This window comes from Nerophis lumbriciformis, linkage group LG13 (assembly GCF_033978685.3).
Source record: "Nerophis lumbriciformis linkage group LG13, RoL_Nlum_v2.1, whole genome shotgun sequence".
NCBI classification, from domain to species: domain Eukaryota; kingdom Metazoa; phylum Chordata; class Actinopteri; order Syngnathiformes; family Syngnathidae; genus Nerophis; species Nerophis lumbriciformis.
Window position 1 is genome coordinate 29,036,664 of NC_084560.2, and position 72,089 is coordinate 29,108,752.

The following is a 72,089-nucleotide window of genomic DNA, read 5'->3' on the forward strand; positions in this document are numbered from 1 at the left end:
AATTCACTTAACCTGAGATGTTAAATTGTGTTAGCCGCCCATTTGTAGCTCGGCTAAGCGACCGCCGCCTCTCCGCTAGCCGCATTTTTCACTCTCCTTGCATCTGGCGTGGCCCCTTGGCTTGTGAGGTCTTTGTAAATAGCTTCCACGGGCAGTGGAGTAAAGTTCACTCCAAAGGTCAAAAGTGATACGTTCTCTGCTGGCCTCGGACTAGGAACAGGAGAGAGTGTCTCACCGTGTTAGGACCCACACCAGGGGTGGGCAACCCAAAATGTGTGGTGTTCGGGTCTTTTTGGACCCGTTTTAATTTTTTATTAAAAGAAAAATTATACAATTAATTAATTTTTCAAACTGAGACTCACTGACTTTGGCTCATTTTCTGTGAAGAACATATATCAGAATACATATTTAGTGACCACACACCATACACCCCACCTACACATTTCTATTACATATAAGACAGTGACGTGCGGTCACTGGAGGCAGGTGAGGCCCCGCCTCACTTGCCATCATGGCAAGAAAAATTGTAAAAAAGAAAAAAAATTAATTAAATTGTTATATGTATTCAGTGATTATACTATAAAGTTATTTTCCATTTAACTTCACCAGTTTTAGACTATTTTTATTCAAAATCGCTGAATTTTCACATTTGCCGTTCAAATACTGAGAAGAGACGGTGCGGTGATCAGCAGCCAGTTGAGGCACGTCACTCAGTTGTGCCTCAACATGGATTGCGCAATGACTCGGCTAACTGCTGGCCTGCTGTGCAGTGAGACCGTATTGCTATATGAACTATATTATATTATATATGCTGTTTTTAAGAATCTACTGCAAAAATGCTAGTCAAAGATCCTTAATCAGTGTGCGGCTTTTTTGCATAGATCTTCTGCAAAAACGCAGGTCAACAATCCTGCTCCTGCTGTTTTGAGGAACTTTTTAACAGGTGCTGTTTTTAAGACTCAACAGCAAAAATGCTAGTTAATGATCCTAAATCAGTTTGCTGTTTTTAAGAATCTACTGCAAAAACATTAGCCAAAGATCCTAAATCAGTGAACTGCTGTTTTTGAGGATTGTCTGTAAAAATGCTAGTCAAGAAGACTTCATAGATTATTTATCGTTAATTTTTCCATACTTGAAAGACAAAGATTCTCAATCACTGCGCTGCTGTTTTTAAGGATCTTCTGTAGAAATGCTAGTCAAAGATCCTCAATCAGTGTGCTGTTGTTTTTAAGGATCTTCTGCAAAAATCTTAGTTAAAGATTCTCTATGTGACAGGGGCTCTCAACTGTTTTTAAGGATCTACAACTAAAACGCTAGTTTTTGATCCTTTACATAACAAGAGCGCCTTGCTGTTTTTAAGAATCTACTGAAAAACGCTTGTCAAAGATCCCGAATCAGTGCGCTGCTGTTTTTTAAGAATTGTCTGCAAAAATTGTCATCAAAATCCTTAATCAGTGTGCTGCTGTTTTTAAGAAATGATACTGAAAGATCTTCAGTCAGTTTGCTGATGTTTTTAAGAATATTCTGCGAAGATGCTGGTAAAATATCCTCAATCAGTGTACTGCTGTTTTTAAAGATCTTCTTCAAAAATGCTTGTCAAAGATCCTCTATACGACAGGAGCTCTCAACTGTTTTAAGGATCACAACTAAAATGCTAGTTTTTGATCCTTTACATAACAAGAGCGCCTTGCTGTTTTTAAGAATCTACTGCAAAATGGCTAGTCAAAGATCCTAAATCAGTGCGCTGCTGTTTATTAGACTTAGACTTAGACTTAGACAAACGTTAATGATCCATAAGGGAAATTGTTCCACATAATAGCTCAGTTATAAAGGATGGAAAGAGTAAGGATGGAAAGGATAATGCAGGCATTAAGAATTGTCTGCAAAAATTGACATCAAAGATCCTCAATCAGTGTGCTGCTGTTTGTAATAAATGATACTGAAAGATCTTCAGTCAGTTTGCTGATGTGTTTAAGGATATTCTGCAAAGATACTAGTAAAATATCCTCTATCAGTGTGCTGCTGTTTTTATAGATCTTCTTCAAAAATGCATGTCAAAGATCCTCTATTTGGCAGAAACCCTCCGCTTTTTTTAGAAACTACTACAAAAATGCTAGTCAAAAATCCTCAATCAGCATGCTGCTTTTTTTAAGGATCTTCTGCAAAAACAGGAGTCAAAGATCCTTCTTAATGGACAGGAGCCCTCTGCTGTTTCAAACACTGCACTGCAAAAACACGAGTCAGAGCGTATTTTTGTTTACGTGGCCATCGTGCAACGGGAGAAGGAGTATTTTGTATTTATGAGGTGACAGCGGGGTCACGGCTGCAGCTGCGGTCATATACAGTAATCAAGCAGCCGACTGAGGGCCTGCGAGTTACAAATCAAAGAGGAACACGCGCACGCATGCAAGCCCAGGACAAATAAGCGATACGTCAGCAAGATATCAAACACAAGCAGAAACACAACCTGCTCCCGCTAATTCCCGCCATTATGACTGAAATTTGAACATTTCTTCTGCACAGGGCCTGCGTAAAGCACCTTTCCATCAAGCTCTCATGTTTGGGCCTCAAGTGGTGACCAGGGGTAGTCTCTCTGTTGGTGTGTACGTGTGTGCGTGTGTGTGTGTGTGTGTGTGTGTGTGTGTGTGTGTGTGTGTGTGTGTGTGTGTGTGTGTGTGTGTGTGTGTGTGTGTGTGTTCTTGAATTTCTACCCTTCTTGAGTCATCAACAAGGAAAAGTACCTTTCAATATGAGGACCGGTGAACAAGTTAGGACCGAAATCATGGTCCCAATACGGAAAACCATTGCATCTAACAGAGCAGTGTTTTTCAACCTTTTTTGAGCCAAGGCACGATTTTTGCGTTGAAAAAATCCAGAGGCACACCACAAAACTCAGTTGACAGTAAAAAGTCGTTGTCGCAATTGTTGGAAATTACTTTAAACCGTAACCAACCATGCATCAATATAGCTCTTGTCTCGAAGTAGGTGTACTGTCACGACCTGTCACATCACGCCGTGACTTATTTTTAGTTTTTTGCTGTTTTCCTGTGTGTAGTGTTTTAGTTCTTGTCTTGTGCTCCTATTTTGGTGGCTTTTTCTCTTTTTTTGGTCTTTTCCTGTCGCAGTTTCATGTCTTCCTACTACTACTTTGTTTTAGCGATCAAGAATATTTTAGTCGTTTATATCCTTCTTTGTGGGGACATTGTTTATTGTCATGTCATGTTCGGATGTACACTGTGGACGCAATCTTTGCTCCACAGTAAGTCTTTGCTGTCGTCCAGCAAAGACATGCACCTGGGGATAAGTTGATTGGCAACACTAAATTGGCCCTAGTGTGTGAATGTGAGTGTGAATGTTGTCTGTCTATCTGTGTTGGCCCTGCGATGAGGTGGCGACTTGTCCAGGGTGTACCCCGCCTTCCGCCCGATTGTAGCTGAGATAGGCTCCAGCGCCCCCCGCGACCCCAAAAAGGGAATAAGCGGTAGAAAATGGATGGATGGATGGATAGGTGAAATTAGATAATCTCCCACGGCACACCAGACTGTGTGCACAGTGGTTGAAAAACACTGTAATAGAGAGCCAAATACTAGAGCCCGTGAACATTGCTCCAAAGTCAAGATTTCTTGTTGATTCAATGTGCATACAAAAGTAAACATTGACAGGTGCAAAGGCAGCAATATATGATAAAACAAGACGGCAGTTAAAGTAGGACTTCCCTATTCATCCCCGAAAAAACCCGCCAGGTGAACAGATGATTTTACGGCTTCCGGCGCTGACGTAAGACAACCCGCATCCCATAAGTGGGTATAGGATGAACAAATACACTACGGTACTAAGACTATATTGACCATTAACAGTTAGCTTCTACAGCTGGGTTGCCCAAAGTGCGGTCCGTGACTCGTTTGACATCGGCCTTAAGCACATTACAAAAAAACTAAAAATAAAGAATGTCTCATTTGTACCCCTGGTGGTGAAATCTATCAAAATTAGGGTGGTCCTAAAAAGGAGGGATTTTTCAAATTGACTGTGTGTCGGTTTTAAAAGTGCTCCCCCTCTGGCCAACATATGAAATAACAAGTGTGTGTAAAAAATTTGAAATGCTCCCCCTCTGGCCAACATATGTAATAACAAGTGTGTGTAAGAATTTGAAATGTGCCCCCTTTGGCCAAAATGTATTTAAAATAAATAAATAAATATGTATATAGAGACATACTGTGATAACTTCAAGTAAATAATGAAGATTAAAAACCAATTACAAACAAAAAAATAAAATTAAAATTAAAAATGAACTGAAAGCAGTCTTTTTCTCACAATGTGTCGACGTTTTTCTTATAAAATTGGGAACAATTTCTCATATTCTTTCTGTTTCTGAAATATTGCAATATTTTCTCGTAAAATTATTACTCTTTCATGTAAAATTACTACTTTTCAATGCAAAATGGTGACATTTGTCAATAAAATTCTGACATTTATCACAATATTGCCAATTTTTTTGTTGTTCTTGTAAAGTAGTGCCATTTTTTGTGTAAAATTGATAGAGAATGTCTCATTTGCACCTCTGGTGGTGAATTCCATCAAAATTAGGTTGGTCCCAAAAAGGAGGGATTTTTCAAATTGACTGTGTGTCGGTTTTAAAAGTGCTCCCCCTCTGGTCAACATATGAAATAACAAGTGTGTGTAAACATTTGAAGTGCTCCCCCTCAGGCCAATATCTGTAATAACAAGTGTGTGTAAGATATTGAAATGTGCCCCCTTTGGCCAAAATCTTTTTTTTTTTAATAGAATAAATATGTATATAGAGACATACTGTGATAAATTTAAGTAAACAATGAAGATTAAAAACAAATTACAAACCAAAAAATTAAAAAAATTAAAAATGAGCTGAAAGCAGTCTTTTTCTCACAATGTGTCAACTTTTTTCTCTTAAAATTGGGAACAATTTCTCATATTCTTTCTGTTTCTGTAATATTGCAATATTTTCTCGTAAAATTATTACTTTTTCATGTAAAATTACTACTTTTCAACGCAAAATGGTGACTTTGTCATATACATTTCTGACTTTTATCACAATATTGCCAATTTTTTGTTGTTCTTGTAAAATAGTGACATTTTTTTGTGTAAAATTATGACTTTTGTCATAATTTTGGCAAACTTTAAAGTTTTCTTGTAAAGTTGTGACTTTTGTCGGGTAAAATTACGACTCTTTTCATAAAATTGCCAACATTTTTTAGCTTATCTTGTAAAGTTGCGACTGTTATTGAGTAAAATTCCAACTTTTATCATAATATTGCACAAGTGTTCAGTTTTTCTTGTAAAATTTTGACTTGCGTTGAGTAAAATGACGACTTTTATTATAATACTGCCAACATTCGAAGTTTTTCTTGTGAAACTGTGACCTTTTTCTGGTGAAATTCCAACTCATTTTTCACAACAAGCTTTTTTATATTTGCATAGTATGTATATATTATTAATGTTGTAAATACAAATCTTTATATATCTATAAAGGTTGGTCTCAAGAAGGTAACAAATACAATAATGTGTGTGTGTGTGTGTGTGTGTGTGTGTGTGTGTGTGTGTGTGTGTGTGTGTGTGTGTGTGTGTGTGTGTGTGTGTGTGTGTGTGTGTGTGTGTGTGTGTGTGTGTGTGTGTGTGTGTGTGTGTGATGAAGAGACGAGGAGCGTGGAGATAAAGTGTGGAGGATGAGTATGGGAGGCAGTGATTTATTCCCATTCGCAGGTTGGAAGTGTAGCGTATAAATCAGCAGCATCCCTGAGCAATGGCTATTACGCTGACTTACTACAGGGTCACGCGACTCAAACTGCACAGCGAGAAGATGTTCTGCCCCAAATTATAGCCAGGGCTCCCTCCGCAGCGCTGATGTAATGTTGCTATATTACATCATATCAATGAAAAAAAAAAAAAATTTCAATTCACTGTTTTCTTGTAATTTTACAACTTTCTCTTCAATGTAACTCATAAATTGTACAACTTTATTTGTTCATATGATTGTATGCTTACTTTGTCTTCCTGTAATTATATTAACATTACTTTTTGCTTAAAAATCACAGCTCGAAGAGCAATCCATCCATCCATTTTCTACCGCTTGTCCCGTTAATCAATCAATTAAAACTTTATTTATATAGCACTTTTCATACGCAGGCAAGGTGCAACACAAAGTGCTTTACACAAGTGTTTTTAACCATAAGACCGGGGCCCAAGCGCCCCCTTGAAGGCCGGCAAAAGATAGGTTTCTCCACTGTGGTCTGTATGGGCTGTGGCAGTAGTCAGTTGTAATACACTTTTCCACCACCAGTGGCAGTAATGACAATATCCAACAACAGAAGAAGTCTGAGTTTTTTAAGTGTACAAATTATGGCTTAAAGTAGGGAAGCTGTACTTTAACTTGTACATTCATTTTATTGACAGTTTAGTTCAGAAACATATTCATTATTATGCATCATTAATTTATTCTCCTTATTCTTGCACTGAATAATTATGTGTACTTTTTTTATTCGTTAGTTATGAGTTTCTTCCTGTGCAGAATAAAGTATTTGGCAAGTACATATTTTTCTAATCAGCCTGACCTAAACCTAAGGTTTGTGTGTTAAATAAATAATAAACTTTGTGATGAGCACATGCTTTTATATCATTTGACAAGACTGTAAACAGTGAGTGGGTTAGATAAAATTATTGAATATAATTAAAATCAAGAGTGAGATTACTAATTCAGTGTTATTATTTGAGTGGGATCCGGCAACCTGTGCAGTGGAAAAGTTGGGGCCTGAGGTCAAAAAGGTTAAGAATCCCTTCTGGTACTGGCATGTACAAGTTTTTCTAAGTCTTGAGGTGACATGAGCCCTCTAAGTCTTGTTACATTTTTGAGGTGATAGTAGGCCGATTTTGTTACTGATTTGATGTGTTTACATGTATCACTTTCTCTGACGCTGCCACAGAAAGACGTGTTTCACGCCACTCCTTCTTTGTCTCATTTTGTCCACCAAACGTTTTATGCTGTGCGTGGATGTCCAAAGGTGAGCTTTGTTGATGGTATTGACTTGTTGAAGTGCTAAACAGGCATATTTGATCGGTGTGTGATTACAAGCTAATCGATGCTAATATGCTATTTTTGCTAGCTGTATGTACATATTGCATCATTACGCGTCATTTGGAAGTATATTTGAGTTCCTTTAATTTCCTTTACTCATGTCCTCTGTGTATTTAATTTATATTTTTATGTCTCATGACATTATCTGTATGTAATATTGGCTGCATTTCTGATCGTTGTTTGTGTGCCATGTTGTTCCAGACCACAGCAAACGTTACCCAACTTGCAAATATCGTAATAAATCCACCAAAAGAAGACAGCCTGCCGTTTCCTCTAACTAGGACACACACATCTACACCTTTGGCCATTCTAAGCCAGTCATTTCCAGGAATGTGTAGAGTAAATTTTATATTTCAACATTTCTGTCAACAAAGATTTGCATCAGCCTACGACATACAGTCATTTGGATAGTAGGCTAATATAGACACCATACTTGCCAACCTTGAGACCTCCGAGTTCGGGAGAGGTGGGGTGGGGGGCGTGGTCGGGGTGAGGCGGGGCGTGGTTGGGGGCGTGGTTAAGAGGGGAGGAGTATATTGACAGCTAGAATTCACCAAGTCAAGTATTTAATACATACATATATATATATATATATATATATATATATATATATATATATATATATATATATATATATATATATATATATATCCTAAAAATATGCAAACAAAACTGTGTTTAGATAATTGATACTTCAAACTTGCATAAATAAATATTAAGGAAGATAACATAATTTGGTTTCTGAGAGCTTCAAAATGTAATGAATAAAATGCTAAAGTTGTTGATAAACAAGCAATTATTTTAATAATTAAATATGGTCATTTTAAATGAATTATTATGATAATTTAAAATTAATTATTTCAAATATGTTTATTTTAATGTATAATTCTATGGCTGGATGTAATAAGAGTCAGAAAAAATACAAATAAAAATACAATTAATTTGGATGTTTTTAGCAAAATATAGTAAAAATGTATTTCGTTTTTTTTTTTAAATTAATAAATATATTTATTTTTAGGTAAGATAAACATAATAATACCATTTGTCTCTAGTCTGGATGATTTAGTTCTTGTCACCCTGTTGTCCTCCCTTCGTGAAAAAAGGCTGTCCTCACTCAGGTCCTCATGGAGCTGGAGGGGGCGTGGCCTCCAGCTCCGGCTGAAAATCAGGAGATTTTCGGGAGAATATTTGTCCCGGGAGGTTTTCGGGAGAGGCGCTGAATTTCGGGAGTCTCCCGGAAAATTCGGGAGGGTTGGCAAGTATGAAACACTTACATCGCTTATATAAGGCTTTTATTTTTTTGCGGCTCCAGACAGATTTTGGTTTTGTTTCTTTGGTCCAAAATGGCTCTTTCAACATTTTGGGTTGCCGACCCCTGCACTAGACTCTCTGATTATTTGACTGAATGGTTAGGCGGGGAGAGTTGCATGCCATGTTGGAATTTGACAACATATATATTTTTAATAAATGCTGCCTGTCAATTCACATGATACACTTTTGCAGAATCTCCGCGTGAAAGAAGCATGAGTGTACACTTCCAGCAAAGTCAATTAAGGCGATAGTTTGACCCTGGAACAGAGTATTTCCATTAATTCTGATGGTAACTCTTGTTTATAAATCAACCGGCATCTCCTGATCGTGATCCACTGTATTGCTGTTGAGGTGCTGATGTTATCTTTATTCTGCACTTGCAAAACTTCTCACAGTGAAGGCTTCTCTTCTGGGAAGGGGGCACTATCCTAAAACGCAAAGTCAGCGCCCTGCACTGTTTGAAATTACAAAAGTGCAAACACAAGGACATAATGTAATTACCAGACTTCAGTCTACTGTCCTTGAACGTGCAGCGATATTTTTTTTAAGACTTTTTTTTTGTCAAGATGGGATAACTGTCCGCATTCCAGAAGGGTCAGAATGCTAACTTGATGCTCTGCAACGAATAGAAAGTATACTCAAATTATCAAAAACTTTTAGTGGCTCAGTAAAGTATCAGCCAGCAGAGAATGTTTAGGGTGTGTTCACACTTCTCATGTTTGGTTGGGTTATAAAGGACTTCTGGTGTGCACTAAAAAAGTAGGACCGCTTGAGGGATGGACCTCAGTCCACTTGCAAGTGAACGCTAATTGGGTTTGGTTCCTTCGGTAGGACACCCTTTCGCCTTGCCCTGAAAACAGGCAGGAAGTCGAGGGCAATAGAGAGGCGTCAAAGGTCTGTGTCCAGGCGGGAGGTCGAGATCCAAGAAGCAGCCAGAGAACCAGAGGGAATAGGGGGAGACGGGATACACATCTCGTGACGCGGGAACGGAGGAATGCTGCTGGAAGGCGACAAGGAAAACACGAGACAAATGAACACGGAGGGGAAGAAAACAGGGTTTGTCGGCTTACTGTACGGGAACAGATCGCTACGTTCTGGTGCGGAACGCAGGTTTGCACTGGCTTAAGAAGGCAGGAAGCTCATCAGCGACAGGTGTGTTAAGAGCTGATGGAGCCGATTGAATGCAGGCGCGCTCTTGGAGGTGCGCCCAGCGCAGTGCACAGGTGAATGCACACTGGGGTGCGCCCGGGCCGTGACAAATTATTTTTTGTTTTCCTAGTATGCGGAAGCCTACCTCATATGTGGAGACTAAACACACATAGACCCACAGCCAAAGGAAATGGCAAAGGCTTGTCTCGCAGTGGCTTGCACCTTACTTCAGAGTGGAGGCTTGTGGGAAAATAGTGAACCTTTTAAAATTGGTCACATTGTTTTGTTTCTTCAAGAGAATGAATGAGAAATAATGTGTGGAGCAATAACTCTTAAAACTATTAATTGTATTAGACATAAAACAGTTATTTTAAACCTTGAATTGAATTGTAATATGCCTACTTTTTGGCCCGTACAAAATGATCAATCAATCAATCAATCAAAGTGTATTCATATAGCCCTAAATCACGAGTGTCTCAAAGGGCTGCACAAGCCACAACGACATCCTCGGTTCAGATCCCACATCGGGGCAAGAAAAAACTAAACCCAATGGGCTACAATGAGAAACCTTGGAGGGCACTGCAGATGTGGGGACCCCCCCTCCTAGGCGACCGGTGCAATGGACGTCGAGTGGATCTAGATCATACTGTGAGAGTCCAGTCCATAGTGGGGCCCGCAGGAGTACATCTTGAGTGGAGACATGTCAGCAGCGCAGAGAGGTCCCCAACTGATGCACAGATGAGCGCGTCATCTGTGGTCACCTAATCTGTGCCCCCCCTATTCACGAAGGACAGGGGGGGGGGCAGAGCAGAAAAGAGACGGCAGATCAACTGGTCTAAAAGTTTATTTTAAAGCTAGAGTATGCAAATGAGTTTTAAGATGGGACTTAAATGCTTCTACTGAGGTAGAATCTCTAACTGGCATTCCAGAGTACTGGAGCCCAAATAGAAAACACTCTATAGCCCACAGATTATTTTAAAGGGGAACATTATCACAATTTCAGAAGGGTTAAAACCATTAAAAATCAGTTCCCAGTGGCTTATTTTATTTTTCGAAGTTTTTTTCAAAATTTTACCCATCCCGCAATATCCCTAAAAAAAGCTTCAAAGTGCCTGATTTTAACCATCGCTATATACACCCGTCCATTTTCCTGTGACGTCACAGTGAAGCCAACTCAAACAAACATGGCACATAGAACAGCAAGCTATAGCGACATTAGCTCGGATTCAGACTCGGATTTCAGCGGTTTAAGCGATTCAACAGATTACGCATGTATTGAAACGGATGGTTGTAGTGTGGAGGCAGGTAGCGAAAACGAAATTGAAGAAAGAACTGAAGCTATTGAGCCATATCGGTTTGAACCGTATGCAAGCGAAACCGACGAAAACGACACGACAGCCAGCGACACGGGAGAAAGCGAGGACGAATTCGGCGATCGCCTTCTAACCAACGATTGGTATGTGTTTGTTTGGCATTAAAGGAAACTAACAACTATGAACTAGGTTTACAGCATATGAAATACATTTGGCAACAACATGCACTTTGAGAGTGCAGACAGCCCAATTTTCATCAATTAATATATTCTGTAGACATACCCTCATGTCAGCAGGCCAGGGAAGCTAGGGTCGATATTCTTCTCTTGATCATCTTCGGTGGCATAAGGGACGGTGTGAGCCAAGACATCCAGGGGGTTTAGCTCGCTCGTCTGCGGGAACAAACTGCCGCCATTGCTTGCCGTGCTACCGAGGTCCTTTGTCCCTGAATTGCTCACACACTCCGGCAGATTCAATGGGGGTCTGGCGGCAGATTTCTTTGACTTTATCGTTGGAAATGCATCTGCTTTGAGTGTCGCAGGATATCCACACATTCTTGCCATCTCTGTCGTAGCATAGCTTTCGTCGGTAAAGTGTGCGGAACAAACGTCCAATTTCTTGCCACTTTCGCATCTTTGGGCCACTGGTGCAACTTGAATCCGTCCCTGTTCGTGTTGTTACACCCTCCGACAACACACCGACGAGGCATGATGTCTCAAAGGTACGGAAAACAGTCGAAAAAACGGAAAATAACAGAGCTGATTTGACTCGGTGTTTGAGAAAATGGCGGATTGCTTCCCGATGTGACGCCACGTTGTGACGTCATCGCTCCGAGAGCAAATACTAGAAAGGCGTTTAATTCGCCAAAATTCACCCATTTAGAGTTCGGAAATCGGTTAAAAAGATATATGGTCTTTTTTCTGCAACATCAAGGTATATTTTGACGCTTACATAGGTCTGGTGATAATGTTCCCCTTTAATGGTTTGTATTATAGGAGAAGTGGAGGCCAACTTTCTATGTGCTCCTTGCTGATCTCCACCGAAAGTGGTAGGGTTTAAAAAGGTCAAGTGTAATATTGCATTAAATTCTTTGCATATAATGATTTAGATTTTTTTTGGACAGGTGTCACGTTGTACATGCCAGAATAGGTCAGCTCATTTAGAAGGCATGCAAGTGGTGGGAGACTAAATAATACAAAAAAAATGAAGTCAACAAATGTTCTGAACACTACAAGAAACAGCGTAATCATATTCAACCCCAGGAAGCACAGACACGGCCCAGCCCCCTCTCTATATCCACAACAAGCAGGTGGACAGAGTACACATCTTCAGTTTTCCTAGCATTTTTCATCTCCACTGACATCATCTGGTTGTAGAATCTCACTCATATCATCAAGAAGGCTCAGCAGCTTCTGCATTTCCTGAGAGTGCTCAGGAAGCACAACCTTAATTCCAACCTGCTGCTGACATTCTACTGTTGATCCACTGAGAGCCTGCTGAACGCCCTGCATCACAGTCTGGTACGGCAGCTGCACATTGGCAGACAGGGAGAGTGCGCCTCTCCCCTTCCTGATGGACATCTACACCTATCGCTGCCTAGGGAAAGCCAAAGCTACAGCAATGACAGCTCCCACCTTGGCTCTGACCTGTTTGACCTGCTGCCCTCAGGGGGGCGCTACAGGTGCAGTAAGTCAAACAAACTCCATCCATCCATCCATAGGCGCCGATCCCACAATGCCGAGCACCCACGTGGAATTGATGGCAACGTTCAATCTTTTGAAATAATTTTTGATAAATCAATCTTGTTGTTGTTAATTTTGTGACGAGTTTGTTCCGATTTACATAATTAAAAAGTCACAAAACATCCATCCGTCCATTTTCAACCGCTTGTCCCTTTTGGGGTTGCGGGGGGTGCTGGAGCCTATCTCGAATATAGTCTATTATTAACAAAGCCTAACTAAGATTGCATTGTGCCTGATGATGAATTATTGACACAATCATCTTGACTTTGAACAAATTGCACACGAGCGAATGACACACTAAGGGTGGCAGTATGAACAACGCCAACACTGTCATAAACATGTGCCATATAGTGAAACCACACTAAACAACGACAAACCCATTTTGAAAGAATATTTGCACCGCAACACAACATAAATACTACAAAACAATTCTGTAACCCGCCCCCTAGAGGAGGTGGGGGGGTTACCCACATATGCGGTCCTCTCCAAGGTTTCTCATAGTCATTCACATCGACGTCCCACTGGGGTGAGTTTTTCCTTGCCCTTATGTGGGCTCTGTACCGAGGATGTCGTTGTGGCTTGCGCAGCCCTTTGAGACACTTGTGGTTTAGGGCTATATTAATAAACATTGATTGATTAAATAATTTTTGATAAATCAATCTTGTTGTTGTTAATTTTGTGACGAGTTTGTTCCGATTTACATAATTAAAAAGTCACAAAACATCCATCCGTCCATTTTCAACCGCTTGTCCCTTTTTTGCGGTCCTCTCCAAGGTTTCTCATAGTCATTCACATCGACGTCCCACTGGGGTGAGTTTTTCCTTGCCCTTATGTGGGCTCTGTACCGAGGATGTCGTTGTGGCTTGTGCAGCCCTTTGAGACACTTGTGATTTAGGGCTATATAAATAAACATTGATTGATTGATTGATTGATTCCCAGAATTCCTTGCAGCGCCAACTCTTCCGGGACGCTACAATATAAACAAACGCTATTGGTGGATCTACACCTAACATCCACTGTGATGATACCACGTACAGTAGCGTATCCAGTCCATACTACTATGATTACATCGATATTTTATTAACATCACAAAATCTTCTTTTTTTAATTTTTAATTTATATTATGTTTATAAACTTTTATGGACAGAATTTCTAGGCGCAGTCAAGGCGTTGAGGGGATCCGGTTTGGTGGCTGCAGGATTAGGTCTCTACTTTTTGCAGATGATGTGGTCCTGATGGCTCCATCTGGCCAGGATCTTCAGCTCTCGCTGGATCGGTTCGCAGCCGAGTGTGAAGCGACTCGGATGAGAATCAGCACCTCCAAGTCCGAGTCCATGATTCTCGCCCGGAAAAGGGTGGAATGCCATCTTCGGGTTGGGGAGGAGACCCTGCCCCAAGTGGAGGAGTTCAAGTACCTCGGAGTCTTGTTCACGAGTGAGGGAAGAGTGGATCGTGAGATCGACAGGCGGATCGGTGCGGCATCTTCAGTAATGCGGACGCTGTATCGATCCGTTGTGGTGAAGAAGGAGCTGAGCCGGAAGACAAAGCTCTCAATTTACCGGTCGATCTACGTTCCCATCCTCACCTATGGTCATGAGCTTTGGGTTATGACCGAAAGGACAAGATCACGAGTACAAGCGGCCGAAATGAGTTTCCTCCGCCGGGTGGCGGGGCTCTCCCTTAGAGATAGGGTGAGAAGCTCTGTCATCCGGGAGGAGCTCAAAGTAAATCCGCTGCTCCTCCACATCGAGAGGAGCCAGATGAGGTGGTTCGGGCATCTGGTCAGGATGCCACCCGATCGCCTCCCTCGGCAGGTGTTTAGGGCACGTCCGACCGGTAGGAGGCCACGGGGAAGACCCAGGACACGTTGGGAAGACTATGTCTCCCGGCTGGCCTGGGAACGCCTCGAGATCCCCCGGGAGGAGCTGGACGAAGTGGCTGGGGAGAGGGAAGTCTGGGCTTCTCTGCTTAGGCTGCTGCCCCCGCGACCCGACCTCGGATAAGCGGAAGAAGATGGATGGATGGATGGTTTATAAACTCAGGAAATATGTCCCTGGACACATGAGGACTTTGAATATGACCAATGTATGATCCTGTAACTACTTGGTATCGCATTGATACCCAAATGTGTGGTATCTTCCAAAACTAATGTAAAGTATCAAACAACAGAAGAATAAGTGATTATTACATTTTAACAGAAGTGTAGCAAGAACATGTTGAAACAGAAAATAACCATATATCAACAGTAAATGAACAAGTAGATTAATAATTCAATTCATACCACTTGTTCTTAATAATGTTGACAAAATAATAGAATGATAAATGACACAATATGTTACTGCATACGTCAGCAGCTAAATTAGGAGCCTTTGTTTGTTTACTTACTAATAACAGTCTTGTATGTTCACTATTTTAATTAAGGACAAACTTGCAATAAGAAACATATGTTTAATGTGCCATAAGATTTTTTTGTTAAAATAAAGCCAATAATGCAATTTTTTGTTGTCGGGACAACCATATGTGATCAATTCCCTGACATCTGGAACCGATTATTTTGTATTATTGTTACACTTGTATGGATTTGTGCCCATATCCTTGAGAGTCCCATGCTATAGAATACATACAGTATAGGCGCAGACCTCCAGAATAATAGCGGTCCTTCAGCTACGTCCGCAGGCCTATTTGCAAGGGAAATGATTGTGGGTTTTAATAAACGTCTGCTTCTTCGCCATATGAGGCCAGCTAATTACTTTGCCCGAGATGAACGGTAATTTCCAGCCGAGTCACTCCTGTTGGTGCGCGGTGCACAGGGCAGCCCTTTTACTGCAGGTAGGGGCTGCCTCTTTTACTACAGCCGACTGAGCCATCACTGGATGCGCAATCTCATTAAACCTTGACTGACGCTCAAACAGAACCACGGGAGCTCGGAGTATAGTGATTTAATTATGAATCAGCGTGATTGTACTGCGGTGACGGGCCACATTTGTCTGTATTTTCTTTTTATTTGGCTTTTTAAGTCAAACGAAGCTGCGACTCGAAGCGTCGTCTCCAAGGCGATGTAACACATTTACATTGTAGCCATGGACACGGAATCTATTACATTTGTGCACCGCATTTAGTTACTTGCAAATCAGATAATGTCTGCTGAGCGTGTATTTCACAAACGCAGCAAAAAAAACTCTTGCATACCAGCAGATAAGCTTTGAAAAATGCTGACTAAGTGAATAATCAACAAGTATCAATAGCTGCCATCTTAAGCGTACGGAAAGAACCTCGCTGTGGCGCCGGCCTCTAATTTCGTCAATGGGCGCCTCTGGAGCGCCGCTTCTAGCGAGGGCGCTGAGTAGATGGCGTGAGGTGAATGATAAGCGTGTCCCTCGGCCTGATGATATGATATTCCCAGCCAGGTCATCAAATCACTGCTCGTCCTACAGAAGCTTTTATTGAGCCGCGGCCCTCCAGCGCTTTAGAGCCATACGTTTGGAGTAATTGAGTACGAAAGCGACAGTGTGGGCCCTCTAAAAGTATACGTATACTGTCATTGCGTGTGTTGAAACCATACTTGCCAACACTCCCGAATTTTCCGGGAGACTCCCGAAATTCAGCGCCTCTCCCGAAAACCTCCCGGGACAAATATTCTCCCGAAAATCTCCCGATTTTCAGCCAGAGCTGGAGGCCACGCCCCCTCCAGCTCCATGCGGACCTGAGTGAGGACAGCCTTTTTTCATGACGGGAGGACAACAGGGTGACAAGAACTAAATCCTCCAGACTAGAGATAAATTGTTTTATTATGTTTATCTTACCTAAAAATAAATATATTTATTAATAAAAAAAAAAAGAAAAACTAAATACATTTTTACTATATTTTGCTAAAAACATCAAAATTAATTGTATTTTTATTTGTATTTTTTCTGACTCCTTATTTATTATACATTAAAATAAACATATTTGAAATAATTAATTTTAAATTATCATAATAATTCATTTAAAATTACCATATTTAATTATTAAAATAATTGCTTGTTTATCAACAACTTTAGCATTTTATTCATTACATTTTGAAGCTCTCAGAAGTCAAGTTATGTTATATTCCTTAAGATTTATTTATGCAAGTTTGAAGTATCAATTATCTAAACACAGTTTTGTTTGCATATTTTCAGGATATATATATATATATATATATATATATATATATATATATATATATATATATATATATATACGTATATATATATATATATATATATATATATATATATATATATATGAAATACTTGACTTGGTGAATTCTAGCTGTCAATATACTCCTCCCCTCTTAATCACGCCCCAACCACGCCCTGCCCCACCCCCGACCACGCCCCCACACCCCACCTCCCGAAATCGGAGGTCTCAAGGTTGGGGCAGGGCGTGGTTGGGGGCGTGATTAAGAGGGGAGGAGTATATTGACAGCTAGAATTGAATTGGTTGAAACTAGGTTGTTTTCGGTCGTTCACTCACTTTTTCTAAAGTCGTCCAACTCGGGGCGTAACGGAACATGTGCTTGTAACTCAATTTGTCGGTATTGAACAGGGACTATAAACCCTTTTGACCTCTGGGCCCAACTTTCCACTAAAATATTAACAGTGATTTAGTAGTCATACTTTTGATTTGATTCATACTCAACAACCATACACTATATTGCCAAAAGTATTTGGCCACCCATCCAAATGATGAGAATCAAGTGTCCTAATCACTTGTCCCGGCCACAGGTGTATAAAGCCAAGCACTTAGGCATGGAGACTGTTTCTACAAACATTTGTGAAAGAATGGGCCGCTCTCAGGAGCTCAGTGATTTCCAGCCTGGAACTGTCATAGGATGCCACCGGTGCAACAAATCCAGTCGTGAAATTTCCTCGCTCCTAAATATTCCAAAGAAAATGGAAGAGTTTGGGAACAACAGCAACTCAGCCACGAAGTGGTAGGCCACGTAAACTGACAGAGAGGGGTCAGCGGATGCTGAAGCGCATAGTGCAAAGAGGTCGCCGACTTTCTGCACAGTCAGTTCCTACAGAGCTCCAAACGTCATGTGACCTTCCAATTAGCCCACGTACAGAACGCAGAGAGCTTCATGGAATGGGTCTCCATGGCCGAGCAGCTGTATCTAAGCCATACATCACCAAGTCCAATGCCAAGCGACGGATGCAGTGGTGTAAAGACGTCGCCACTGGACTATAGAGCAGTGGAGACGCCTTCTCCGAAGTGATGAATCACGCTTTTCCATCTGGCAATCTGATGGACAAGTCTGGGTTTGGAGGTTGCCAGGAGAACGCTACATTTCGGACTGCATTGTGCCGAGTGTGAATTTTGGTAGAGGCGCTATTATGGTGTGGGGTTGTTTTTCAGGAGTTGGGCTTTGCCTCTTAGTTCCGGTGAAATTAACTTTGAATGCTCCAGGATACCAAAACATTTTGGACAATTCCATGCTCCCAACCTTGTGGGAACAGTTTGGAGCGGGCCCCTTCCTCTTCCAACATGACTGTGCACAAAGCAAGGTCCATACAGACATGGATGACAGAGTCTGGTGTGGATGAACTTGACTGGCCTGCACAGAGTCCTGACCCGAACCCGATAGAACACCTTTGGGATGAATTAGAATGGAGGGCCTTCTCAACCAACATCAGTGTGTGACCTCACCAATGCACTTTTGAAAGAATGGTGTAAAATTCCTATAAACACACTCCGCAACCTTGTGGACAGCCTTCCCAGAAGATTTGAAGCTCTAATAGCTGCAAAAGGTAGGCGGACATCGGAATGGGATTGCACCTCAAGTTCATATGGGAGTCAAGGCATGTGGCCAAATACTTTTGGCAATATAGTGTAGTTAACCTACCTGTAGTATACAACCTTGCCCAATGATATGAAACCATGTGTTAATCACAAAGGTTATTATCAAGGCTTAAGTCAGGCTCATTTAAAAAAAATAAGTACTCATCAAAAATACTGCATAAGAAGGGACTCATAAAAAACTGACAAAAAATAAGTTTGCATTCAATTACGTTCAAAACTGGATAAACTAATTAATGATGAATATGTCTTACTGTAACTAAACTGTCAATTAAATTAAAATGCACATGCAAAAACATCTTTACCAATGTGGTCATATTTTTTTGTGCTTAAGAAACTTCTTCTGTCTGTTTGATATTGTCATTACTGCCACAAGTGGTGGAAAAGTGTATTACAACTGAGTACTGTTACTGCCCATACAAACCACAGCTAAGAAACAGATGTTTTTGGCGGCCTTATTGTTATGAAACACTGGTATAGAACATTTGGATCCCCTGTGGAACACAGGAAGTGTAGTCAGATGTCTACTCCGTAAATAAATACAGTGCACACTTATCTTTGGGGATAGTGCCAAGGAGAAGCTATAGCTCGAAAACTCTCGTTCGTCATTAGGCTCCTCTTTGGGTAATTGGACAAAGACATGTGGATAAGACGCAAGCAGTGTAGATTCAGTTCAGTTTATTTTGAAAATGCGTACAATACAATTACACTGTAATGCATCACATATTCCCAGTTGTTTCGTTACAGCATGTCTGAAAAGGAGTAGTAAGAAGCGGAGCTTATTCAATCCTACCTCTTTTCATATCATAGCATTTTTATCCCATTTAGTCTGCTTGTAACAGAACAGTGAATAAATAAATAATAAATAAACAAGTATACCATAAGTAAGTAAGCAAATATTAAATACATAAATAATCATTATTTCTCTTTTTATTTTTATTTTAAAGGTTCAAGATGCCCGCAACCCCATGAATGGATGGTTCAAGATGTTTATCACAGATGAGAAACTACTGGAATTAGTAATACTTCTGTTTCGCGAATAAGACATTTTCATTTGAAGAAGCAAAAGCTAAGCAGTTCCATATTTTGTACTGTGTTCCCTATTGTGCCTGAACAGTGATCATGGCTACACCCAGGGGCACCGTATAGGGGGAAAGTTAGGACAATTAAAGCTTGAAACTGATAGAAAATTATTGTTAAAATAAGTAAAACAGCAACAAAAATTTTAATGGACTCTTGATCACTAAATAAATAGAAAAATCGGATCCAACAATGAAACAGATCAGTGATGTGGTATCATTACTTTTGTATCGTCAAATGCTCTCACAGGACATTTATGGCCCATCTGGGTGTTGTTGATAAATGGCTTTGGCTTTGCATAGTAGAGTTTTAACTTGCACTTACAGATGTAGCGGCCAACTGTAGTTACTGACAGTGGTTTTCTGAAGTGTTCCTGAGCCCATCTGGTGATATCCTTTACACACTGATGTCGCTTTTTGATGCAGTACCGCCTGAGGCATCGAAAGTCACGGGCATTCAATGTTACGTGCAGTGATTTCTCCAGATTCTCTGAACCTTTTGATGATATTACGGACCGTAGATGGTGAAATCCCTAAATTCCTTGCAATAATAGTAGATTATTGATTATTGTCCATGGGACCTATAGTAGGCAGTCGCTCAAAACGTTAGATGGCTAGTTTGCTGGAGATTAAAAAGTGTTTCCAAATGATATATGTTTTTACGTTATCATTCTAATATAAGTTGAAAAAAATGTAATCTAATTGCAGAAGCTCAGGGGGTTGCTAGTGTGCTAGTTTCTATTGTAACAGTTTCTAATGGAAACAAGGCATTAAATAATTATTGTTTTTCAGACTTTTTTTTTTTATTGGAGAGTACTCAAAATTCAATAACAATAATTGCTGCCATGCATTTATACTAAGTATTTCTGACCTACAGTAAGTAGAGAAGGGGGGGGGGGGTTTAATCATTTTGCAATGCAGTCTGCTGAAAATTATGGCAAGCACCACTCTACATAACAACAGACGCTGTGGTCAAAGTTGGAATTGCCACAAAACACATTTTAAGATATTCAACACTCTACTGCCTCTGTGGCCATGTTTCATGTGTCAGGTAAATCGCGACGAATGGAGCCATATGAATTCCCTTTCTACTGTAAAACTCGAAACTGGGCTCGTGCTAACTCTTGCACTGTTCCTAATCATGTGTAGACCATTTCTCTGCTATGCCGCACATTACCAGTAACAGCATTTGCACTTCAGCTATCATTAAACCCCCCTTTGTTTTAACCCAGAATTCCCTAAGAAATACCATCTGTGTTCATTTCAATCAGAGCATTTTTTTTAAGATGACTCTAATAACTCTGCAATCAAATCAGTGAAACCTCAAGGACGTGAGTGAACAGCCGAAAGCTGTGCTTCCCTTGCACATAATATGCGTGACTCTCCCCGGCAAGGTCACATGCAGCGTGTGCAAGATGCGCCAGCGTAGTGTCAATTCAGAACATATATTCTAACATGCATTCATTTTGCTTGACGGTCATAGATTGATAGTGTGACATGTAATTATATTAGCAGCAGGCTAACATATTTAGCTAGAACACCTCACCATTAATCCAGTGGCAGGTAAACAGGAAATAAGCTGCACTTCCTCTGGAGGTTGTCACATATATAAACATAGACGCCATATTTGTTTTGTGGCAAAAGCGAGACGCCTCATTCTTCTGCTGCATGGACTTGATGGAGTCCAAACCGGAAATGTCTTTTAATATCCTCAAGAAAAAAAGAAAAAAAAAAAATTCTACTAATTGGAATTGTAAAAAAAATATATATTTAAGTTTCTGGGTATCTGGGGTTCCTGTGGGTTCCATTTTGGGAGCTGTTTTATTTATACAGTCACGATCAAAAGTTTACATACACTTGTAAAGAACATAATGTCATGGCTATCTTGAGTTTCCAATACTTTCTACAACTCTTATTTTTTTGTGATAGAGTGATTGGAGCACATACTTGTTGGTCACAAAAAACATTCATGAAGTTTGGTTCTTTTATGAATTTATTATGGTTCTACTGAAAATGTGAGCAAATCTGCTGGGTCAAAAGTATACATACAGCAATGTTAATATTTGGTTACATGTCCCTTGGCAAGTTTCACTGCAATAAGGCGCTTTTGGTAGCCATCCACAAGCTTCTGGTTGAATTTTTGACCACTCCTCTTGACAAAATTAGTGCAGTTCAGCTAAATTTGTTGGTTTTCTAAAACTTTAATTCTAGCCTGATTTAGCCATTACTTTACCACTTTTTGACGTGTGTTTGGGGTCATTTCCTGTTGGAAAACCCAACTGCGCCCAAGACCCAACCTCCGGGCTGAGGATTTTAGGTTGTCCTGAAGAATTTGGAGGTAATCCTCAATTTTCATTGTCCCAAACAATAAATAAAATAAGTATTTTATTGAAACCCATTTTTTCCAGGCTTCATAAAATGATGTGGCGGGCCAGAACTGGCCCCCGGGCATTGAGTTTGACACCTGTGCCTTAAGGTCTTCTTGAAGGAGAACTGCACTTTTTGGGGGATTTTGCCCATCATTCACAATCCTTATGTAAGACAAAACCACACTTTTTTTTCTTTTTTGATGCATTTTAAGTTGTAAAATAGTACAAGTACATGGTGGCTATTTGTATATGTCTATTTTCTATTTCCTGCTGGATCTACTCTCTATTTTATGCTGCTGCTGTCACATATACTGTATATACTGTAATATTGTACATGTGTTGTATATATTGTATATTGTATAAATTGTATATATGTTATAGACATAATATAATATATCTGTATATATATTATTCTGTACACATATGTATATATTCGTACATGTTAGATTTTTTATTGCTATATTAGTCTATTTATACCTGCATTGTCCTTTCCATCCTTACACTTTCAATCATTGTAACTGAGCTACTGTGTTGAACAATTTCCCTTGTGGATCATTAAAGTTTGTCTAAGTCTAAGTCTAAAATGCAACTAATGGCAGTACTCTAGTGTGCTTAAAAAGCCCTCTAAAAAACATTCAAAAACCGCCAACAATACTCCATTTACATCTCGTAACTTGAATATTACCCAAGTATTAGTGATATTGTTATTATAAGCGCTAATGAGAGCAAACTAATTACTGCAGCTACAGTATTGACATATTCAGCTGGTGAGGTGGTAAAGGTTAATTCTAGATTATAAATCATGCCTCTCACCACGATAGTTGAGGGTCGTAACCATTAAATCTTGCCTCTCACCAGGATAGGTCGTAACCATAAACTGGTAATTTGGTCAACTTTGGCATCCAACTTATACCCGGAGATGATGAGAAAGACACAAAAAGACGCTTGTTTGCTGCACTTTTTTTTTTTTTTAAACCTGCGTGAGGATTGTGATTAATTCTTCATCTAAACGGAAAAATATAAACATCCCTGTGGAGGGGGGCGTGGCCTGCGGGCCTGCTATGGAGTGGGGTGTGCATGGACCTGCCTTGGAGACAGCAGCAGGTGAGTGGATTGCCCAGCTGGGCGTTGTTATCGAATCACCTGTCGCCCTTATTAGCAGCAGCCGGAACGAGACATGGAGTGGGAGTTGGAGTGGGAGACAAAGAGACTGAGGAAAAGACATTTTGCTGGAAAGCAAAAGCCCATCATCCATACATCCATTTTCTACCGCTTGTCCCTTTTGGGGTAGCGAGGGGTCGCTGGAGCCTATCTCAGCAATATTTATGCAAATAAAACAGTGTTGTACCCTGAAATCCGGGCTCTCGTGGCAGTGTGTGGTGGTCCGAAAAACCCACTAGAGGGCAACCTCTACAATCCCATTAATCGGCATCCCAGTAAGAGCAGACATTGTACAGTGAGGGATTGTTTTATTATGTTCATAGTATGTATTCCAAACAGCAATTAGCATGCTGTATGATGCTTAGTGTTCAACTGAAGCTAGAACTGTTTAGCACGCACCTTCAAAGACTTGTAGATAGGTCATCCTTCGTATATTCAGGCTCAAAAATATAATGTTCTGGATCATCATTTGTCCCAAAGTAGTCGTCATTGTCTCTCATCAAGTCTGTCACGAGTAGTAGTGTTGTTGTTGTTGTTGAACGTAAAAGAGGATGTTGTGATGCTTCTGCGAAATTAATATGCCGTTGTATGCTTAAAATGACCAAAATACATTAATATTACATGTTATTATGCCTGTGCCTGTTATATTACATTACAAATATACTTACAACATGTATATAACATTTTGATGGAGGTGTCAATATTTTTTAGAGCGCTTCATAGGCGAAATAGAGTGACTCCCTTTGGCGCCATTGTTAGCTGACTTTTGCTATCATTTATTTATGAGTTAGAATGCATTAAAGAATATATTAAAAAACATGTGCGCTTGTCTCACATAAGGATTGTGGATAGACAAAATTCCAAAAAAGTTCCCCTTTAACCACATGCGAGTTGCTTTATACTGTGTATTGACTGTGTATTGGTGTGAAAGCATGGCATTCTCTAACGAAATACTTAAAAAGTTGCAAGAATATTTTTGAATTTAAAAAGAGTTACAAAAAGAGGAAACTGGCATTATTGTGAAAATGAAAACGTATATAGGAATTTGGGTGTTGGAGGGAACAGTGATAAAGTCATCTAAAATAATTTGTGTTTAAAGAGGGGGCGGATAGATATAAGAATAATATTCTTCCATCTGCTCCTTTCTGATCATGGAAATGTATTTGAAACAAAAAAACAGTGAAAGTGTGAACTGTACGTGGCTTGTATATATGCATGTTCATGAAAGGAATAAAAAGAAATGATAATGCTGATGATGATTATCTTTTTGTGTGTGTGCAAATGGATAAATAAACATTTGGTTCTACTATTGGCACGGTGTGTAATAAACATTTGTAATAATCACCTGAAACGTTACATACAGTATGTTGTTTATGCCTACATTTTATGCAGACATTTAGAAAATACATATGTGATGGTAAACCACTCATGGTAACATATTTGTTGGTTTAAAATTGTTAGGACTTTTAGTAAACAGCCCCTTTCAGAAATAGCTTTGTTTAATGCACGCTTGTCTGCTCAGAATTATACACTAAGAGGACAGCGACCTCATGTGGCTAAAATGTAAATTGTATATTTTATCGACCTTTGGTATTGATTAAACGTCAACCTACTTTCTTTATACCTTATAGTCATATATTAAAAAAAACGTTGCTGTTGTGGTTCACGATTCCACACGATTCCACACGATTAAAGCAAAGACATAATCGCTGAATAGGAAAACACTTTAACGCGGAACCGTATTTCCGGGTTTGAGTTCAACCCGGAAGCCAACAACAGGAACCCGGCTGTTAGCCAGCTGAGCTAGCCCTACCGGTTTCCCTTTGGGCTGTCGAATAACAAACTGTCAAGTTTACATCAGGTCGATTAAAGACCGCGGAGCTTGCATGAAAGTTTTGTTCCCGAAGCACAGTTTTGTCATCTCTTCACGCAGCCGATGCAAGTAAAAATGACAGGAAGGTGAGTAAAGTGCGCCGCCGCCTGGTTAACCTCCGGCGAGTTAACGCTATGTTAGCTTTAGCAGTTAGCATGCTAATGTTGGACTAAGGCAGCGCTTTTTACGACAATTACTTGTACAATAACTAAAAAAAAAATCCGGTTGCTTCGTTTCCTTAAGTTACAATATATGTGCCGTACTTATAACCCATTCTTACGTTTAAAATTTTGCGAACAAATTGAGTGACACGTCGACGTGTAGTGACTATTAGCATTAGCATATATTTTCTCTCTAGCATGGTTATTAGTTGTTGTTTGTGACTTACACTCCCTTTTTGTTGTCCCACTAATATGTTTTGTTGTCAACAAGATCGACCATTGTTGCTGCATGGTTCGTGCGAGCATTATGCTTTATGTTTTTGTCCACACCCTGTGTGCTTATCCAGTTCACATGACTAGTAATAATTAGTTCGTAAACTTAATGACGCCCATAGTGGCAATCAAGATTAACAAAAAGGTGATATCTCATTTAAAGTGTCTATCTTCACATAAATTAAAGTGAGTGTTAAACGCTGCATTTGTATGAGTGTAATGTAATAGCTATGCACACAACATACATCAATCTGGAGCCATGTCCACACGAGTTTCAAAAACACATATTTGGGGTTCAAATAATCTCCATCCACACAACTATACTTTCAAAACTGTCTATGTCTACACACAAACGCATACATTTGCTGTCATGCACATTGTGTCCAATCAGAAGCCTGAAAAAAGCAGCAACTTAGTGGCATTACACCTCTATTACCGTATGTTTATTTTGATGGACTTTGGACGTACAATGACATGTACATGATCTTTAAAACCAGTCAGAGTACACAGAACATTATTAAAAAAGTTAAAGTACCAATGATTGTCACACACACACTCGGTGTGGTGAAATTACCCTCTGCATTTGACCCATCCCCTTGTAAACCCCCTGTGAGCAACAGCGGTGGCTGCGCCCGGGAATCATTTTGGTGATTTAACACCCAATTCCAACCCTTGATGCTGAGTGCCAAGTAGGGAGGTAATGGGTCCCATTTTTACAGTCTTTTGGCGGACCCTCTAACCACAAGGCCACTGAGCAGTGTGTACTGGTGTTAAAGACAACATACACTTCATTACACATGTACCATATCACTATATCCATGATTAAATGCTTTATAATTCCCTTGAACATGCAAAATGGTTTCCTTGGCTCATTAGTGTGGCTGATTTTAGAAATAATGTTGCTGAACAAGTTATAGTTCTATGATTGTTGGGTTCCAGCAGCACAGCACAACAATTACCTCCCTGCTTGGCACTCAGCATCAAGGGTTGGAATTGGGGGTTAAATCACCAAAATGATTCCCGAGCGCGGCCACCGCTGCTGCTCACTGAACAAGGGGATTGGTCAAATGCAGAGGTTAATTTCACCACATGACGTGACTATCATTGGTACTTTAACTTTTTAACTCCAAAGAGGACGCATTGTTTTTTTAATTGCTTGGTCGATTTTTACGCGCGAGCACTGTACAAAAACGGAAGCAAGACACGTAAGTTAACTTCATGATTTGTCGTTAAACAAGGACTAAAACATAAGATAATGTTGCACCTTTCTAGTCTTGCTTGGCAAAGTTGTTCCATCAGGTTGAGGTTCGACAGCGATGGTATCCAAAACAGCTGACTGTCGTTTGTGCCGGGTGGAGTGTCGCAATGCCCCTTTTGATGTGTCATTTTTATTAATATTGAGTGAAAACAGCAGCATGTTTACGTTCAATCATACAGTAAATCTTCTTATAGTGCAAGGTAGTGTTGCTGAACTTTGAAATGACAGCGCTCAACCGTGACGTCGTCACAAGTCTCCGTTTGTGCCGCGTACACGCATACCCTAAGCGGAGAGTTTTGGATATCTACACTTTGTCCAGCGTATTTGTTAAAGTCTGCATTTTTAAAGACAAAAGTATACGTCTGCGTGTGGACAAGAGACCTATACGCAGAGATAAGTATGTGTTTATTAAGTATCTGTGTTCGTGTGGACGTGGCCTTACACTCCTGTTTGTTGTCCCACTAATATGTTTTTTTGTCAACAAGATCAACTATTGTTGCTGCATGGTTCGTACGAACATATTGCTTTATGTTTTTGTCCACACCCTGTGCGCTTATCCAGTTCACATGACTAGTAATAATTAGTTCGTAACCCCAGTGACGCCCATAGTGGTAATCAAGGTTAACAAAAAGGTAATATCTCATTTAAAGTGTCTATCTTCACATTAATTTAAGTGAGTGTTAAACGCTGCATTTGTATGAGTGTAATGTAATAGCTATGCACACATACATGAATCTGGTTTGTAATGTATGACGTACTACATGTTGGAATGCGTATTATGTTACACACTCTAAAAAATGGAAGTGTCTCCCAGACTTGGGTTACTTTTAACCATATTATTTCATTTGAAACAAATGTGTTAATCTAGCATTGGCTCTGGAATTTAGACTTTATAAAGGAATAGTAAGCAGGGATGTGCAAATCAGTCACCAATCAGTATCAACAATTTTTGTTCAAAAGTATGTGATCACCATCGTCGATTAATTTGAATTTATTAATGGAAAGCCCCTTGAGATGCAGCATCTCGTCTTCAACGGGGACCAAAGACATTTCAAATTAACACAATAAAGTACAACACAGGACAATTTACACAACAAACAATTACAGACAATCATTAAAGACAATTTTGCTCAGATACCTCTCAGCTCACACAACTCTCTCAGAATTTACAATAGAATAACATATAATGCAGTAAATTAAATATAATATTATTAAATTAAATTAAATTCCAACCAAGGGCATACTACATACAGTGGCATTCAGTTTTAAGATAAACAAAAAGACATTTTGAAGGGACCAATGGCTGATAAAGACCTCAGAGGGACAGGCAGATGATTCCAGTCAAAGGGGGCTCTAAAAGAAAAGGACCACCGGGCCAGCTCTTGGAAGTGGAAAATGGAAGTGTCTCCCAGACTTGGGTTACTTTTTTGGGTTACTTTTAACCAAATTCTTTCATTTAAAACAAATGCGTTAGTCTAAATCCAACATTGGTCCTGGAATTTAGACTTTTTAAAGGACTAGTAAGCAGGGATGTGCAAATCAATCAGTCACCGATCAGTATCGACAATTTTTGTTCAAAAATATGCGATCGCAATTGAGATTAATGCCTTTTAAAAGCTGATTACAAACGCCAATCCCCTCGAGCTTACACTATTACCTTACAAAAGCACATGTTTCTAGTAAAAGTCAAGATACATATTTCAGGCATAATTAGACATTTTGCATGTTTGGTTTAGGAGTTATGTTTGAATACATTTGTTATTGCTTTTTTTGCATTATCTCAGGATTCTAAGAACATTACTGTCATATAGAGTAAAACACTATTTTTTTTCTTTGAAAACCTTACAAAAGCACATGATTCTAGTAGGGATGTCCCGATCCAGGTTTGTGCACTTCCGATCCGATACCGATGTTGTTTTTGCACTTCCAATCCGATACCGATACTGACCGATACTGGCCTATCCCAGCATGTATTAAAGTTTAAAGTTATTTAGCCTACTTAGCTGTCAGAATCATGTTGAAAAGGGTTTTAGTGCTCTTGATAACAACTAGCCAGCTGAATTAGGGGAGTTTGAATAATACACAATGGTTGGTTACAAGAAACTGACCTGTTTATTCAAGGATAAACACGAAATAGACAAAATTATACATGACCAACAGAAATGGCATCATTGAACTAGGGCTGGGCGATATGGCCTTTTTTTAATATCGCAATATTTTAAGGCCATATTGCGATACACGATATATATCTGGATATTTTGCCTTGTCCAACATAATACCGGTAGGTGCAATATATCACATAACAGCATAACAGAGTGGGACAGGATGATGTAAATGTTAGCACCACTAGCATAGCTATGTGAGCTACTTTTCTCATAACAACTGAAATATGCTAGATTAGCATATAAACTGTAGCTAGCTATTTTAAGATGTGTAGCAAAGCCTATTTTTAAAAACATTTTCAAAGATGTTCCTAGTCTTGTTTTGCTCACGCCTTCTGCCTGGTGTTCTATGTGCTTCCAGATTGTGGGTTTTATGACTAAGCTCTGTGTTAGCATGGAGAAGCCGTGGAGGCTGTGGGGCACAGTGGAGCGCTGTGCCCTGGCCTTTGTCTCCTGGTCCTGGGGCGCCTGTCGGGTCTCCCTGCTGGCCCTCATCCTCACTTTCCACCTCTACGGAGGTTTCATCCTCCTGGCTCTCATTCTGGCTTCCGTGGCGGGCATCCTCTACAAATTCCAAGACGTGCTCCTCTACTTCCCCGACCAGCCGTCGTCGTCGCGCCTCTACGTTCCCATGCCGACGGGAATTCCTCATGAGAACGTGTACATTCGCACCAAGGACGGTGTGAAGCTCAACTTGATTCTACTTCGCTACACGGGAGGGGACGGGCCTCCTGGGGTCACCCCGGGAAATCAAAGCAGCAGCCCCGCCTCCTCGGCGCCTCCCACTATTCTTTACTTCCATGGCAACGCGGGCAATATCGGTCACAGGGTGCCCAATGCCTTGCTGATGCTTGTCAACCTGAAAGTCAACGTGGTGCTGGTGGACTACCGCGGCTACGGTAAGAGTGACGGGGAGCCCAGTGAGGAAGGCCTCTACTTGGACGCCGAGGCTACTCTAGACTACGTGATGACTCGCCCAGATTTGGACAAGACCAAAGTGATACTGTTCGGCCGCTCGCTCGGGGGCGCCGTGGCTATCCGCTTGGCGTCGGCCAACCCTCACCGCGTGGCCGCCATTATCGTAGAGAACACCTTCCTCAGCATCCCGCACATGGCGGCGACGCTCTTCTCCTTCTTGCCCATGCGCTTGCTGCCCGTGTGGTGCTACAGGAACCAGTTCCTGTCCTACCGGCAGGTGGCCCTGTGCCGGATGCCCTCCCTGTTCGTCTCGGGCCTGTCGGACCAGCTCATCCCGCCCGTCATGATGAAGCAACTGTACGAGCTGTCGCCCTCGCGGACTAAACGCCTGGCCATCTTCCCAGAGGGCACACACAACGACACGTGGCAGTCTCATGACTACTTCGCTTCCTTGGAGCAGTTCATCAAAGACCTGCTCAAGAGCCACGCCCATGAGGAGAGCGTGCAGACCTCTGCCAGTGTCACCATCATCTGATTTGATTTGACCCTCCATCAATGAGAGCATAACATGTTCAGGGAGTGGCCATTGCTCTCTTTTCTTACTTTCAGCCTGAGATGAATGCATGCATTTGAAACGATGAGGTCAGATTATCATGAAAGATTACAAAAATGTATTACAGCTACTGAGGGGAAGTGTGTTTACCATAAAAGGACTGACACGGATTAGTGCTGCTGTTACATGGTAGCTCTTTGGAGTAGAGGAGCACTTTGACAATCCCCACAAGGCTTCTCAGTCTGACTTGTAACACATTCATGTAAAAAATACACACGTTTTATTTGATCACGAGCCTCTGTCTCATGGTCTCGTTAATTATTCTCTGTCCAGTGCCAGATCAAATATTGAAATGACCGAGGGAGTACAAGGGCCCCAAAAATGTACGACTTTATTCTGGTATGACTTTCTAGAAAATTGCAAAAATTTTCATGTAGCATTATGACATCTGACATTGACTTTTTTCCTGAAAAAAATTGACTCTTTTACCTCACGATATTACAAAAAAAAATCCTGTCCTTGAAATATTGCAAGTTTTTTTTCTACACTTTTCTAGAAATTATTTTGCTCTTTTTTCCATGTGACATTGATCCTTTGTGACTTTCCTCTAGACCAGTGGTTCTTAACCTTGTTGGAGGTACCGAACCCCACCAGTTTCATATGCGCATTCACCGAACCCTTCTTTAGTGATAAATAAAATGTTTTGTTTTTTTTTCAAATTCACGACAAAGTTACATGTTTTTTTTTAAAGGTGCACAAAATGAACTGCATGAACATCACCTTGTTCAAAGAACAAAACCAACACAGTGCATGAGCTCACAACAAATTACACACCTGCAAATCAGATGGAACATTGTTTGGGGGGTATCCATAGTACGCCGATAGGGAGAAGTTTTTATTTACAAGATGGGTCGGATGTGTCTTGACCTCCACGGCGGAGGCTCCACCAAACCCCTGAGGCCGACTCACCGAACCCCTAGGATTCGATCGAACCCAGGTTAAGAACCACTGCTCTAGAAAAAAAACAAAACTTGAAATACAATTCTCTAAAAATGTACTTGCTGTAACGTGACTTTTTCCAGACAAAAATATCAACTTTTTTCCCTGACAATATATAACTATCTCTCCCCAAGGCTTAATTTGTATTTGATATATTTATGCCCTTTTCTTGAAGAAGAAAAAAAAGACTTGTCATAACAGTACTAATTTAACAGTATTTTTTTTGATCAGGTAGTTTTTAGCCTTGTTAAATTTTAATAAATTAAAAAAAAAGACTGCCATAAAATTGCGACTATCGAGGTCGGGAAAGAAAAGATGGTTTTTGCAATATTTATTCCCCGCCCACTTGAGAAAGTAAAACTTATATTTTTTTTAATACAACTTTTTTCTTCGAAAAACTATTAACATCTGATGTAACTATTCAACATGTTTTCTTGTAACTTTCTTGACAAAAATACAACTTCACCTTCTTAACTCAACTTTTTCCCCTTTTGATATGTACAATAATAATTAAAAAAAAAAAAATTTGAATATGATTTTAATCCTGTAACATATTTGAAAATCATTTTTTACTTAAGCGTAGCTCTTATATTCTTTCATAAGGGCTTTCCTTTTAGGAAGTAAAAAAAAAAAAAAAGTACAGTGTAATCTTAATCGAATAGTAACGTGAGGCGTTCAAGAATCTAATCCCTGCTGTTGTTATTCCTCACATTATGTGGCATTGTGACTAATTGTTGTTTAGGCCTACTGTACGTCTCAACCTCCCACCATGTGCCAAAATGGCTGCACTCCTTCGGAGGCCCGTGAATGAGCTAATAAACCTTCCCCTAATGTCTTCCAAGGAGTCCGGCAGACGTTTGAGCATTTGACAAAAATAGAACGTTCACTTTAAATGACGCACAACACTATAAAAATGCAGAGATGTCAAAGCCATTCACATCTACTGTAGTGCTCTTTAGCCATATCTGGTGTGCTATAACTACCGGTACTATGATTGTAAAACATACTTACATTGAATAACATGTCTGCTCTTTTATTTATCCATCAACAGTCCGATATATATTCACTATCATCATTTAGCTCATCCCCCCGACATATGTTGGTATTGCACTTCCGGACTCCTAGTTGCCATGGTTACTGTCTGTCACATAAATGAAGCACTGGTGCTTGAATCTTGAGTCGAACGTGTGCTGCAAAACCACTTTGAATGTGTTTGTTTTTATGAATAACTCATGTATGTGCTTTAAGGATGAGTTATACTGTAAGCAACTTGCAGTGTTGGACTTTTTTTGTACAAACTTCACAACATTTGAATGATTCATCTTCATCTTAAGCATGAAGATGTCACCCAATGACTTTTCTCTCCATTTGCACTCTTTTCTGCATTACTTTTTTTGTGCTATTGCATTTTCACTTTGTGTGACTTTATGCTTTAATACGCAATAAAATTGATAATGAAAGTAACATTGCGACACTCTTAAATTGATACAATCAAACAACGGTGTGAGGTTTTGACAGTTGCTGCCACTTCACTTTTTATTTTTGAGAAGTTTGTCAAGGTTGTCACACTTCCTTCTTTGATGCCTGTCAGAACTTCGAGACATAACAAATGAAGATATGTCATAATTGCAGTAATGCTATGAAAGGGTATTGTGTGAAGCCACAATAAAATAGTCGTATATTTCATTTCATTTATTTTTTTCATTTATTTCAGGCAATGACATAAAAAAGTACAAAGTTGACAACACATAATAATATGAATTAATATAGTGCAAAAGGTAATGTATAGTATGTAATGCATAATTGTCCAGTTTTGCCTGAAAGGGAGTGGGAAGAAGATAATTTATTTAATCCCACCCCCAGTTCTCCATTCAGTGATTATTCACATGAGTTTCACTCTTACTTTGTTCAAGGATAGTCGTAGACTTGAATATTCTTTGAAAATTAATCTTTATTCTAAAATTGTCTTGTTTCTCATATAACTTCACACATATATTCTGAGTTTATTCTCGTAATATTGCAACTTTTTGTCAAGAAAAACTTCTCTCGGGAAAAAAAATATGACAATCACGGGAAACAATGGTTTTGAAAAATGATGGCATTGGATTTTACTTGAATCTATACCCTGGTAGTACTGAGAGCATTCGGTCAGGCCCAAAAAATATCGAATTTGGTATCCACCTCCTCTCTGAGCTTCCACCTTATCGTGGTAGAGGAGTGTACGTGTCCCAATGAACCTAGGACCTATGTTGTCCGAGGGCTTCTATGCCCCCTGGTAGGGTCTCCCAAGACAAACAGGTCCTAGGTGAGGGATCAGACAAAGAGCAGCTCGAATACCTCGATGGAAAAGAATATCAAAGGACCAGGAAAAGGGTGGAGTGCCATCTCCGGGTTGGGGAGTAGATCTTTCCCCAAGTGGAGGAGTTCAAGTACCTCGGAGTCTTGTTCACGAGTGAGGGAAGAGTGGATCGGGAGATCGACAGGCAGATCGGTGCGGCGTCTTCAGTAATGCGGACGCTGTATCGATCCGTTGTGGTGAAGAAGGAGCTGAGCCGGAAGGCAAAGCTCTCAATTTACCGGTCGATCTACGTTCCCATCCTCAGCTATGGTCCTGAGCTTTGGGTTATGACTGAAAGGACAAGCGGATGAAATGAGTTTCCTCCGCCGGGTGGCGGGGCTGAGGGCTCTCCCTTGGAGATAGGGTGAGAAGCTCTGTCATCTGGAAGGAGCTCAAAGTAAAGCCGCTGCTCCTCCACATCGAGAGGAGCCAGATGAGGTGGTTCGGGCATCTGGTCAGGAGTGAGCTGTTTAGGGCACATCCGACTGGTAGGAGGCCACGGGGAAGACCCAGGACACGTTGGGACGACTATGTCTCCCGGCTGGCCTGGGAACGCCTCGGGATCCCCCGGGAGGAGCTGTACAAAGTGGCTGGGGAGAGGGAAGTCTGAGCTTCTCTGCTTAGGCTGCTGCCCCTGTGACCCGACATCGGATAAGCGTAAGAAGATGGATGGATGGATGGTATCCACCTTTACCTCCACAATAAGTAATTGTTGCCTACCATTGGTTTGTCAAAACATTGACACAACGTTGATTACATGTCCTTTAAAACTGACTTTGAAACAAGGTAGCAAAACACTGTATTGTAAAATACTTGTAAATTGAGACAACGTTGACGTCCAATGTTGGATCCACATTGTTGGATGGGAAATGACCAACTTTCATAGGTCAAATCACGGTCGTCAAAAAGCGTGTTGTTTCAACGTTGTATTGATGTTGTAGAATAGTGGTTGGGAAATGACCAAAATTCAATGGTCAAATCAACGTCAGAACCCAACATTGATAAAACGTTGTCAAAAAGCATGTTGTTTCAACGTTATGTTTGAGTTGCTCAACGTCAGGACCTACTTCCACAAGTTGTCAACATTGTTTTAATGTCTTGCGCCTGCTGGGTAATTAGCAAAAATACTCAAAAAGTTATGGGCATATTTTGAGACAAAGATTAGTGAATAGTGTTCATTCCGCCTTATATGTTTCAAAAAGTTATGGGCAGATTCTCATGAAACATTACAGGTTTTATACCCCGCCAAGACATGAAATCGTTTAGCAATGCCAGGACTTAGTTTTTATACCATTGTGACTTTTTCATGAAAATCCGACTTCAGTTTTGTAATTGACTTTATTTTTGAAACATTACAACTTTATTCTCATAACAACACTTTTATTTATTTTTTACAAAATGATTACTTTCATTTTGTAACATTACAACTTAAAAAAAAACATTTAGTCTCTTGTCTTTACAAAACAAATTGTTGTAACATTAATTTTTTTTTTTTAATATTCTTAAAACCACCTAAATAATTTGGTGTGATTTTCTTTTTTTTTCTTCTTTTTTTTTTTTTACAAAAAAATGCAGACAAATTCAAAATATACACTATATTGCCAAAAGTATTTGGCCACCCATCCAAATGATCAGAATCAGGTGTCCTAATCACCTGGCCCGGCCACAGGTGTATAAAATCAAGCACTTAGGCATGGAGACTGTTTCTACACACATTTATGAAAGAATGGGCCGCTCTCAGTGTTTTCCAGCGTGCAACTGTCCAAGGATGCCACCTGGGCAACAAATCCAGTCGTGAAATGTCCTTGCTCCTAAATATTCCAAAGTCAACAGTTGGCTTTATTATAAGAAAAGTGAAGAGTTTGGGAACAACAGCAACTCAGCCACCAAGTGGTAGGCCACGTAAACTGACAGAGAGGGGTCAGCGGATGCTGAAGCGCATAGTGCAAAGATTTTCTGCACAGTCAGTTGCTACAGAGCTCCAAACTTCATGCGACCTCCCAATTAGCCCACATGCAGTACGCAGAGAGCTTCATGGAATGGGCTTCCATGGCCAAGCAGCTGCATCTAAGCCATACATCACCAAGTCCAATGCAAAGCGTTGGATGCAGTGGTGTAAAGCACGTCGCCACTGGACTCTAGAGCAGTGGAGACGCCTTCTCTGGAGTGATGAATCACGCTTTTCCATCTGGCAATCTGATGGACGAGTCTGGGTTTGGAGGTTGCCAGGAGAACGCTACATTTCGGACTGCATTGTGCCGAGTGTGAAATTTTGTGGGGGAGTAATTATGGTGTGGGGTTGTTTTTAAGGAATTGGGCTTGGTCCCTTAGTTCCAGTGAAAGGAACTTTGAATGCTACAAGATACCAACACAATTTGGACAATTCCATGCTCCCAACCTTGTAGGAACAGTTTGGAGCGGACCCCTTCCTCTTCATCATGACTGTGCATCAGTGCACAAAGCAAGGTCCATGAATACATGGATGACAGAGTCTGGTGTGGATGAACTTGACTGGCCTGCACAGAGTCCTGACCTGAACCCGATAGAACACCTTTGGGATGAATTAGAACGGAGACTGAGAGCCAGGCCTTCTCGACCAACATCAGTGTGTGACCTCACCAATGCGTATTTAGAAGAATGGTGGAAAATTCCTATAAACACACGCCGCAACCTTGTGGACAGCCTTCCCAGAATGATTGAAGCTGTAATAGCTGCAAAAGGTGGACCGACATCATATTGAACCCTATGGGTTAGGAATGGGATGGCACTTCAAGTTAATTTGTGAGTCAAGGCAGGTGGCCAAATACTTTTGGCAATATAGTGTATATATGCAGAAATATGAGTTCAAATTAATAATATTATAACCTGTCATTATTCATTATGATCATAAATCGTTTGGTTTCCCTGTATGACCCTTTGTTATCCAATCCAATCCGTTCCATCAATAACGCCCACTTGACTGAAAATCCAATCCAGGTTTTCAGTGTCACCGTCCAGCCGCACCTGTGCTGCCTACAGTTAGCATTCTGCACACAGCCGGAGCCAGACAGCGAGTAGCAGCATTAAGAGAGCTAGACTACAAGATGGACATACGGAAGTTTTTCAACAAAGTAAGTATTAACAACTGCTGGAAGTACCAAATTAGCTCCAGCTAATAGCTTACTGCTAACAGTCCCATGTAATTAATGAAAGAAGTGCTCCCCATTTGATCAAAACAAAACAAAGTTTAGCTAGCAAACCACACATGTGTTAGTTTTTTTGATTGATTGAAACTTGTATTAGTAGATTGCACAGTACAGTACATATTCCGTACAATTGACCACTAAATGGTAACACCCGAATACGTTTTTCAACTTGTTTAAGTCGGGGTCCACGTTAATCAATTCATGATAATGGTGATGGATTTATCTCACTTGTTTTAGCTCTGAAAAAAAGAGAGCCGAGCTCATTGATTTCCTTTTGTTTGGGCCATCTCCAGGGGCGTCACTAGCTTTTAAGGACAGGGGGGGCCTTGCCCCCAGGAGATGCACAGGATGCAAGCGAATGTTACGCACAAGCACAAAACTTCACAAACGGCTAACAAAGACTTAGAAATTATTCATTGTTATTATTATTATTTTTTTTAAATGCACAGGACGAAATTAAATGCTCCCCGGGACGATGGCTTTTAACCATATATTTTCTTTTTCTTTTTATGTATTTATTCATTTTACATTTTATATTAAATGTCTTGGTTTTTCCTCCCTCTGAAAATCCTATTAAATGTTTAACAAGCCATCCTATAATAATAAAACAGCTATTAATGTAACAATACAATAAAACAAATATATTTAATGATATTTTTTTCATTATTTTAACAATAGGCTTATGTATATTACTTTATATAGATTCTACAAGATACTCAAAACTTAAAAAATAAATGATTTACAATTGCACACACAAGGTTTTGTGCAGCTTCACTCATTGTAAAGGAAGATAATGTGCTTCGTACAACTGCAGGACCGCAAGCAAGGTCACAGAGAAAATGCGGGCTGGAATTTGAGTGATGTGGGCATTTTCTATATGAACAAGTGGAATGGATTGGATACCGACGCACGAAAGGGGCTCTCTACCTTACGCTACGAAGTGAGGGGAAACTGAGTGAATAATAACAGGTTATATGATTATTTATTTAAACTCATATTTGGGCCACTTTATAATGAATATGTCGGCATTTATTTGTAAAAAACAAAACAAAAAAACACCAAATTATTTAGGGGGGCTCAAGCCCCCCTAACAACGCCAATGGCCATCTCTTAATAATATTTATTTCACTAACTGCTTCTTTGCTATCACTTTTACCATCATATTTGTGCATATCCTATTTGCTGATGTTGTTGTTGTTGTCTCTCTGTCTTTTCCCCCTCTTGTCCTCGCAATTTCCCCCTCTGTCTTCCTTTGTTACTCTTTCTATCCCCTCCTGCTCCGGCCCGGCTGCACCAAATAATAATATAAATCCATCCATCCATCCATTTTCTACCGCTTATTCCCTTCGGGAGCCTATCTCAGCTGCATTCGGGCGGAAGGCGGTGTACACCCTGGACAAGTCGCCCCCTCATCACAGGGCCAACACAGATACACAGACAACATTCACACTCACATTCACACACTAGGGCCAATTTAGTGTTGCCAATCAACCTATCCCCAGGTGCATGTCTTTGGAGGTGGGAGGAAGCCGGAGTACCTGGAGGGAACCCACGCAGTCACGGGGAGATCATGCAAACTCCACACAGAAAGATCCCGAGCGCAGGATCGAACCCAGGGCCTCCGTATTGTGAGGTAGACGCACTAACCCCTCCTCCACCGTGCTGCCCTAATATATAAATCCATTTAATAAATAAATACATTTAACCTCTTAAGGCTCAAGCGGTTTGTTTACATGCTTTTTTTTTATTTGTCTTTACTATTTGGGCTTATCGGACCCTAATTAGAATAACAACTAAGAATCATCTTTTGATGTGATGTACTTAGTCCATAAGTAACAAACGTGTACTTCATGTTTAGTGACATGTGAATTCCTATTTTTACACTTTTTTTTTCCCCAAATTTCATTGTATGTTATACTCTTCTGACACCACCAGATGACGGTACAAGTGTCCACATAAGCACATAAGACTCCAATTCAGTACCACAATTTTGGAAAGAGGAGCTAAAAGGTGCTGTCCACGCATGTGGCCAACTAAGGCTTTAGAGCAGGGGTCCCCAAACTACGGCCTGGATCCGGCCCCCCAGCATCCAAAATCCGGCCCACGGGAAGTCCCAAGTTTATGTTTTTATTTATTTATTTATTTTTAATTATTATTTTTTTTTTTAATCTTTCCTTTCTAATCCATTTCCTACCGCTTGTTACTCTCGGTGTCTCCTAGCCGCTCAGGCAAATCATATTGTCTAAAAATGTATTTTCCCATCGATAACGTGACAATGTTAAATGTCAAAACGGATTAAAAAGACAATGTATATATGTGTGTATATGTATATATATATATATATATATATATATATATATATATATATATATATATAAATAAAGCCCGGCCCCCGGCCAAATTTTTTTAACCCAATGCGGCCCACGAGTCAAAAAGTTTGGGGACCCCTGCTTTAGAGGTTTTAATAAAGTCAAATACAAATAAGGCAACAAGAGAAGTATCTCACACTTTTATTTTGTAAAGTAAATGTATATAGCCGATATGGGCATCTACATCAACTATATGATTTGCCTGAGTAGCTGGAGAGGACAAAAAAAAACAAACACACAAAAAAATCTTGTGACGCCCCTGAACATTCCAATGTACTTTGACCAAAATCAAAAAGCTTGCGTTATTCTGGTAATGTGACTTTATTTTCGTAACGTTACGACTTTTTTTTGTCCAAAAAGTTTAATTGTATTACCTACTTACCATTCTCTCTGAACATTACAATGTTTGTTCACAAAATAATCATGTTATTTTCCTTGATTCTCCAAACATTAAAGCTTTTTTCTTGTAAACTGTATTTGTTTTTTATTACTAATAACAATACGAGGTTTAAAAAAAACAACAAGTGTACAACTTAATTCACATATACAGTTAGTTATGTACCTATTCTTTAACATTTTGATTTAGTTTTCATTACTTTCCTCTCATACGACTTTAATCTCAGAATATTTCGACTTTAACGTAGGACTTATTTTAACTCTCATAAAATTCTGACTTTATTCTTATAACATTCTGCCAAAGCAAAAAAAAAAAATCATTTTATTACAACACTTATCCCATAACGTGATTTTTTTTCCCCCTCATAGCATTTCACATTTATTTTCCAAACATTACGATTTTATGATTTATGATTTTATTTTGAGATTGTATTATGACTTTTTTCTTGCAACAATGTTTACAAAAGATACTAGTTTAATTGTATTGTATTTTACTAACTTTACAGCTTTATTCTCATTAATGTATTATGTTTTTCCTTGTAACATAAGTTTTTTTCACAAGATGTCCGACTTCATTTTCATCGCTACACTTCTCCAAACAGGTAATATAATTCTCATTACTATCTTCTCCTAACATATGATTTAATTCTCATGATATCTAAACTTTATTTAAAAGATATTACGATTTTTTTTTTTTTTTGATTAAAACGTTTACTTTTACGACTTTAGTCTCATTTTTCTAAATTTTTGTCACATTACACATTTATTCTCGTAACGTTACAACTTAATAAATAATGCTTTTTGAAATCGTACTATCATGACTTGGTTCTTGTAACATTACAGTGTTTGTTTCCAAAATATACCTAATGATATTTTATTTTACTTTATTCTCCTGACATTACAACTTTAGACTAGGGCTGGGCGATATATCGATATACTCGATATATCGCGGGTTTGTCTCTGTGCGATATAGAAAATGACTATATCGTGATATTCGAGTATACGTTCTCACGCAGTTGCTTTTAGCTGCTGGCATTACACTACAGGCTCTTCACACTCTTTCTTGTCTCTCCTTCTCACAGAGACTTAAACAAGTGCACCTTCTTACATATGTCACATACGTATACTCCCTTGTTGAGCAGAGTGGTAGCAGCATGGCTAAAGTTAGCTGTGGTGCGAGTGGTAATACGAGAGAGAGAAGGTGCGAATCTGGTAACAAATGAAAAAATAATTAATTCCCAAGAAAAAAAGCACGGTGTCCAATCGTCTGGCAGTGGTTTGGCTTCAAGTGGGAATATGTCGAACAGACAACCGTAATTTGTCAAGTATGGGGCAAAAGCGTAGCTGCGTAATGCTACAAAAAGTAGCATTACTGCTAATATGTAGCATAATTTGAAAAGTCGCCTGTTAGAGAATGAAGAGTACTTACTCCGCATGTCAACATCTCCGTTCGGTGCCACGCCAACAAAATGCTGAGGCAACCATTTCCACATCAACACCGTATGAAAAAAATAGTACACGTCATAAGGAGATAACGTCCGCCGGAACCTACCACATAGCGAAGGACGTACACAATTTGATTTCCTATTATGCAGCTCATTTTTATTTGACAGTTATTGACATATCTTGTGTGACATCATGCACAAAATTGCACTTTATTTGTTTTAATCTATTGTAGTGGCGTTCTGTAAAAAAAGTGCACTTTAATTTAGTGTAGTTTTGATAAGTCATCTTAGTGACTTCATGCACAAAAGTGCACTATTAGCTTGTTTTAAAATGTCTCTGACAATCTTGCACTTTCTGTTTTGAAATGACATGAATGTTTGTGCCACTGCTTAATAACTGTTTAATAAATACAGTTTTGCTAAATTGACTTAGTTGTGATTTCCCTCTCTGCATGAAAGTTTAAAATGAGCATATATAAATGCAGTATGAACATGAATGTTTTAATGTAGACACATAGAATCATCATACTGCTGTGATTATATGCATCAAGTGTTCATTCAAGGCTAAGGCAAAATATCGAGATATATATCGTGTATCGCGATATGGCTTAAAAATAGCGAGATATTAAAAAAAGGCCACATCGCCCAGCCCTACTTTAGACTCACATTTTTATTAACATTAATAATAAACAATTTTATTAACATTACAAGGGTTTTTTTTCACAATAAGTACAACTTTATTTTTGTAGTTATGCCTTTATTCTCCTAACATCCATCCATCCATTTTCTACCGCTTGTATTTGGACTTAATTCTCATTACATATGACTTACTGTAACTCTCATAATACCCCGACTTTACTCTCCTAACATTACAATTTTTTTCATAGGAAATATGATTACATTTTTGTAATTACACCTTTATTCTTTTAGACATTTTCACTTCATTTTCAATATATTCTTCTCATTATATATGTTTTAATTCTCATAATTGTATGACTTTCTTCTCATAACCTACAAATTACAGTAACTCAACAGCACAACTTTTTTTGGGACAAAAAAAAAACTTGAATATTTGCAACTTTACGACTTTAAATTTTTTAGACCTTTAATTTTAACTATTTACAACTCTTAATCCCATAAAATTGCGATATTTTTTCTCTCACAACATTACAAATGTATTTTCGTAACATTACGCCTTTGAAATTGTACTATTTTTCTCTTCAGTGTGGTCCCGATAGGTCATCGTAATTATTATAATTCATGTCCACCCAGTTAAAAAGAGCTGAAAGGAGGCCGAGGTCAGGGTCGCCGTTGAGGCAGGAAGTAGACTGTGGTTAGCTGGGCGGAACAAGGAGGGGAAGCATCTCTCTTATTCTCTCCATTAGGCTGACGGGAAACGAATGTGAAACCTAAGAACGTCTGTGGTTCCCCTACTCAGGATTTGGCTTGGATCCCTAAACTCCGAGGAAACATGGTGCCACCGTGAGATGCTGTTAAGACAATGGCGAATGGTTCGCACGTGGATCCCGAGACGGCCCAGAAGTCTACTGAGACCCGGGGGCCATCTTGGCCGGTCTTGCTGCTCACGCTGGCTGCCGTCACCTCCTCCTCCTTGTCAGCTCTGTCCTTGTACCAACTGGTGGTCCTCAGAGCTGAGGTGGTTGGACTGAAATCCGAGATGTGTCGCAGGAGGGAAGAAAGTCAGGAGGCCAAGCGTAGAGACCAGGTCGGTTGTCTAGAACAGTGTTTTTCAACCACTGTGCCGTGGCACACTAGTGTGCCGTGAGATATTGTCTGGTGTGCCGTGGAAGATTGTCATTTCACCTAATTGGGTTAAAAATATTTTTTGCAAACCAGTAATTATAAACCGGAAATAATGTGCCGTTGTGTGTCTGTGCTGTCTAGAGCGCGGCAGAGTAACAGTGTAATACTCTTCCATATCAGTAGGTGGCAGCAGGTAGCTAAATGCTTTGTAGAAGTCAGGAATATGGTTTGTTGTGATCACAATATACAGACGACAGCGGGAGGCAGCGTGCAGGTAAAAAGGTATCTAATACTTAAACCAAAAATAAACAAAAGGCGAGTGCCGCTAAGAAAAGGCATTGAAGCTTAGGGATGGCTATGCAAAACGAAACTAAAACTGCACTGGCTGCAAAGTAAACAAAAACAGAATGCTGGACGACAGCAAAGACTTACAGCGTGTGGAGCAGCAGACGGCGTCCACAAAGTACATCCGAACATGACATGACAATCAACAATGTCCCCACAAAGAAGGAAAGCGTCCACACAACTTAAATAGTCTTGATTGCGGAAACAAAGCAGGTGTGGAAAATAGCGCTCAAGGAAGACATAAAACTGCTACAAGAAAATACCAACAAAACAGGAAAAAACACCAAAATAGGAGTGCAAGACAAGGACTAAAACACTACACACAAGAAAACAGCAAAAAACTCTAAATAAGTCGCGGCGTGATGTGACAGGTCGTGACAGTACACCTACTTTGAGACAAGAGCTATAGTAAAGCATGCTTGGTTATGGTTTGAATTCATATCCAACAATTGCAAGAACGACTTTTTATTGTCAACATCGGCTACTGAGTTACATTTTTTAATGATTTCTGCTTGTGGTGTGCCTCACGATTTTTTCAATGAAAAAAATGTTCCTTGGCTCAAAAAAGGTTGAAAAACACTGCACTAATGTGCCGTGACATAAAGTCTGGTGTGCCGTGGGAGATTATGTCATTTCACCTATTTGGGTCAGAAATGTTTTTTTGCAAACCAGTAATTATAGTCTGCAAATAATGTGTCAGTGCTGTCTAGAGCTCGGCAGAGTAACCGTGCAATACTCTTCCATATCAGTAGGTCGTGTGAGACGACCATTATTTGTCGTGATCCCAATATGCAGACCACAGCGGGAGGCAGCATGCAAGTAAAAAGGTACCTTATGTTTAAACCAAAAAATAAACATAAGGTGAGTGCCCCTAAAACAGGGGTGTCCAAAGTGCGGCCTGGGGGCCATTTGGCCGTTTTTTTCAAATGTTAGCATTCACCTACATTGTTTTGGTTTGAGTATTTTCCATATAAAAAATCTATAAAAGTGGCCCTCGCATCCTTACATTTTTCTCTATGCTTTCTCCTCGCTGGAAAATGTTCGGACATCTCTTGCCCTAAGAAGAGGCATTGAAGCTTAGGGATGGCTATGCAGAACGAAACTAAAACTGAACTGGCTACAAACAGAATGCTGGACGACAGCAAAGACTTACTGTTGAGCAAAGACGGCGTCCACAATGTACATCCGAACATGACATGACAATCAACAATGTCCAAAATGTCTAAAAGCCAACAAAATAGGAGCGCAAGACAAGAACTAAAACACTACACACAGGAAAACAGTAAAAAACTCCAAATAAGTCACGGCATGATGTGACAGGTCGTGACAGTACAACTACAGTACTTTGAGACAAGAGCTATAGTGATGCATGCTTGGTTATGGTTTAAAGTCATATCCTACAATTGCGACAACGACTTTTTACTGTCAACGGAGTTTAATTTTTTAATGATTTCTGCTAGTGGTGTGCCTCCAGATTTTTTCAACGCAAAAAATGTGCCATGACTCAAAAAAGGTTGAAAAAACTGGCCTAGAACCCATATCTACAATGACACATTCACTTCTTCAACATGTTGCTTTCATTTTCTCTTCTTAGACTGAGGATATCAGTCATGGGAGAGGCAGCCAGGCGGACCCGCAACACGCTTTCACCCTCTTGAGGAGGAGGAGGATGGTCTCTGGAACGGACAAACCAGGTAGTTCGAAACATCGTTTACAAACAAAACACAATGAGGAAGACGAGGAAAATAAGAACAGGCATGTCAATAAAGAAGCCTTGACCCTTTGCTTTATCCTGCTAACTTGCAGCGTTTATTTGCCTTCTACGCAGAACATATAGCGTAGCCACATAAATCCCTGTATCAATCAGTAATTAGTTTTTTCATCTGAAACCAACACTGAAAATATTTTTTTAATATACAGTACAGGCCAAAAGTTTGGACTAGGGTTGTACGGTATACCGGTATTAGTATAGTATCCGCGATACTAATGAATCATATGCGGTACTATACCACCTCTGATAATTTTCACTTGTCCTTAATAATTTTGACAAAATAACAGAATGGAAAATGACACAATATGTTACTGCATATGTCAGCAGCTAAATTAGGAGCCTTTGTTTTCTTACTTACTAAAAAAAGACAAGTTGTCTTGTATATTCACTATTTTATTTAAGGACAAACTTGCAATGAGAAACATGTTTAATGTACCGCAAGATTGTTTGTTAAAATAAAGCCAATAATGCCAGTTTTTGTAGTCCCCTTTATTTAGAAAAGTATCGAAATAATTTTGGTATCGGTACTGGTACCAGAATATTGGTATCGGTACAATACTAGTTTGGACACACTTTTCAATTTCAATGCGTTTTCTTTATTTTCATGACTATTTACATTGTAGATTGTCACTGAAGGCATCAAAACTATGACACCTGTGAAGTGAAAACCATTTCAGGTGACTACCTCTTGAAGCTCATTGAGAGAATGCCAAGAGTGTGCAAAGCAGTAATCAGAGCAAAGGATGGCTATTTTGAAGAAACTAGAATATAAAACATGTTTTCAGTTATTTCACCTTTTTTGTTAAGTACATAACTCCACCTTCATAGTTTTGATGCATTCAGTGACAATCTACAATGTAAATAGTCATGAAAATAAAGAAAACCCATTGAATAAGAAGGTGTGTCCAAACATATATCAGACAAATTAATGCCTCATTCTATGATCTGTGACAGAGCTCTTAACTCAAAACATTCAAATCGACGTCTCCCATTAAAATACATTTAAATCTATTTCAACACAATTTTAACATGTAACATTTTAGATAGGAAATGTATAAAAACAATACAATATAATGTACTGCAGCCACTACGACTACACCTACAGTAGTTTTATGAAGTAATGTAATTATAATGTACAACATTTACCATGGAGTGTGGACTTCTATGGTATCTCCTTGCAGCTGCTTCTCCGTCAAACACACCATCAGCAGCTTTTCCATATTTTCATGGATAAATGCCAACCGTTTAGATGAGGAGTGTCAAACTCTTTTTATCTCGGGAGCCACATGGAGGAAACTCTATTCCCACGTGGGTCAGACGGGTAAAATCATGGCGAAATAACTTAAAAATACAAGTACGACAACTTCAGATGGTTTTCTTTGTTTTACTTCGGCCCAAAACAGAACAAGGACATTGTGAAAATGTGCAAAACACAAATAATCCTCTTGACAAAACACTTCAAGTTAATTTAAAATTCTGAGTAAAAAAACAGTTGCAAAAACACAATGAACTTTTACACTTAATCTCAGTGTATCTACAAAGCGATTACACTTTAAGTCACAGCCCACCAAGGATTGAACAAAAAACTAAATAAAGCATAAATAAAAACTCTTGTGCATCAACTACCTTATTTGCACCGCAGCAACTGCAGTGAGCAAACTCGTAAAAAAGATGACGCCATGGCACAAACAATAAAACCCCTTCTAAGTGTATTTGCTTTGTTTTTTTCTTGTTTTTTTAAAACTATTTTTATTATGGTCATCAACGAAGAAAAATACATAAATTACCTGCACCGTCTTATAAGCCGCAGGGCTCAAAGTGTAGGAAAAAAGTAGCGGCTTATAGTCTGGAATGTACGGTAAATTGAAGTTATCTAGGATCTCTTCTTTGTTTTCCGCTTTAACCAAGCCAGACTTTGAAGATGTGTAATATGCGTTACTACTTTTGCAGCCACATTTCTTGGTGGTCGCTGCAGGGATAAGAGTGGGTCTTTGTTTCTTGAATGCAGCGCTTTTGGCTTCCTGAGTGAGTTTGACGTGGGTTGAAAATGTTTTTACAAAATAGGATGACAAATGGAAGTAAATAAATAAACCAGATGAAATATAATAACCAAATCAAGCGGCAAATTATTGGTGTGAAAATCAAACATTTCCTCTCCTCCTGTCCTCCGTCCTCTATCCTATATATACAGTTATAAACTAAAAAAGTTATTTTCAACTTTTGGCTTGGTTATGTCAGAAAACCAAGAAGAGATCCGAGATCATTTGAATTCAAACCGTAAAACTAGTGTGTATACTGCCGCTGTGTACTGTATATTTGAAAAGTAAGTGTATGAAACCTTACCAGACATGTTTTTAGATTAGATTAGATTAGTTTATTTCAAAGGGGACAATGCAATTTCATAAAACACATGACTACACATGGTTAAATAAGCCGGAATTAGCCAGAAGGCGAGTTTTCATTTGTAGTCCCTTAGCCATGATGTAAAAAAAAGGCAGTAAAATTACAGTTTAAAAGAAAAAGAAAAGAAAGAGAGAGAACAAGAAAAAAAGCACACAATACATATACAATATGATAAAAAATAAAATACACCACCTCATCGAATAACATTTATATTAGCATCAAAACAGGCTCATCTTTAAGTGCTCTAAGTAGGCGTTGATAAGCCACATTTTCCATTTTTTTGTGAAGGCCTTGTAAGTTGTGACCTCCTCAGGTACTGAGTTCCACACATTTGCACTCCTTTTTGTTGACAGTTTCTCAGTCGTGTCTACAGTTGTTGGCGAATAATAGCAGGAGAACCTTCAGGAAAGGTACTGTGAGATTTCAAGTCACTACACATTGCATTTTTTTTGCATTGTAAGCTGTCGTCCCCTAAGGCGAAAATTGCATGTAAATAGTCCCAACGTATTCAACAATTATCCCTATAAGCAGTTCCAATGTAAAATTAAATTGCATCAGACTTTGCCCTGGAGCCATACACAGGCATCCCCTGGCAGACGGGCCTGAGGAGGGGCTCTGCACTGGAGGCAGTAGGAGACTGCATGGAGGTCCGAGAGGAGGGCTTCTTCTTTGTCTATAGTCAGGTTGGTCTTCTTTTTTTTTTTCACCATATTTCACCACAGGGAGGCGCTGCCGACCTGCTGATTTTTATTTTATGTGTTTGCTGAAGACTGCAGCAGCACTTCTGCATTCACCTGTCTATTAAAATAATGCTTGTAAAATGAATATTTATTGCTGGTTCATTGTTTATGTATGTTAAACCCAAACTAATTGACAACTGTATTTTTGTTAAGTACAAATGCACATTCCAATGACATCCTTGAGTAAAAGTGTGTATTAAAATGTCTATGTTCAGAGGTATCATCCATAAAAATACATTGGATTTGTAATGTTTCCATGCAGGGATCTTAGTAGGAAGAACACATGATGGATGTTGACAACTCACATTTTTTTTTACGTTACTTTTTAAACATTATTTTGTATTAATTGTATGTAATTACAATTTATATATGTATTCTACTTAAACATTTCACCAGCTTTTTTTATTATGTGTCCTATTTTTATTTTATTTAGCTATATAACAATATTTAATAACACTGTTGTGTATTTTCTATTATAGCATTTGTATTAAATGAAGTCAAGGGTTCTTAACCTTTTTGGGGCCCAACTTTACTGCCACAGAGGGGCCCGGGACCCACTCAAATATTAACACTGAATTAGTAATCTTACTTTCGATTTAATAATATTCAATAACTATATCTTACCTACTTGCAGTTTAACAGGATAAACCTTGTCAAATGATATTAAACCATACGTTAATCACAATATTATTGTTAAAATAGTTAAGATTATTAATTGTTGCGCTTAAGAAACTTCTGGATGACTTTAACTCCAAACGTCTTCTGTTTGATATTGTCATTAATCATCAGTGGTGGAAATAGATATCCTTTTGGGGGCCCTCTCGGCCAAACAATGGCCCTATGGTTAAGAAACACTGAAATAAAGTGTATGTTTTTAATTTTCTATTTTTAAACTACTTTCAAAACCCGTTAAAAAAATTCTAATAATGTGATATTATTTTTAATTAAATCAATGTATTATTTTTATAATTACAAAAAAAAAAAACAGTAGTTAAAAATAGTAATTTATTAATTGTATTTGATTAAAAATGTTAAAGATGTAATAGTACTTGCTCCGGTCGTATAATAGTCCACACTGAAGCTAATCTTTAGTGCAGACGGCGTGTGTTTTATACCCGTCTAGGGCCCCAACACCTACCATTGGGGAAAGAAACTAAGCCAAATCAAACATGCCAGCGATTCGCTGTGGCGACCCCTAACAGGAAATGCTGTAAAACAAAAACAAAAAAAAGTACTTTTGCTCACAATGCAAAGGGGAACTGCTTTTTTGGGGGGTAATTTTGCCTATCATTCAAAACCCTAATGAGAGACAAGGCATATGGTTTGGGTTTTTTTTGCATTCTAACTTGTAAAAATCAGCTCGTTCTATGTAGCTTGCAATGCAGCGAATGGGATCAATCTATTCTGCCTCTAAATCACTCTAAAATGCATCTAAAACCCGCTAACAATACTTCATTTACGTTCCGTAACCTGTATAATAACCAAGCCGTGCGACATTGTTATTGTAAGAACAAACACTGAGGTAGGCTATTGTTTGCTAGCCTAGTAACACATCACCTTAGGACGACATTCTACGATGTTAGCTGCAAGCTAGCTTCTGCTTCAGCAGCTGAACGGTTTTTGAGTTTGCACAATGCGATAGGACACCAATATGAACTGACTGATAAATATGAACAATCATATTACAGTATCTGTAAAGTATTAGCCCACATTTCATGTTTTGTTTGTACACACAGCTTGCTCGACAGTGTATGTAGTTGTAACAACACGCATGGTGTGCTGCAGTTATCATGATCAATCAATCAATGTTTACTTATATAGCCCTAAATCACGAGTGTCTCAAAGGGCTGCACTAGCCATGCACAACGACATCCTCGGCTCAGATCCCACATCAGGGCAAGAAAAAACTCAACCCAATGGGATAACAATGAGAAACCTTGGAGGGGACCGCAGATGTGGGGATCCCCCCCAGGGCGACCGGTGCAATGGACGTCGAGTGGATCTAGCATAATATTGTGAGAGTCCGGTCCATAGTGGATCTAACATAATAGTGAGAGTTCAGTCCATAGTGGGGCCAGCAGGAGATCATCTTGAGCGGAGACAGGTCAGCAGCGCAGAGACGTCCCCAACTGATGCACAGATGAGTGGTCCACCCTGGGTCCCCGACTTTGGACAGCTAGCGCGTCATCTGTGGTCATCAAATTTGTGCCCCCCCCTCCCCGAAGGAGAGGGGAGCAGAACAGAAAAGAAACGGCAGATCAACTGGTCTAAAAGGGGGGTCTATTTAAAGGCTAGAGTATACAAATGAGTTTTAAGATGGGGCTTAAATGCTTCTACTGAGGTAACATCTCTAACTGTTACCGGGAGGGCATTCCAGAGTACTGGAGCCCGAATAGAAAACACTCTATAGCCCGCAGACTTTTTTTGGGCTCTGGAAATGACTAATAAGTTCTTTGAACGCAGATTTCTTGCCGGGACATATGGTACAATACAATCAGCAAGATAGGATGGAGCTAGACCGTGTAGTATTTTATACGTAAGTAGTAAAACCTTAAAGTCACATCTTAAGTGCACAGGAAGCCAGTGCAGGTGAGCCAGTATAGGTGTAATATGATCAAACTTTCTTGTTCTTGTCAAAAGTCTAGCAGCCGCATTTTGTACCAACTGTAATCTTTTAATGCTAGACATAGGGAGACCAGAAAATAATACGTTACAGTAATCGAGACGAGACATAACGAACGCATGAATAATAATCTCAACGTCGCTAGTGGACAAAATGGAACGAATTTTAGCGATATTACGGAGATGAAAGAATGCCGTTTTAGTAACACTCTTGATGTGTCACTCAAACGAGAGAGTTGGGTCAAAGATAATACCCAGATTCTTTACCGAGTCGCCTTGTGTAATTGTTTGGTTGTCAAATGTTAAAGTGGTATTATTAAATAGGTGTCGGTGTCTAGCAGGACCAATAATCAGCATTTCCGTTTTCTTAGCGTTGAGTTGCAAAAAGTTAGCGGACATCAATTGTTTAATTTCAATAAGACACGCCTCCAGCTGATCAATATTATAGTGACTCACTCGATGGACATTTGTCTGTTTGGTCAAGCTGGGCTGGGCTGATGTTTTTCCAGCTTGATTTTGGTTAAACTCTCCATTTCTGTTGTCATATGAATCATTGACTTGAACAAGTCAGGAAAGTCACTTGGAGCCATTTCAAAGCAGCTTAAGGTACCAAAAGCAACTGTGCAGACAATTGTTTGTACATATAAGGTGCATGGCACAGTTTTGTCACTGCCACGATCAGGAAGAAAACACAAGCTATCACCTGCTGCTGAGAGGAAATTGGTCAGGATGATCAAGAGTCAACTGAGAACCACCAAAAAGCAGGTCTGCAATGAATTGGAAGCTGCTGGAACACAGGTGTCAGTGTCAACAGTCAAGCGTGTTTTGCATCGCCATGGACTGAGAGGCTACCAAGCAAGAAGGAAGCCCTTGCTCCAGAAGCGACACCTTAAGACTCGTCTAAAGTTTGCTACTGATCACATGAACAAAGATAAGACCTTCTGGAGGAAAATTCTGTGGTCAGATTAAACAAAAATTAAGCTATTCACGCTGGAATTAAGGTTTTAGAATGGCCTTCCCAAAGTCCTGACTTAAACCCCATTGAGAACGTGGACAATGCTGAAGAAACAAGTCCATGTCAGAAAACCAACTAATTTAGCTGAACTGCACCAATTTTGTCAAGAGGAGTGATCAAAAATTCAACCAGAAGCTTGTGGATGGCTACCAAAAGCACCTTATTGCAGTGAAACTTGCCAAGGGACATGTAACCAAATATTAACATTGCTGTATGTATACTTTTGACCCAGCAGACTTGGTCACATTTTCAGTAGACCCATAATAAATTCATAAAAGAACCAAACTTCATGTATGTTTTTTGTGACAAACGAGTATGTGCTCCAATCACTGTAGCACAAAAAAATAAGAGTTGTAGAAATTATTGGAAACTCGAGACAGCCATGACATTATGTTCTTTACAAGTGTATGTAAACTTTTGATCGTGACTGTATGTACATATATATATATATATATATACAATATGTATATATATTTTGTTATATACAGTATGTGTGTATATATATATATATATATACACAAATATGTATGTATATATATATGTAAGCATATTTATGTATTTATATATATGTATGTATGTGTATATACTATAGTGTTTAAATGCGGTCATTAATCTGCCATCAGGTGTACTACATGGACAGCACTTTTGCCATGGGCCACGTGGTGGTCCGGAGGAAGAGGACGGTGGTGGGTGACGAGGCTCAGTATGTGATCCTGTTCCGCTGCATCCAGAGCATGAACCCTGTGTACCCTTACAACACCTGCTACACAGGAGGTGCGCTATTATTATTATTATTATTATTGTCCCGTATGTATGTCATCTTTACAGCAGCTGTTACAGGTCAGTCGGTACAACTTGACAGCATACACACACACAAAAAAAAAAAAAAATCACGTTAAAGGTGTGAAGCGGCGTGATGCTTCTGCTTCTTCCCCTTAGGTGTTGTGAAGCTGGAGGTGGGCGACCAGTTAGAGCTGCTGATCCCCAGGTCCACAGCCAACGTGTCCCTGGACGGAGACGCCACCTTCCTGGGCGCTGTCAAGCTGGTTTAAAGGCTGTCACCTCACATGAGAAGCATGCCTTCATCCTGGAAGAGACATTTGTGCACAGCATGAAAGAGAGACTGTCTGAGCAGGTTACATTTATCCATCCATCCATCCATTTTCTACCGCTTGTCCTTCTCTGGATCCTATGTTACACAGGCTCCCCATGTTACAATTATACTTCCTTCCAAATAATCAGTAATATTATGCATTTGCATGCAGCTGCAATATTATTTACCATGTAGCAAAAGCCGTCTTTTGCAGAATCTGTTGCTTTTTCTTTGCAGTCCTGTTTAAGATGTGTGGCGAAGCCTTTTTTTTTTTTTTTTTTTTTTTTTTTTTAATTCTTTATTTAAAAAAAAAAAAAAATGTATTTCCCCATAGCAGGGCATGACAGAAAATCATTGGTACAAACACACATTTTTTTTAACCAAAGATGCATGAAAATGTATTTCAAATACAAATTGTTCTCGTCTACCGTATTTTTCGGACTACAAGTCGCAGTTTTTTTCATACTTATACTCAGGAGCGACTTATGTGTGAAATGATTAACACATTACCGTAAAATATCAAATAATATTATTTAGCTCATTCACGTAAGAGACTAGACGTATAAGATTTCATGGGATTTAGCGATTAGGAGTGACAGATTGTTTGGTAAACGTATAGCATGTTCTATATGTTATAGTTATTTGAATGACTCTTACCATAATATGTTACGTTAACATACCAGGCACCTTCTCAGTTGGCTATTTATGCGTCATATAACATACACTTATTCAGCCTGTTGTTCACTATACTTTATTTATTTTAAATTGCCTTTCAAATGTCTATTCTTGGTGTTGGGTTTTATCAAATAAAGTTCCCCCAAAAATGCGACTTATACTCCAGTGCGACTTATATATGTTTTTTTCCTTCTTTATTATGCATTTTCGGCCGGTGCGACTTATACTCCGAAAAAGTATGGTAACTTACCTCACACGCCAATCAAATGCGAATAAAAGTCACATGTTCGAAGCTAAGCAGAAGATATTTTGGGCGTGGTATTGGGTGTAAAACATTTAATGAACCTAAACATTCATCCACATTTTGGCCAGAACATTATTAAGACTTTATAGCATAGCCATTTGCAATACTCAATATGAGTAGAACTGTATTGCGATGATTCTATCCTATTAACATATGGACTCCTACAGCGTACTTGCAAGGTAATCAAAAAGTTTAAAAAATGACGCCTTAGTGAGTGTTTGGCACACACACTAGCTGTACAGCTGGATTAAAGTCACTAAATTTGACATGCAAATAAAATGTATAATTGTGTGAATGCTCCAAAGCATTCACACATATGGTTTTCTACACCAAAATTCATCTATTTATTATTCAACTTATTCTTATTTTTCTTCTTTTCCAGATTTTGGCGCGCTCTACCTTCCACATTTTTCATCCCATTCAAACCGTTCCAACTTCAAACTGTTCAGCCTGTTTGGGAATCGCGGGCTTTCCTATGACAAATGCCCAGATTTCCCAGAGTTCCAGGTTTTCCGGGACATTTTTCCCCATTCAAAATGAATAGGCCAGTTTTCAAACTTCCACCATTTCCACATTTTTCAACCGATTCAAACCATTTCACCTTCAACATATTCCACCCTACTAAAATTCAAACTTCCCTTTTTCCAAGTTCTAAAAAATTCCAGGATTTTCCACAATTCCTGGTTCTCCAAAGCCCTATTTCCACCTTTTTTTCTGGGGACTACTCCTTCCACATTTTTCAACCCACTTCAACCGTTCCACCGTCAAAACATTCCTCTTAATTAGGACAAAAAACAAAGTTGTTTTTTGATCTGGAAAAATTCCCGAAATTCCAGGAATTCCGTAATACCATTTTTCAATTCAACATGTTACTACTTCAACATTTCTCGACCGATTTCAAAAATTCCAACACCAACCATTTCAACTCATTCAAGTGTTTTACTATTTTCCAAAAAAAATCCAGATTTTCCCAAAATTCCCTAATACTACTACTTCAACATTTCTTGCCCAATTCAAACAATTCCAACACCCACCAACTCAGCTCATTCAGGACATTCATGCTCCTAATCATTTTCTAAAAAATCGCCATTTTCCCAAAATTCCAGGAAGTTCCCATTGAAATGTATGGGACAGTTTTCCAAGTTGCACAATTCCCACATTTTTCTACCTATTCCAAACCATTCCAACATCAAAACATTCCTCTTATCCTGGACATTCAAACTAACATTCCCAAGTTCCAAACCAAGACCGGTTTTACTGGAAATTCAAACCATTCCAACATTCAAACTATTCTTACATTCATACTGCATTCTGTCAGCATTTCAATTCAACTTCAGCATTGAAGCATTCACACGCAATTCCTTCAAGAATTGCTTCTTCGAGTTAGCTAATATAATTGTTGTTTAAACAAATATCTGTGCAGAAAGAAATATGAAAAGTGCAACTCTGGTCGATGAGTAGTAAATAGTAAATAGTAAACAGGAAAAGACAACTTCCCACATTTACCATTTGGCGTTTAAAGATCAAAATGATCCACAAGTGGGAATTTTCCTTTTTTTCTTAATTTCATTTGGAATGATGATGGCAGCACGCCACTACGCCAAAAGAAGTGTTTCCTGATAAAAAACAGTTTGGCGCGTCACAGGTCACCTGTTCCCCCACCGTAAAAACACTTCCGTCTTTTATTCCTCTGAGTATAGAACGGTCACTTTGTTCGAAGAGAGCAAAGCTTGTCGGTTCAATGTGTACAATTGAATAGCCTAGTTACTCAGTAACTTACCTATCGGGGAAAGATGTTAATGTCTCTTTTTTTCATGTCAGCATTTAAGCGAGTAAGCTGGCACCAGTGAGTGTTTTTAAAGTGAAGTTATTAAACGCGGCTTTTTGGTCATTTTAATTTAAAACGGTAAGACAAACCGTCGGGAGTTATACCTCGGTTATCATTATTACCGTTTATTGTTACATCCCTCGATATTACAAAAAATTATACAGTAATTCACTTTGAAATAACAGGTAATTGCTATTAAATAAAATGATATAGTTTTTTACAGTCTAGTGTTGTAATATTAGAGTGAATTGTGATTACAGTATTTTACTGTAATAAATGCTGTCAAATCCTTGTAAACTTTTACAATGTGGGCATTGCAAAATCTGCTGAAACTCGTTAGAAAACCATCCGAAAATCACCACATTTGTAGGTCCATAACGGAGGTCAGCAACCCGCGGCTCTATGCGGCTCTTTAGCGCCACTCTACTCCCTGGACCTCTTTCAGAAATGTGTGAAAATGGAAAAAGATGAAGAAAAAAAAAAAGTTTTTTGTTTTAATATGGTTTCTGTAGGAGGACGAATGTGACGCACACCTTAATTGTTAAAAATCCCACTGTTTAAATTAAACATGCTTCACTGATAGTATTTGGCCAGCACCGTTTTGTGCTACTAATTTCAGCAATCCTTGAACTCATCGTAGTTTGTTTACATGTACAAATATCTCTGATGCTGCCCCATAAAGACGTGTTTTATGCCACTTTGTCTCATTTTGTCCACCAAACGTTTTATGCTGTGCGTGAATGCACAAAGGTGAGCTTTGTTGATTTTATTGATGATCAGTGCTAATCAGGCATATTTGGTCAATCCATGACTGCAAGTTAACATGCAGATAACATGCTATTTAGGCTAGCTGTATGTACATATTGCATCATTATGTCTCGTCTGTAGGTATATTTGAGCTCATTTAATTCCCTTTACTTATGTCCTCTCCGTATTAAAATTATATTTGCATTTCTCATGACACATTACCTGTATGTAATATTGACTGCATTTCCGGTAGTTGTTTGCAGTGTTGGGACTAAGTAACGTGTTACTGTAACGCCGTTACTTTCGGCGGTAAATAGTAATCTAACGCGTTATTTTTTATATTCAGTAACTCAGTTACCGTTACTACATGATGCGTTACTGCGTTATTTTAAGTTATTTTTTATGTAGTATTGGCTAGAAACTGAGAAGAGCTGGGTGTGTTTTATTGCAGCGCTGCGGAAGAGCGGACAAGAAAGAGGCGCGCCGCGCTGTCTGTGTGTATGTGTGTGTGGGAGGGAGCGTGCCTGTGTTTACTAACAAGACATCATAGCGAAACCCGAAGCCGAGTTTCTTAACATGGAGATATTCTCAATACTTTTCTTTTGTCGACCACAAAGAAAAGAACATTTTAGTTGAATGTAAGTTGTGTCTTGGATCAAAGATCCTATCCTAGAAATTCAAATCTGCTGAAACAGCTACAAAAGCAACATGCTTCGACGAAGCTAGTAAAGAGAGACACACTTCACCTGCTAAGCAACAGCGGCAGGATTTTATCAAGGTACACACACTCTGTCAATTCTCTTATATACACTTTCATTCTAGACTTCTAGAGTGTTTGATTATCACATCACTCTAAATGTATAGACTATAAAGTTCACAAACATAAAGAGGGATGCTAGTAGGCCAGGCCAATCTTTCCTTATCTCTAAACTAAAACTGGAGAAATGTGTAGTGTTCAGGGCTTCAGACATGATTTTGTTTCCGAATTCCTTGAGATAAAAAACGCCTGGTTAGGCTTTGTGTATGTAGTGTGTGCCTTCCTTGCTTTACAGCTACGTTGTTATTATGCTGTTTGTTATTTATGTATGTTATGTTGCAGCTATTTAAAATAGTTTTGTCAATTTGTTCTGGCCTGAAACAAATCGGCCCTTTGAAACATATCTTTGTCTTTGTGTGTTGTATGTAGACCACATTGCTTAGCAGAGTTCAGTGATGCAAATGCATGTCAAGTTGATCAACAGATTGTATTATTCTCCAGTGCAATAACAGTACTGAAATGAAGGCTAAAAGAGCATTAAATGGGGCCTTAATAAAATAAAATAATAATATATATATATATATATATATATATATATATATATATATATATATATATATATATATATAAGTAACTCAATAGTTACTTTTCACAGTAACGCATTACTTTTTGGTGTAAGTAATTGAGTTAGTAACTGAGTTACTTTTGAAATATAGTAACTGTAACTAATCACTGGTTTTCAGTAACTAACCCAACACTGGTTGTTTGTGTTGTTCCAGACCACAACAAATTACACCCAGCTTGCAAAGATTGTTTTAAATCCATTAGAAGAAGACAGCCTGCCGTTTCCTTAAACTTGGACACACACATCTATACCTTTGGCCATTCTGAGACAGTCATTTCCAGAAGTTATCTCATCCTGTGAGAAGCCTCCATTTTACTAATGATTTCCAATGTTGCAAAAATGTGTAGAATTAGAATTAAAATACAACATTTCTGTCAACGAAGATTTGTGTCAGCTTTTGATAGTAGGCTAATATAACTAATATAGACACTTACATCATGTGTTGTCTTCATTACAACACTTATATAAGACTTTTAAAGTCATTTTGATAGTAGGCTAATATAGCTAATATGGACACTTACATCATGTGTTGCCTTCGTTATAACACTTACATAAGGCTTTACATTTTTTGCAGCTCCAGACAGATTTAGTTTTTTTTTTTTTTGGTCCAATATGGCTCTTTCAACATTTTGGGTGGCCGACCCCTGGTCCAGAACTATGAAATAAGTGCCAATGATGTCATCTTTAGCAGAGGTGGGTAGTAACGCGCTACATTTACTCCGTTACATCTACTTGAGTAACGTTTTGGATAAATTGTACTTCTAAGAGTAGTTTTAATGCAACATACTTTTACTTTTACTTGAGTATATTTATAGAGAAAAAACGCTACTTTTACTCCACTACTTTTATCTACATTCAGCTCGCTACTCGCTACTAATTTTTATCGATCTGTTATTGCACGCTTTGTTTGTTTTGGTCTGTCAAACAGACCTTCATAGTGCCTGCGTTTCAACAAATGCAGTCACTGGTGACGTTCACTCCGTTCCACCAATCAGATGCAGTCACTGGTGACGTTGGACCAATCAAACAGAGCCAGGCGGTCACATGACCTGACTTAAACAAGTTGAAAAACGTATTGGGGTGTTACCATTTACTGGTCAATTGTACGGAATATGTACTGTACTGTGCAATCTACTAATAAAAGTTCCAATCAATCAATCAAAAGTGTGAAGGAAAAAATACACTTTTTATTTCAACCGTACATCCCGTCAAAAGTCTAAAGACTGACTGCACAGTTCCTGTCTTCACAATAAAAGTGCCGCTCCATCGCGCGTGCGCTTTCAAAATAAGAGTCTCCGAAAGCCAGCGCAAACAAGCTAGCAAGCTACGGAGTTTGCCGCCAATGTATTTCTTGTAAAGTGTATAAAAACGAATATGGAAGCCGGACAAATAAGAAGCCAAAAACCAACCACTTTCAGGTGGTATTAGACAGAAAGGAGGAACTTTTTTTCTCCTCCTTTTGAAAACGTGGACGTTATCATCACTACTGTCGATTACAATCAATGCAAGTCATCAGAATCAGGTAATACACCAACTTATATTCTTGTCTTCATGAAAGAAAGGAATCTATATGTGTTAAACATGCTTGTATATTCATTAAAACACCTTTAACATGTAAACAAAAACGGCAAAATAAATAAATATAAATTATATACTGTATATATCAATGTATGTATATATATATATGTTTATATATATATATATATATATATATATATATATATATATATGTGTATATATATACCGGTATATATATATATATATATATATATATATATATATATATATATATATATGTGTGTGTGTGTGTGTGTGTGTGTGTGTGTGTGTATATATATATATATATATATATATATATATATATATATATATATATATATATATATATATATATATATGTGTGTGTGTGTGTGTGTATATGTTACTCATCAGTTACTCAGTACTTGAGTAGTTTTTTCACAACATACTTTTTACTTTTACTCAAGTAAATATTTGGGTGACTACTCCTTACTTTTACTTGAGTAATAAATCTCTAAAGTAACAGTACTCTTACTTGAGTACAATTTCTGGCTACTCTACCCACCGCTGATCTTTAGCGGGCTCTTTGATCGTGTACCATCCTGCTCATTACAGCTTATATTCGTAATATTATTCACATCATAAACTCCCCCACTTTTATCCATAGAAGTTTGACAAAGCCCAGTGGGTGGTCGCCTCTTCATTCACTTTTTGCCCTGGGAGTCTTGAATCCATTTGGCAAATTGCACACTACTGGTCGGAAGGCTCGTGACAGAGGAAAGTCCGAAATAGGAAGTGCAAGCTGAACTTGGCCTAATGGATAAATGGATGTCGCTGGATGTAGCCATTAGCGTAAGAAGGATGTTGAAACACAGCAGACAAGGCCCAGGGTCAGACATGGCGCACAAACATCCCCATAAAGGCTCAACCATGATGAAATAACCCCCTGTCCCTTTCTCCTCGTCTCGTCAGGGCAGACATGTCTTTGTGCGATGCCATGGCGACGGTCGGCGTGTTCGGCGGAAGTGCATGTCACTGTGGACCCGTCTCTCAAAAGACAAATCAGCATCTGACCGAGGGGAATCAGGAAATGAGACCTGCTGAGTACACATGCTGACACACACACATATTTGTATTAGTTACCTTCTTGAGACCTCCAAAAATGCCTACCTCTTTAGGACCACCCTTTCTAGATATATAAAGATTTGTATTCACAACATGAATAATATATACATGCTATGTAAATATAAAAAAAGGTGAGCTTTTAGGGTTTTTTTTTAATTATTTGTTCGTAGTTCGTTTTTAATCTTCATTATTTACTTCCAAGTTATTACAGTATGTCTCTATATAATTTATTTTTATTTTTTATTAATTTTGGCCAAAGGGGGCGCATTTCAATTTCTTACACACACACACACGTTATTACATATGTTGGCCAGAGAGGGAGCACTTCAAATTTTTACACACACTTGTTATTTCATATGTTGACCAGAGGGGGAGCACTCAGTCAATTTGAAAAATCCCTCCTTTTTGGGACCACCCTAATTTTGATAGATTTCACCACCAGGGGTGCAAATGAGACATTCTTTATTAAATGCAATGTTTTTTTTGTATTGGGACCATGATGTATGTCCTAACTTGTTCACCGGTCCTCATATGGAAGGTACTTTTCCTTGTTGGTGTCTCAAGGCGGGTAGAAATACAAGAACCCACACACACACACACACACACACACACACACACACACACACACACACACACACACACACACACACACACACACACAAACAAACATTATTGTGTTTGTTACCTTCTTGAGACCCCCGAAAAATGCCTACCTCTTTAGGACCACCCTTTCTAGATATATACAGATTTGTATTTACGACATTAATAATATATACATACTATGCAAATATAAAACAGCTTGTTGTGAAAAATTTGTTGGAATTTCACAAGAAAAAGGTCACAATTTCACAAGAAAAACTTAGAATGTTGGCAGTATTATAATAAATGTCGTCATTTTAACTCAACGCAAGTCAACATTTTACAAGAAAAACTGAACATTTGTGCAATACTATGATAAAAGTAGGAATTTTACTCAATAACAATCACAATTTTACAAGAAAAGCTTAACATATTGGTAATTTTATGAAAAGAGTCCACAATTTTATAAGAAAACGTTACCATTTTGGCAATATTATAATAATAATCTGAATTTTACTTGGTTAAAGTATGACAAAAGTCATAATTTGACTAAAAAAATTTCACTATTTTACAAAAACATTTTTACACACACTTGTTATTTCATATGTTGACCAGAGGGGGGAGCACTTTTAAAACCGACACACAGTCAATTTGAAAAATCCCTCCTTTTTGGGACCACCCTAATTTTGATAGATTTCACCACCAGGGGTGCAAATGAGACATTCTCTATTAGATGCAATGGTTTTCCTTATTGGGACCCGATTTTGGCCCTAACTTAAACTTGTTCACCGGTCCTCATATTGAAGGTACTTTTCCTTGTTGATGTCTCAAGACGGGTAGAAATACAAGAACACACTCACACACACGCACATGGGTTGTGAGAACCACACTAACTGTAATCAGTGTCAAACCTGTGACTATTAAAATAGACAGGCTATTAAATTAAGGCCAACATATGGTACTGTATATAAAAAACAGCATAATAATTATTCATTTGTTATTTGTTTGAATTACAAGCGGTATAATGGACGGATGGATGGATTATATTATTATTATGGTGGTTGTAAATTTCAGTACACTGCATTATAAGGACATATGTTCCTAATATTATTCAATCATCTCACGGATGATTGAATAATATATTTAAACCACGCAACAACAACAAAAAATCTCACAAAAAATGTGTGTTTTTTAAACTCAAAACGATGTTATTATTTCCTAGCACAAGCTACCGTATGTCAGGTCGATCAATTAAAGGCTGTCACTGTCGCAAAAATGTCACGTGACATCATTTTACCGCAGGTGAATGACATCAGGTCGAAATTCATATTCGAATCATGTCACGGCGCTCGATTAAAAGGCGGAATTCCAACCACTGGTGAGTGTTTGCAGTATCTTTTATTCGTAATTCGGAAAATTTCACGTCACGAATGCTCGTCTGTGTGTCGAATTGATCGTTGAACGTATCGAGGCTATTGTGGATGTTTGCGCACGCGCAGCTGTCAAAGTTACGCCTCAACGTGTTAGTTTAATAATGCATTAAAAGCTTTTTTTAAAAAATGTCATTTATGTAGCAAGATGTCACTTATGTACATAATTATGTTTCAAATTCACTTGCTTTGGTACTCTGGCGTATAGCCTTACATTTTTAACTGTAAAGAATGATTATTGCGGGTTAAGCCATACGCATGCGCAACCAACATAGTACAATACAATTCAATGTGTTCAGATCAGAATACAATAGACAAGAACACAACAAATCTAAAAAGGTGTAGGAATAAGGCAAGCTTATTTAATCCAACACCTGGCCAATATTAAATGTTTGATATATCAGGCACTGTTCTCTAACATTTGCTTTATGTACAGCATGTGCTTATACTGTTCCTTAAACTAAATACATATTTGCATATTATTTATGATCCTCACTAATTACATTCTATAGTTTGAGTTCACATAGAGATACATTGAATGCCTTTAATGTTGTGTGTACATACAGATGTTTTAAACAGTTTGTTTATTCCTGACTTTATAAACAACCCGTCAAACATACAACAACAAAAGCATACATCAGCGTTGTCTTACAGCCGTGCAGCAAGTGCAAACTTATTTCCTAGCGCGGTGGTCAGCAACCCGCGGCTCTAGAGCCGCATGCGTTTTAATATATTTTCTGTAGGAGAACGAACATGACACAAACATTCCTAATTGTTATAAATCCCACTGTTTGTTATACATGCTTCACTTATGACAGTATTTGGCAAGCACCCTTTTGTTCTACTAATTTCAGCAATCCTTGAACTCATCGTAGTTTGTTTACATGTAGAACTTTCTCCGATGCTGCCACAGAAAGACGTGTTTTATGCCACTCTTTCTTTGTCTCATTTTGTCCACCAAACGTTTTATGCTGTGCGTGAATGCACAAAGGTGAGCTTTGTTGATTTTATTGATTTGCTGGAGTGCTGAGAGGCATGTTTGGTCAATCCATGATTGCAAGCTGATCGATGCTAACATGCTATTTAGGCTAGCTGTATGTACATATTGCATCATTATGCCTCGTTTGTAGGTATATTTGAGCTCATTTAATTCCCTTTACTTATGTCCTCTGTGTATTTAATTTGTGTTTGCATGTCTCATGACACATTATCTGTATGTAATATTGGCTGCATTTCTGATAGTTGTTTGTGTGCCATGTTGTTCCAGACCACAGCAAACGTTACCCAGCTTGCAAAGATTGTAATAAATCCATTAGAAGAAGACAGCCTGCCGTTTCCTTAAACTTGGACACACACATCTTTACCTTTGGCCATTCTGAGCCAGTAATTTCCAGAAGTTATCTCATCCTGTGAGAAGCCTCCATTTTACTAATGATTTCCCAATGTTGCAAAAATGTGTAGAATGAGAATTAAAATAGAACATTTCTGTCAACGAAAATTTGCGTCAGCCTTTGATAGTAGGCTATTATAGCTAATATAGACACTTACATCATCTGTTGTCTTCATTATAACACTTATATAAGGCTTTTAATTTTTTGCGGCTCCAGACAGATTTTTGTTTTGTATTTTTGGTCCAATACGGCGCTTTCAACATTTTGGGTTGCTGACCCCTGTCCCAGTGTCACGGTTAGTTGAATCGTTTCTCGTCCAACCCTCTCTAAACGCCGATCACCGGCTTTGAGTAGGGCTCCGCCATCTGCGATGGAGGCGTTTTGTGTGAGTAAGCACATGTAAAATGTCAATTATTGAATAACAGGGCACTTCATATGACATTTTTCTGCTAACATATTTATAGCCCCTTCCTGCTCCGTCACTGATAAGAATAGGATGGCCAGTTTCCCTTGAAATTTTCACCCCCGTGGTGCTCTGCGTTAGAGCTGGCCTGGTAAGTAGTTGTACTGGGTTTGAAACACGGCCTGTGATGTGTCAGGAGGATATGCAAATTTATATTTTAGTTATGTTAAATTTTTTTTATTTTGCACTATAAAACTTTTCTTTTTTTTTTAACAATTTCTTTCCATTTTCCGTTTAGGTGCAAAACATGCATCAAAGTGTATTAAAGTTTATTTAAAAGTATAAAAAACTATTTAGCCAGTCTTGGCCGTGGTAAAATGAATCTGCTGCGGAATTATTGAAGGAAATGCGGTACTCAAGTGGCTTTAAAGCCAATGCCTTACTACACATCGACCCGTATTTAGGGATTACTTTGATCTGCTGCCCTCAGCCCAAGGTAATCACGCTGATCCAGGGCTCTGCAGCCGAACTGGCAGCATCAATGCTCGGATTTATCATTTAAGGACAATCCTGAGGATTTATTTCAGAAACAAAAACGGGGTGACCCAGGCTATTCGCTTTTTGAGAGCTTAAGACAACACTAATTATTATTATTATTTGGAGGGTCACTGTCGTCAACTGACCAAAGTCTGTTTGTATCATCTCAGAAATAGTTCTAAAGTGAGAAATTTGCTGTCAAAATTGGATCTAGAAATGATCATTCACGCATTCATTTAATCTCGTATTGACTATTGCAACTCTCTTTTCACTCTTTTCAACAAGTCAACGTTAAAGAGACTTCAGACGGTACAAAATGCAGCTGCCAGACTCTTAACCGGTGCACCCACAACAGCCCATATTACCCCCATTGTATCCAGTCGTCATTGTCTTCCAGTTAAATTTTGCATTGAGTTTACAATTTTAGTCCTGACATTCCGTGCATTGCATGATGGGGCCCCTCAGTACATCACTGACTTGCTATGCCCCTACTCTTCAGGGCGCAGCCTCCGATCTTCAGGCCAGGATCTTCTAAAGATCCCCAAAACTCGTTTTTAAAACCCATGGAGACCTGGCTTTCTAGGCTATAGCTCCAGACTCTGGAACAATTTTCAGCAGTCCCTCCATGAGCTTGACTATGTTGAAACTTTGAAGAAACATTTGAAACTTCTCTTTTTAGTAAAGCTTTTAGTTAATGCACCTTTTAACTATCAATTTTAATCCACTTTGTATCCTTTTTATGATGTTGCTGTTTTAATTGAATTGTTGTTTTACTTCACCTATGTTTTGTACAGCGCTTTGTGATTTTATCTGTGAAAAGTGCTTTATAAATATAATGTACTCACTTACTTACTTGCTTATTCTTGATCTGAGAAGCAGAGTGAGAGCTTTTATTCAGTTTTTTTAACGGGGTCGGTCGGAATAATATAAGCTGATCTATAATTTAAACGCTTGAGCCTCGTCCTGAAATGCAATCATGATGAAGCCGTAAGGACATAAAAAACAGATTGAAAAGTTCAGCTCTGGTCTTACATGTTAACATTTTAGCCTTTTCCATTAGCTAAATGAGTGCCCCTATTTTTTTTTATTTCCTGCAGGTGAAAGCTTTGCCAGACAGCATACTTACTTCAGGGTTGAGTGAGTATTTTTTTCGTAAATATCGACGGCATTTCATGCCATGCCCTCCAACTCTTACCTTACACAGAAAAACAACAACAACTTACTTACTTTCTATGTGCTTTTTAAGTGAAGTCCCACTCCCAACGGCCATGCACAGAAACACGCAGTAGTCCACGTGATTTATGATGAGAAAACGTCACAACTTAAATAACATTTGAACTATTAGCAGGATTGCTCACATTCTTTTCCACCCTGGTCACTTAGCAGTTGTTGCTTGGCAGACTTCACAGGCAGACACCGACAAAAAAGGAATTACCGCATTGACACAAATATAAGATAAGTGTGATCAGTGAAATAACTAATACTGTAGATCAGGGGTGTCAAACTCAAATACAGAGTGGGCCAAAATTTAAAACTGAACAAAGACGCGGGCCAAGGTTGAACAAATTAACCTTTTAATAGGGACCCAAACAAGTTTTGCATTAAATATTGAACAAGCAAGGCTTATATAACTTTATAGTGACATGCAAAATCGAGTTTCAAATAATAATAATAATTCAAAAATATCAATGGCATATCAAATACAATTTAAATAAAAAAATGAATGCCTCTTTTCTATTTGCAGCCTTAAGAGGTAAATATCAACATTAACTTTTTACACAGGCTAATAAATTTGAAAATAAAATAACAATGAATAAACCAACGAATCAGGACTATAAACTGCTCAGTTTGCAACACACTGATGTAATCTGATATGCCCAAGCCAGATACCTGCCATCTTTTCTTGGATACTAGTTCATTAATGTCGGGACTCAGGCTTTGAACTGAGGCAACCTTCATTATCGAACGAAGGTGTTCATCAGTCATTATATCTCGTAGCCCACCCGGACCACAGTCTTGGGGCGTGCCTTAAAGACACTGCCTTTAATGTCCGCTATGAGCTGTCGTCACGTCCGCTTTTCATCCATTCTAACAACGTGCCGGCCCAGTCACAAGATATGTGCGGCTTCTGTATGAACACACACAGGAATGCAATGCATACTTATTCAACAGCGATACAGGTGAACACACACAGGAATGCAATGCATACTTATTCAACAGCGATACAGGTCACACTGAGGGTGGCCGTATAAACAACTTTAACAATGTTAGAAATATACACCAGACTGAATCCACACCAAACAAGAATGACAAACACATTTCGGGAGAACATCCGCACCGTAACACAACATAAACACAACAGAACAAATACCCAGAACCCTTTGCAGCACTAACTCTTCCGGGACGCTACAATATACACCCCCGCTACCACCAACCCAAAAAGTAGCGTGTGCTTTGTATTACCTGGCCAACGAGGGAAGACTACGAAAAACAGCGAATGCATTTGGACTGGCAAAGCAGACCGTATCAGTTATTGTCCACCATGTATATCGCGGACTCAACGTCTAGGTCCAGAGTATATAAAGTCAACAAAAACGAATGGACAATGAAGGTGAAGGCAAAAGAGTGAAGAGTGTCCTGACCAGATATCTAGATCCCTAGTTTGATTGATGTAAAATGTTCTTTATCACATTGTTTACTTTCACATGTCCATTAAATATTTGATTCATTTATGATGACTCAGGTGGGATTCACTACAATAGGGCCCCACAGTACACTGGATTCCAGTTAATTGAATTACCACAACACTGGATATTGTTCAGATAAGTTCAATTTAGTTTAAGAACTTGCACACAAAGCAACACTGGAGGTGACTAAGACGTGCGCATTTTCCGCGCATACGTACTAGGTCGCGTTGCGCCGGCGGACGGCATTGTTTGTGTGTGGACAAGGATAAGGTTAGGTGGCATATACCCTGTATAACCTTAGCCGGCTTAAGTTTAAAAGCAGCCTCACGACTGTTTTCTTGGAAAAATAATACTATCTTATATTCGGTTCAGTAAGGTACTTCATGCCTCATTGTATTTTTTCAAATATTGACATGCGTTATGACAGATTTTATGTGTCAATTTATAGGTGGCAAGCTACTATTTATTTTTACTATTTATCGGTTTGCACTAATAAACCTGTAGACGCTGAACACAAAACGATCTGACATTCTCAGACTTTTTTCCGAATGAAAAAAATACTATCTTGTGTTAAAATAGATAGTAATGGTGAAGTGCAAATAGAATGTAAAAACAATGACAGCAGACCAAATCAAATGAAAGCCCAGTTTGGCACAGTTGTTGATTGCTGGTTGAAAATGTGTTGACATAAAGAGTCTACTGCCAGTAGAAGAACAAACCACGTCAGCTCCATCCATGCGTGCATCCACACACAGACCTCCACTACTTTCTTACGGTGTCCTTGCTCCAGGCTGTGTTTGTCCTGCTGGTGGCCACCATATGCAGTTAGGACGGTAGCATGAGGGAAAGTCTTAAGGGGATTAGCGGAGTGGGCAAGGAGGCTGGCAGCTGCAGGTGGTGGTTGGAGTTGGAGGGGGTTGGTTTGGACCGTCTTCGTTCTCTGCACATCTGCTCGCTGCTCCTGTTTCCCTCCTTTCTGTTTTAACCAGACTACTTCCCTTTCAGTCTATTGTTTGACTGTTTGTTTGGCTCAACTCCCAACACACACACTCTTTCTTTCTCTCTCTCTAAATTGTACATTAAGTCTTGTGTCGCACATTGCCACTAAACTTGTATTTAGGTTAGGGTTATTTTCCTATCTACAAATAGAATAGAAAAGAAGAAAAATATTATAAATTTGAGATAACACTCTGTAATATAACAAGAAATAGAGTTGCACTATTTGCAGTGCTTTTTGTCAGAAATAAGGTTGTATTATTATTATAATAAAAAACAGTAATTTGACAAGAAATAAAGTTCCATTATAAGAACAAAGTTGCAGTATTTTTGCTCGGAAGAAGGTTGTAATATTATGATAAATTAGATTTTTAAATATGGATGGCGAGCAAATGTCAATATTAAAAAAAATTTAAAAAACATTTTCTTTTTTTCTTTTTTTTTTATCATAACCAAACCAGCCCCAGTTCCTTGTGATTATCACACAATATTACAACTTTCTCCTTGTAATATTGAATCTTTTTTCTCTTAAAATTATGACTTTCAACACTATTCCCCTATCAACAACTTTTTAAAAATAAATTATTCTTACTTTATCTCTTAGGTTTCACTGTGAAGTACTTTGGGTATCTTGAAAGGCGCTTTATCAAATGATATCATCAATATTATTATTAGTAGTAGTATAATTTGGATCCTTTTAAAAACACTTTCACTTGTTTCAAATTGTATTTGTTTTATTTACTTATGCATATAATCCCTTGAGAGAAATTAAATGTATCTAACTTGAAAACCAAATAAAAATATTTTTGTAGCACTATATTGCCTAATTCCAGTTTTTCTCCTAACTTTTGTTTAACTTGAACAAATAAGGCTAAATTACAGTAAGGAAGGATTTCGTTTTCAAGTTGATACCAATACAGATAACTTTTTTTTCTTGAGACCAATCCCGATAAGTTATATTTATCTATTATTTGTTGAATTTATATTTAACTGTCGTTTGTGCACGTCTTTCTTTCCGGTTGATTTTGGGGCAGCTTCATTAGCAGTAAGAGTCTTTGTAGACTTTCAAACTAATGTTGTAGGCTGGCGTTTCAGGCGGCTGATGAGGTTTTGATGTGTTGAAGCTTAATGTTTTTTTTCCGTCCTCGGGAAATGTTTGCAGAACATTTGGTGCACACAGCACGCAGATTCTTTTTTCACGAGGTAGGAAAAAAGGAGCGCTTGATTTATGCACTGTAACCCACCAACAGTACATTAAAGTTTTTACTAGAGCTATTTTTCTTATTATTTATCGGTCGGACGTCGTTTTTCCTCATATGGTCCTGATAATTATCTGTGCGATATTTATAGTGCACGCCTAGTTACTATGAATATTCCATATTGAATGTAATATTTTCACTAAAGCTCCAACAATTTATCAATTTATCAAATCGATTAGAAAAAAGCTTCGATTTATATTCTGCTGCTTTGATTAATCGTTTGTGTAAGTAGAGCTGCACGATTAATCGAAATCAAATAGACATCGAGGTTTTAATTAGTGCGGTAACTAACAGCAAGAGGCTGAAGTTATTTTTTTTTCGAGCCCGGGGATCGAACCCAGGACCTTTGTATCTAGCAGTGGAATTAGCTGAACAGTGACCCCTCAGAGACGAGAGCGGGCACCACCAACACACTCACAGTACAGAGAGCCTCGCGACTCGCCAGTGAGAAGTGCTGCTAAGTAACATAAATTAGGAGGAAAAACTTGAGAATATAAAGCAGAAGGTCTCGTTGTGGGAATATTTAATCTACAAATAGGATGGGTGATATGAGCCCATCAACACGGACGAACGAGTGAAAATGCTGCGATCACATGATAGCAACAAACAAAAAGACAACGTCCAACCTCATTTTTCAAACTAGGAAAAAAATGCACTTTAAGATGTACAATATTTATTTAGGTAAAATTTTTGCCTACAGAAATCAGTCCATTTTATTTTTTGTTAGTTTATTTATTTAGGGTAAAAAAGTTATTAACCTTCCAATGACAGTACCGTATTTTTTGGACTATAAGACGCACTTAAAATCCTTTCATTTTCTCAAAACTCGACAGTGCGCCTTATAACCCGGTGCGCCTAATGTACGGAATAATTTTGATTGTGCTTACCGACCTCAAAGCGATTTTATTTGGTACATGGTCAAATGATAAGTGTGACCAGTAGATGGCAGTCACACAAGAGACATGTGTAGACTGCAATATGACTTAAGTAAACAACACCAAAATTTTACATATTCCATTGAAAATATAAAACATTACACACGGTGCTCCAACATCCATCAAAATGTTTTAGTGCGACTTTGGTAAGCTATGAAGCCGCACCGCTTGGTGGATTGTACTGTGCTTCAACGTACGAGTATTATTATGGTGTGTGTTTATAAAGTAAGACATATTATCTGGTGTTTTGTTTGGCATTATTATGCAAAAGCAACTTTTATTACCTTCTGGTACCTGCTGATCTGTATTTGGGATCTGCATAAGTCCTGAAAATGTGCGGCGCACGTCCGCCTTTGTAGTCGGTGACGACGTCGTAGTCCTTAAGCTTCTTCTTTTTCTCTATCTTCTTGTTATGGGACACTCATCCTCCGCTGTTGCCATTTCTAATATAAAGTAGTGTAAAGTTCTTACTTATCTGTCAATAAACTCGCCATGAAAGCGTTAAAACATACCGGTGTAGTGAGTTTACATTATTCACCCAAGGACCTTTAGTTATTAGAGAGTTCCGGTCGAACTTTTTTTCACAGGACACATTTCCGGCGCTGTTGCACTAGTGAGCCACGGATGAGGAGATGCTGCTCCGTTATTGATTGAAGTAAAGTCTGAATGTCATTAAAACAGTTAGCTCCATCTTTTGACACTTCTTCCACTCCCGTCCTTGCACGCTACACCGCTACAACAAAGATGACGGAGAAAAGACGGTGCCGAAGGTGAGCCACGTAAATAAGACCGCCCACAAAACGGCGCATCCTGAATCGACTGTCAGAAAGCGGCTTGAAGATGATCTGTAAAACATAATCTATGCAACATTTTGACCAAAGAAGCACCACAAGGAAGTGTTTTACATTTGGAAAAAAAATTAAATAATATGACCCCTTTAATGCGCCCTATAATCCGGTGCGCCTTATATATGAAAAACGACCTGACTAGACCCGATCATCGGCAGTGCGCCTTATAATCCGGTGCGCCCTATGGTCCGGAAAATACGGAATGGTAAACAATTCTACAGTAATGAGAAATACAATTTTAAAATAATTTTGAATGGTTAGTTGCATTATTACATTACATTACATTATAAACACTGTATAGTTTTAATGATTTATTTCTTCATTTAAAGAGCATGATGTAGACAAAATACAGGTAAAAGCCAGTAAATTAGAATATTTTGAAAAACTTGATTTATTTCAGTAATTGCATTCAAAAGGTGTAACTTGTACATTATATTTATTCATTGCACACAGACTGATGCATTCAAATGTTTATTTCATTTAATTTTGATGATTTGAAGTGACAACAAATGAAAATCCAAAATTCCGTGTGTCACAAAATTAGAATATTACTTAAGGCTAATACAAAAAAGGGATTTTTAGAAATGTTGGCCAACTGAAAAGTATGAAAATGAAAAATATGAGCATGTACAATACTCAATACTTGGTTGGAGCTCCTTTTGCCTCAATTACTGCGTTAATGCGGCGTGGCATGGAGTCGATGAGTTTCT

The 72,089-nt window shown here is 38.8% G+C and overlaps 3 protein-coding genes across 6 annotated transcripts in view; all 3 read left to right on the plus strand.

Annotated features, from left to right (window-relative positions):
* Positions 1 to 24,828: 24,828 nt before the first annotated feature.
* abhd13 (abhydrolase domain containing 13) lies at positions 24,829 to 30,545 on the plus strand. The gene is made up of 2 exons (XM_061971350.2): positions 24,829 to 25,011; positions 29,141 to 30,545. The coding sequence occupies exon 2, from the start codon at positions 29,153 to 29,155 to the stop codon at positions 30,230 to 30,232; it is 1,080 nt and encodes a 359-aa protein (XP_061827334.1). The 5' UTR covers positions 24,829 to 25,011; positions 29,141 to 29,152; the 3' UTR covers positions 30,233 to 30,545.
* Positions 30,546 to 36,585: 6,040 nt separating this feature from the next.
* Positions 36,586 to 53,564, plus strand: tnfsf13b (TNF superfamily member 13b). 2 transcript variants are annotated; one of them, XM_061970594.2, is made up of 7 exons: positions 36,586 to 36,697; positions 42,421 to 42,708; positions 44,686 to 44,785; positions 47,619 to 47,675; positions 47,824 to 47,948; positions 52,266 to 52,416; positions 52,582 to 53,564. In XM_061970594.2, the coding sequence occupies exons 2-7, from the start codon at positions 42,484 to 42,486 to the stop codon at positions 52,692 to 52,694; spliced, it is 771 nt and encodes a 256-aa protein (XP_061826578.2). In that variant the 5' UTR covers positions 36,586 to 36,697; positions 42,421 to 42,483; the 3' UTR covers positions 52,695 to 53,564. The 2 variants fall into 2 exon arrangements, with proteins under 2 accessions (XP_061826578.2, XP_061826579.2); XM_061970595.2 differs by lacking the exon at positions 36,586 to 36,697 and having other exon boundaries at positions 42,341 to 42,708; positions 47,848 to 47,948.
* An 8,583-nt stretch (positions 53,565 to 62,147) lies between these two features.
* myo16 (myosin XVI) overlaps positions 62,148 to 72,089 on the plus strand; it is a 257,282-nt gene continuing 247,340 nt past the window's right edge. For 2 of the 3 annotated variants that reach the window (XM_061971135.1, XM_061971134.1), the window contains exons 1-2: positions 62,184 to 62,271; positions 65,752 to 65,791. Coding sequence is in view for 1 of the 3 variants with exons in the window: in XM_061971132.1 (XP_061827116.1) it covers positions 62,169 to 62,271 (103 nt within the window). In the remaining 2 variants the exon portion in view is untranslated. Of the gene's footprint in view, positions 62,272 to 65,751; positions 65,792 to 72,089 lie in introns of all 3 variants that reach the window. The other variant, XM_061971132.1, reaches the window with a different exon arrangement.

Bases quoted from the DNA above. Each gene is read 5' to 3' on its own strand.
- abhd13 (XM_061971350.2), top strand. From the start codon at position 29,153: ATGACTAAGCTCTGTGTTAGCATGGAGAAGCCGTGGAGGCTGTGGGGC.
- tnfsf13b (XM_061970594.2), top strand. From the start codon at position 42,484: ATGGCGAATGGTTCGCACGTGGATCCCGAGACGGCCCAGAAGTCTACT. The intron at 47,676-47,823 runs GTACTGTGAGAT...AAATTGCATCAG, and splicing joins CAGGAGAACCTTCAGGAAAG to ACTTTGCCCTGGAGCCATAC. The intron at 52,417-52,581 runs GTGCGCTATTAT...TCTTCCCCTTAG, and splicing joins CAACACCTGCTACACAGGAG to GTGTTGTGAAGCTGGAGGTG.